Here is a 72,089-nt window from a genome sequence, read left to right on the forward strand (position 1 = left end):
AATTCACCCTTGGGTAGTTGCTATTCCCCAACTGTCAGTCGACCCAGTTTGGATTAGCCTGATCCTACCCCATCTAGCTCCAAGGAAAACATATGGTCCTAGCCCAGCCAATGAAGATATTTTATTTCCTTTGCCACAGCAATTGGTTTCAAGATGAGCATGTGTCTCAAGTCTATCCAATGAGATGCACATTGAGACTTTCCCTGGATACACAGCAGAAGAGAAGCTCCTTCTACTGGACTTGCTGAGCTGATGGAATGTTAGCCAGGAGCTGTTAGTGTTAGTGGAAGTCTTGTCATAAAATGAACCACCCTGAGAATGGCAACATAAAAATAATTCTGAGATATAAAACAAGGTGAATTCTCAACATCATTTGAGCACCTAGATCCAGCCATATCTGAAGGCAATATCTCCTGGCACATTTTAGCTTTTGTTGTCAATAAATTTGCCTTTTACGTAAGAATGATACAATGGACTTTGGAGACTTGCGGGGAAGAGTGGGAGGGGGAGGCAAGGGATAAAAGGCTACAAATATGGTGCAGTGTATACTGCTCGAGTTTGGGGTGCACCAAAATCTCACAAATCATCACTAAAGAACTTGCTCATGTAACCAAATACCACCTGTACCCCAATAACCTATGGAAAATTTAAAAAAAAAACAACATCTAAAAAAAATTAAATTTATTTGCCTTTTATTCTTAAGCTAATTTGAGTTCCGTATTTATCACTCACATCTCAAAGAATCCTGTATAATATAAGGGCCCTGATCCAGATGAGCTGTGGACTTTACCCATGGCTGACAGCACAAGCACTGCGGCCACCGAGAGAATGGTCTCAGAAGAAGCCTTAGCAGTCAATGACCAAGGAACCCTAACCTGGGAGAACAAGGTGAAGGGTAAATCTGAGAGCAGAGTATAAGATTCATTAGACAGAAATGCCAATTTATTGCAGTTGAAGAAACATTTCTCTATCAATGGGAGAGAAGATGAGTTGGAGGAAAGACAAGGAAAGTAAAGGCTTTCCCTCAAAGGCCCTCCTGTCAGGTCCTAAAAGCAGCTTCTCCCAGTGTGTCTGGGGAGTAACAGGTCTTTCACTCACTTCGCTATGGTAACAGTGGCCATGCAGTGCAATGAAGAGCATAGACTTCAGAATCAAACCCTCTTGGTTTTGAATCCCAACCCTGGTTGATAACTTCCACTTTTTGCTAACTCAGTGACCTTAATGGTTAAAGCTTAAACTTGATAAAGCCACTTAAATTAGTGACTTCATTTCTCTGAGCCTCAGCTGCTTCTTCAATAAATGTGAATAGCCATCATTATCTCTCACTTGACCATAGCAAGAGCCCCTTGATTGGTCTCAACTAATTATCCACCATGCAACCAAACTGACCATTTTAAAAGCAAATCAAGTTATGTCGTTCACTCCCCTTAAAACGTTTCTGTGACTTCAGTCATCATTCAGATGATGATCCAAATTCATATAATAGACTTCAAATCTCTGCGCCATCTAAAATCAAATCTCACTTGCTGTTCTAGTCTCCTAGATTCTCTTTTCCTTGCTCCTCTCAGTTTATTGACAAAGAGTTAATAATATTAAAAACTAACATTTATTGAGCACATACAACATGCCAGCATTGTTCTAAGTATTTTACTTGAAATAATCCTTATGATGCTCATATAAGGTAGGTGCTATTATTATCCCCACTTTATAGATGGAAAAATTGAGGTGCAGAAAATTGCTCAAAGTCATACAGCAAAGAAGCACTTCAGCCAGGTTGCAAATCTAGGTGTTGGCACCCAGAGCCTGCATGTTTAATCACTATATTATGCTGATTCTCTACAGGCATCCCGCAAGCATTTTCCCACTTTGTGGCTGTGGTAGACTGAATAATGGCCCCCAAAGATATTCACATCCTAATCTCTAGAAGCTGTGACTGCTACATTATATGGCAAAGGGACTTTGCAGATGAGATAAAGTTAAAGATCTTGAGATGAAGAGATTTTCCTGAATTACTCAGCTGAGTCCTAAATGTAATCACAAGTGTCTTTATGAGAGGGAGATTGGGCTACAGAAGGGCAACAGGTAACATGACCATGGAAACAGAAATTGGAGTGATGAGACCATAAGCCTAAGAGTGTCAGCAGGTAGCAGAAGATGGAAGAAGCAAGGAACAGATTCTCTTCCGGAGCCTCCAGGAGGATCCATCCCTGCAATGGTTTCACTTCAGCCCAGTGAAATTGATTTTCAACTTCCAATGTCCAGAGCTTGTAAGATAATAAATTTGTATTTTAAGTCACACGTTTGTGGTAATTGGATACAGCAGCAACAGTAAACTGACACAAAGGCATTAGCACAGGCTGTTTCTTCTGCCAGGAATGCTCTTCCCCATACCCTTTGCCTTCTTTAACTCCCGCTTACCCTTCGACTCCTGGCTTCCATGTCACCTCCTCAGAGTAGCAGGACTCTCCTATTCATCTTCCCATAGCACTCCAGACTTCTCCTTCTTCTTCTTCTTCTTTTTTTTTTTTATTCTTTTGGAGACAGGGTTTTGCTCTTGTCGCCCAGGCTAGAGTGCAATGGCGCAATCTCAGCTCACTGCAACCTCCACCACCTGGGTTCAGGTAATTCTCCTGCCTCAGCCTCCCAAGTAGCCGGGATTGCAGGCATGCGTCATGACACCCAGCTAATTTTTGTATTATTAGCAAGAGACAGGGTTTCACCATGTTGGCCAGGCTAGTCTTGAACTCCTGACCTCAGGTGATCCACCCACCTCAGCCTCCCAAAGTGCTGTGATTACAGGCATGAGCCAACCCCCCCGGCCCAGACTTCTCCTTCTTAATACTAACAACATTGCAATTCACTGTCAATGACTGTTGCTCATGCAACCAGATCCAAGGGACAGGGTACAGTATGTGTCTGTCTTGCTTTTCACTGTAACCCAAGCATCTAGCCCAGAGCCTGGAGTATTATTGTTCTCAAATATTTGTGGAAATGAATAAATAAATATAATTTCTCATAGGACTGTTGAATTCTTTCAAAAGATCACAAATGTAAAGAACTTGGTATAGGGCCTAGCATATAATAAGTTCCCAGAAAAGTAGAGCTCCATGTGAGTTCTGGGTCTATCTGTGTGTCTCCTGTGTCTTTGGAACAGAAGCTCAGACATGAAGGTCCTGATCTTGGGCATGTCCCAGGCAGAGTGCTCTGTGATGTCTCCTTTTCCCTAATCTCCAAATACTGCTCCTCTTTCTTACAATTCTGGTAGTCACACAGGTTTAATGGCCACTCTGGGCATATTTTAGAAAGGAAAGGATCAGGGCAGTCCTAGAACACCATGAGATATGAAGATATCTGCAAGACTGCCTCCTGCTTTAAGACTACGGCAAGCCCTTTCGGCCAATCTGCAGTGCAGTTGGAGTAGGTTATTCCAGCTGTTTCCTGGCTATGCAGTGTGTGTATGAGCCTCCAGCTGGGCCAGGGACCAACTTTCCAGGCCCAGATGAATTCTCATCATTGCCCAGGGATCCTTTAGCTTGAGTTTGGTTCTCAAGCCAAGGCTCTGACAGCTTTATTAGCACCTATAATTCAATGTAAGCGTCGATGTGTTGGGAAACACTTTGAGGCTATCTTTTAAAGTCAACTTAATTCCCTCTCAAATGTCTCTTTGTTTGCCAAAGTGCCAGCCAGAAGACTTCCAGGTAGGCAGGGAGATGAGCTCCAGACAGGGGATCAGCGGGACGTGTCTGCTGGGCGCCCAAGTCATTTTGCTGGTAGCTGATGTCATTTCCAGTTAGTGGGCTCCTGGAAGAGGTGCCTGCAGATGCTCAGATGACATCATTGGGGACCAGCCTGTCACCAGGGGAGATAACAAATGGAGCCCAGCTCTGAGTTCCTGCTGCCCCAGGAAGTCACAATTCATTTCTTGGCCTTGCTATAGGCCTGGAGAGTAGACACCCTGTGTTTCCACCCTGGCCAAGTCCCAGAGAACCAGTATGCACCCTCCTGCTGGCTGCTTTTCCACAACAAAACCAAGTGGGACATTCTGAGTTTACCCAAAACTGTTTGGCAACTGTAATCATAGAAACTGGACAAGCTCGATGTAGTATACACTATTGGTCATCTGCTGACACCCACTTACCGTTCCTCCTGGGCTAATAGAACCCAATTTTTTTTCACATATGCACTCTCCTCCAGAAGGGATTGGCCTATTCGCATCCTCAAGGGATAAACTGTCATTGTTCTAAGCCATTCATTCATTCATTCATTCATTCATTCATTCAACAAACACAATTGAGCACCTATTTTGTAGTGGACATTGTTTAGGCACTAAAGATAAAGTCATTAAAAAAAGTCTTTGTCTTCATGAAGCCTTAATAAACACACAGTTATATATTATATAATAACTTTGCAATGTCAGACCAAACAATAAATGTCATGAAGAGAAATAATGCCAGGTAAAGGTATAGAGAAAAATAGGCTTGCTGTTTTAGATAAGGGGATGAGGGGAGGTGATATTTGAGCTGAGACATGAATGAAGGGAGGGCACCAGCCTGTGACTCTGCAGGGGAAAAATGTTCCAGTCAAGGGCAACAGCAGGTGCAAAGGCCTCAGGGTAAGAATAAACCTGCACGTTGAGGAGCAGCCAGAAAGCCAATGTGGCTGGAATGTTACAAACAGAGGCTGGGTCATAGAAATGGCTTTGGATTTTGCTCTAAATGATGGGAAATCACTGGGGGCTCTTCCACAATTTGTAATTTCAGAAGATTCCCATGGTCACTGTGCAGAAAGCAGACTAAGGCAAGGCAAGAACAGAAGCAGGTGACCAGGCTACGTGGAGTACCAGGTGGTAGCTGGAGAAGTAGTGATAACTGATTGGAATTGGGAACGATTTTGAAGTTTGAAGCAAAAGGATCTGCTGATGAATTTGGTGGCTAGAGTGAGAAACAAAAGAGTGAAGGATAACATCAAAGTTTTGAGATAGCACTACCAAGTAAATACAAGTGCTGTTAACTGAGATAAAGAGCACTGCAGGAGGAGCACTTCTGGCTGGGACGGGATCTAGGGCTGGGACTGATGGGTACTCAGTTTGAGGTGCCTGATAGACATGCAGTTGGAGATGTTAGATAGGCAGCAGTGGGAGAAAGGAGTGTGAAGATTGGGAGAGAGGTAAGTCCCATGCCTCCACCAATGAATGGCTTAGGCTTCAGTATGGGGGGGCAATTCTAGCCAAAGGGATATGGCTGTAGGAGGCCTCTGGGTAAGATGTCCTCATTTCTAATGAGGATTTAAGATTGCTTGGATGTTTAGATGGATGGATGGATGAATGGATGGATGGATGGATGGACGGATGGATGGATCTCTAAGTATCCATTTATTTCCAGTGGTCATTCAAATCTTAAAGGTACAGTGAAGTCTAAGTTAGGAGACCTGGCTTTAATCCCTGATATTTTTTACTAATTAATCATAAACCTAGGCAAAAACACCCCCTCTCTGAGTCTCAGTGTCCCCACCTGCACAATGAGGAAATTGGACTATATTGTTTTTATGAGCCCAGCTAGCCCTTCTGTTCTATGAAATTGTAAGAACATGGACTTTGGAACCAGAAGCTCTGAGAGAAATGTTGACTTTCCCCTACTTGATGTGCAATCTCTAGCAGTTCAAGGTTCCTCTGTGTTGCAGTTTCCTCATCTCTGAAGTGATGATTTATGGTCCTTCCCAACATTAATTTCCATTAAGTCACAGCATAGTTTCCTAGTTACTTGTGTTGATGGAAATAATGAAAACCTCTAGGAAAGCAGTAGTTAGGAGGAAGCCAACCCCTCAATGCAAACACATGCACACACACACATACACACACACACACAGTCTAGAAAAGGAGACCAGGCCTTTCCTTTCAGAGCAGCTACTCCCTGGCTCCGTCTGAGTATAAACTCTGGTCAAGGTGGGAACTATGCTCTTCTTGAGGCGAGCATGGTTGTTTCGACGGCTCTTAGCTTCCCTTGGCACCTCATTCCCAGGAGTTAAGAGCTACCATAAGAATCTCAAAGCTCAGTCCTGCTGGGTCCTGCTGTATCTACAACAGGGCTTGGGATGAATAAAAGACATTAAGACCATAAAGCTCCTGGCCCAGACTTGGCACACAGTGAGTGTTCAAACTGTCTTGTACCTCAGGCCCCTGTGCCCAGTTAGCTAAAGGCACTAATTAACTAAAATGAACAATAATGAACAATAATGGTAGAATATAAGGCAGTTTTAGATTTCAGATTTTTAACATGTTCAAATGCAGAAATCCCTGGGCTATTTTATTCATGTAAAAAGTCTAACAATAATTGTTAATTTTTGAAAACAAATCAAGCATAAAATAAAAGACTAAAGGAAACCATTCTCTTACCATAGTTTAGACCATCTAGTCTAACAGAAATTTCTTTGCTCTGAAATGATATCAATTTCCCATTGCTAGTGTTGTCTGATCAGTATCATATATGAAGGTTGATTAATAGGAAATGGGTAAATAGGTATATTATGACTTAATCAGTGCTTTATGTTTGAAGACTTGATCTTTCAAAAATCTTTTATTTTTAATGAAAAGGGGTGTTCAGTGTCGTAAAGGTTGGGAGGCAGCAAGCTAAAATGTCGAATGTTTTGACAGGGGCCTGCTGGTGACTATATCCCTCCCTTTGATGTATGAGCCCTAAGAACCTCTGAGCTATGTCGATGTGTCCCCAAAGCACAGATCCAAGGGAGAAAGGGGAAAAGACACTCTGCTAACAGTGGCTAATGTCATTTCCAGTTAACTGGCTTTTGGCAGATATGGTACAGATGTTCAAATGACCTCATTAGGGACCAGGATGTCAACAACAAGAGAGATACAAACAGAGCCCTGCTTAAGATTCCTGCAGATTCCTTGGGTTTGGAATCCCTTAACTCATTTCCCAAGCATTCCAAAGGGTGGGAATTTCAGGCGATGGCATGTGGCATTATGAAGAATTTTAGGGAAGATGGAGCTTATATTAGTTAAGAGAGGCTAGCTTTGCTGCAATAACGAACCCGCAAAGCTCTGTCTCTCTCCCCTTCTATTTCACTCTGTGGGTTGGCCTCATCCTCTGCTATATCAGATGATCTTCCTGCAGGCAGCATGGAGAGACTGGGCACAGCCTCCAGAGGTGGCCGGGTTTACATTCACTTGTATCTCTCAGCCACATATGTAAAATCCTAAGGAAGGACCACGCTGAATCAAGGTTCATATATCTGCTTCCCCTACTAGACTATAAGGCTGCAAAAGGCAGAGAATGAGTCTCACTCTGCTACCTTCTGCAGTCTCTCTTAACCTGGAGTTGCCCTGTAAGGGACACTAAGTAAAAATTGTTCAGTTGAATAGATTAGCAAACCACTCAGCACAAACCAAGAAGAAAAGAACTAAACACAGAGAAGACTGACAACAGGGGTGATTTAGAAACAGACTAGTCAACTGTTGATCAAAATTTTGTTACATTCAACAACAGCAGCGATTCTGAGAGCCCTGGAGATATTTTATCCAATAAACTCTTTCCAGAGCTAATAATAAAAATTTCTTGCATGGTGGTTTACAACACAATTTTACATCCCCCCCACCCCGCCCCGCATTTTTTTTAGCATCACTTCAATACAATTCAACAAACAGTAATGAGATTCTTCCAGGTGCCAGGCGCTGTGCTCAGTGGTGGGCTATGGCAGTAGAAACAGGTCCTTGCCTCAGAGAACTCTCAGTGACTGTAGTACTAAAGAGAGAGATTAAATAATTGAAGAGATAATAATAGCTGATATATTTACCGAGAGCATTTGCTATGTGTCAGACACTAGACTGGGTGCCTAACACATATTAACTCAATTCATGCTTACAATAATCCTTTGAGACGGATACTATTATGAGCCTTGGAAGTTGGGTGACTTATCCAGGGTAAGCAATTGACAGAGCCAGGATTTAAACCCATGTAGTTTGGCTCCTGAGTCTATGCTCTTAGCCATCATAACTGTACCACCAGCCAACCACAGTGTTAGGAGAGTTAAAATGGAAAGTAAAGGGGTTGAGGAAGGCTCCAGCATTTAACCCAGTCAAATATTAGAGGCACATCTGCCAGTCTAAAATCCAGTGTCCTTCCCGCCAGCCTGGGTATAAAGGCTCAGTGCAGTGGCTGCGTTATTAGCTGCACTTACAAGTCTCCAGGGAGCTCCAGATATAACTCCCCATTGGTGTTCTCCCAATTGTCTGAGCATAAATAGCCAATAGGTCCTCTCCATACCCCACAAAGAACTTAGAAACGAATCATCCTTCTGGTAATTGCATTAACCGAATGTTTTTGTTTGTTTGTTTAATTTAAGAGTTAAAACAGAATGACCTTGTCTTTGAAATTGTGAAATAACAATTAGAAGTTATTTGCTTATATTTATATTTAGAATTAAAGGATATTCATATGAACAAGTACAAAACAGGGGTGATGGGGTTGGCAAGGGAATGAGGGCCTTCATAGAGATGGATTATTGTTCATTCAACTGTAATGATTAACAATTAAAAATCCACTCTTGCAGTTCCCCATGTCAGGGGAAGGATAGAAGTTTTTGTTGTTGTTTTTTTTGTTTTTTTTTTTTTTGGTGTTTTGTTTTGTTTTGTTTTGTTTTGTCTGAAACAATAAGTAACCTCTTTCTTTCCAGGGAATGCATTAGAATAAGGGGTTTCCCAAGACCTGGACAAAAGCCAGGATATTTGGGAGTCAAAGTCCCCTGCCCCTCCTTTTGGCCTCCGTCCTTGTGGGTCCTTGTAAGGTAAGCGCTCAGGCTGAGAGCTCAGCTGAGTGGGGAGAAGGGGCTGACCACCTGGAAGCCTTAACCCAAAGAGGCACAGTGTAGGTTGGGCTGGGTGGCAAAAGCAGGGCAACAAAGTAAGCCCAATAATAGCTCACCCTTAGCATTTATTGAGTACTTACGATGGCTGAACATGAGTCTACACACTTCACATTCAGTAGTTCATTTAATTAGGTTGATAGAATTAGTATCCCCATGTTGCAGGTAAGAAAAGTGAGGCACAGGGGTTTGATGTTGCTCAAGACCATACTTCTAGGAAGTGGAGGATCCAGAATTCAAACGCAGGTAGGGTGACTCCAGTGTCAGCACCCTTCACCAGGATGCCACAGCAAAAGGGTCATCCTGAGATCACCGCTCTGCTGATTTGGATTTTGAGACCTTCTCAGGATTCTTCGGAGAGCACCTCTTTTATGAGCTCTGCTGGCCCCGAACTTGATATTCTCCAGTGATTTTTGGCTTATAGCTGCCTCCTTACAAATTGGCAACTAATTTTAACCCCGGAGCTTCTGTTCCTGGGTAATGTGGTGGGGAGGGGACAGAGAGAGAGGAAGACAGACAGACAGACAGAGGTAGGCTGGCTATTATTTTAGAAGAAGTTAGACAGCAATATAACCAGCCTCTCACCCAAGTGATAAAAAAGTCATTGTTGGGGCATGTTTGCACCAAAAACAGAGAGAGAGATTTTCCTGAATCATTTCTAATTTTTTATTTAGGCTTCACACTTTTCCTGGGGCCTCTGGGCAGGCTTCCAGATCCCGGTATCCATAGTTGACTCTGAGCTCCCGAGGTAAGTGATCTGTCACTCCCAGGCCTGGGGAAGGGTTGGGCAGAGGCCTGGACAGACTATGCTTGGCTCAGCACCCTGACATTGTACATACTAATGCAATGTGAAGTAGCACGTCTAAATAGCCTGTCCAACTTTTTTGATGTTCTTGAATCCACAGATGGGATTCATTTCCACACTGTTCGCAAAACGTAAACGATACAAGGACATTAAAGAGCATTAAACTACTTGATGACATTTTGGTCACATTAATAAAAAGTGGCATTTTTAAAACTACCAGAAAGAAAGAGAAAGAGTTTGGGGGTGGAGAGGGGAGAGATGAAGAAGAAGAGAGACAAAGCAGGGAGGGGGAAGGAGGAACAAGAGAGGGATTTGAATTCATCTAAAGTATAAAAGAAATGCTGGCAGTCCCAGCTCTTCTCAACCCAGTTGGGACTTCATTTAGTATGACATAAGAAGCAAATCTTTCTGGACAGATCTGTGGAACACACCCACACTTATATAGTGAGTGGTGCAGACAGACTAAGATATTAATGTTTCCTTCCAGACTGATTCATTTGGCCAAAATAAACTCATATACCACTGAGACATGAGTGAGGACAAGAGGAACATCAGACTCACCTCCTCCAGGAAGCCTTCTATGAGTACCTCCTCAGGCTAGACTAGGTGTCTCTTCTCTGGACTTCCAGAGGCCCTACGCTTACTCTCATCATAGCCTACATCATCGCGGCATTTAATCACTGATTGACTTGCCTAAATCCTCCCTAGACTGTGGGTTTCTTGAGGGCATAAGCTAGGGCGAGAAGCATACATTCAAAGAGACGTACGTCTCTTCAAATTGTTGGGGTTCAAATCCCAGCTAGCCCTTGTATTGGTTTTAAGACCTGAAGCATAATTAGTTAAGCTCCCTGGGTCTCAACTGCGACATCTATAAAATGGGGTAAAAGGAAAACCCAGTTCATAGACTTGTAATGATTCCTAAATGAGGTAATGAATGAAAGGCACATAACCCCATGCCTGGTACACACACACAGGACATATGGTCTATATTAGCATTAACATTATGCCTAGCACCCCAAGCAGTTGGCACATAAAAGGCACTCAATAAATACAGTACTGTTAAATCAATGAATCTCAACAGACTCACTTAGAAAAAATCACTTCCCAAGGGGACTAAGGAATTGGACATGGAGCCATAGAATGTGAAAATGGGTGGCAGAGACATTTAATAACTTATCAAGTCCTGGGCACCTTGTTTTAAAATAAAAAACCAGTACTGGTCTCTCTCTGGAGTGCCTCGGGAGGTGTCCTGCTCTCCTAACAACCATGGCTGGTGAAGGAAGGGCGAGCAGTCCCAACCCCCGCCAGCAGCCCATGCCCCCCTCCCCTCACCCACTTTTTTGGCAGAGCTCTCTCCTTCCAGCCCTGGTGGTTACATTAATTGCTAATGACAATGGCAACCTTCACTCTGTGTGGTTTCCTGCCCAGATTCTGGATCCTTTACAAGGCTCCCTTTTCTTTTTTCCCAGATAGGAAATGCAACCCGAGACGTGTGAAGAAAAAAACAGTGTGCTTATTGTCATAGCCTCCACTTCTCGGCTGGGCCCGGCTGTGTGTGCTCTGGGGTGCCTGCCCCGCCACAGGGAAGAATAAACCCAGACTCAAATCATAGGAAATTCATCAAATGTGCTTCTCAGAGCTCTGTCTTTCAAGGTCTGTTTCCTTGCCATATGATCTCTATAAACCAAATCACTGTTAGCCAGGGCACAGGACCAGAGGCGCCGGAGGCTCATGGATAATGAATGCCAAATGCATGTGACAATAGACTGATCAGAAAGCAGAATAGAAATTTCTGAGTTGTGCTTTTATATATGTATACACACACAGACAGGCACACACCTATGTGTGTGCACACACTCAAGCACACACACATGCATGCATATCACACACACACACACACACGGGTCAAGCACACAATATATCTTAATGTATAAAGGCCAGTTGTGGTCCTTGGTGCCAGATTCAGATAACTCATCTCTCAGTTACTTTGTCAAGACAAAGAAGCCTGTGGATCAGAAGGATAAAATGGAAGAGGAAAACAAATCAGAACCCCGTTTAGCTGGGGACACTCAATGTGGAGGAGGCACAGATTTGACTTTGAAATTTAGGATGCCTTGCACTCAGCAACTAACACAGGACACAGCACACAAGGGGGCCTCAACTGAAAAATGAAAATCAAGGACTTATTCCTGGGCACCAAAGGTAAGTGGGAGAAATTGCCCTAAACGGAATGAATTATTGTGTGATCTTTTCAATAATGGTTTTGACCCCTCCTAGGTCTGACCAACCCCTTCACTCACTAACCAGTTTCCAGTGTGACCAAGACAGAGAACACAGGACAGAAACTAGCAGGCCACCAGCTGAAGGCAAAAAGGTAATTAATGTTATAGCCTTTTAGATTCTAGAAAATACTGCACTTAAAACTGCAAGTCAACTAAGCGGCTGTCGGCAACCGATAAATGCTTCCATATTCACAGGCATCAGCAGTCTTCCCGTTACAAAAAAAGTAATAATACATACATATTAATGGATCACATTTTGTCCTTTGGGGAGCATAATTTTTAAAAGGGCCAAGGCAGCAATAATAGTTCCTTTAAAAATTCTAAATGCTGTAATTGTTTTCTCTGAATTATGGTGCTAGGATTTAATTAGTGATGAATGTTCGGTATGGGGTTTAGACATTTTTGATGAATTCAGCCAAACAGAAAAGTAGTCTTGTCCTTATTGCTCCCACCCGGGCCCCCGCCCTCTTTTCTTCCTTAGAATCCTGAAATGTGCGTGTGCAAGAGCACATGTCTACGAAGGGATTTTATTTTCTGCAGTTTCACTGTAGCTAAGAAGGAGATTGCCTTAACCACAGTTCAACAAGGAACATGAAACATGGTCAGTGAGGTCATGCAATTCAGCACAAGTTTTGAGGTTTTCTGGTTATAAGGAGGAAAAATAATAAAATGTAAATGGTAGAAATTTCTTTTTGGCGATGTTCTTATCATTAGGAAGAAGTTGCCCATATCTTGGGCCTGGTCTCCTGGGCTTCAAGGGCTCACGGACCAAAGGGCTAAAGGTGTCAGGGGAGAGTGGTAGAGGGCAGAGAGGAAGGACTTTCTTCATTCATTTGACGAATAACCATTTAGCAAGACCTGCTGGGTCCAGGCTCTGAGCTGGGCATTGCACACAGGGCCCTGGCAATGGAGTCCCTGCCTGGGGATAAATACAATTGCTTTGTTCTTCTCCAAACCACTTCTTTGTAAAAGCAGCTGGAGAGAAGCCCAGACCAGCAGCCATCCACACAGGCAGAATCAAGGAGGCCTACATAGCAGGGCCCCTGGGGGCCATGCCTACCCCTCCCATCCACCTTCAGGACTTCTTTCATTTGAGACCTGGAGGCTGCTCCTGGTTCCCAGTATCTTCTATTAACATGCAAATACTCCTGGGAAAGGTCACACCTTGAGACCCCATCAGCTAACCTCTTGCTCACCAGTTACTTCTTAGCAAGGATTAGCAGAAATAGAACACCAAGAGAAGGCCTGGGGGTGAGGGCTGGGGGGAGGTGAGGGCTTATGGGGAGGGAGGTGAAAGACCTTCCTACTGCCAAGATTTTCCTGGACAGTCGAATTGATTTAATGCAATACAATAAATCAATGATATTATTTCAATAAATGTTGATCTTTTTACACTGCAAAACAAACTAAAATCTCATTTGCATACCACCAAAAGTATTACATTTAAATTAATTCGCAAATTAGGTATCATTCTGGGTTCCACCACATGTTCCAGATAGAGTATAGGAACACAGAGTCTTCCCCATTGCCCCGATTGTGCTACAAATAGCAACTGCTTCACAATCTTGCCTAAAGTGTAAAAATGTTGCCCCCATCCCCAAATGGCAGACCCAGGTGGTCAATGGAGGTTTTGTTCACTCTGTCTAGCACCCCTCTTGTTTCTCTCTATCATCTCCCTCCTCAATTCCATTCTTCTTGCCTCCCATCTCAAAACCACCCGCCTCTACCATAGGCTTCTCTAGAGTGCTATTGAGGCCCAGTGGTTTAGCTGCTACAGAGCTTTCATCACGCTTCCCAATGAAGTCCTTAAAATGCCATCCTGGAGAGGGTTCCCGGTTAAAAGCATAGGGTCCTGGATCTGTCAGAAAGACCGGAGTTCAAATTCTGGCTCTGCCATTTTTAGATACTGGAGACAAGTGACTTTCCTCATCAACTGTCTTTTGAGAGGATTAAGTGTAATTATAGTAAGTGCTCAATAAATATTTGTTACTGCTGTTGTTATAACACACTATCTTCTTTATAAAATGAGATTGCAAAATAATGTGCAGGTAATTTTCTTAAAAAGCACCATGGTGAGTATGTCACCAGTTATTCCCTTAAGGAAATGTTTACTTTTTTAAACATTTTTGTCATGGATCATAATTGTTATTTATTTTTTTTTATTCATTCAACGTTTAGCATAAGCCTACTATGTGCAACACACTGAGGTAGGTACTTAGGACACAGAGATGGGTAAGCCTGATCCCTGGCTTCTGGGAACTCACATCTAATGGGTAAAAACAGAGTGAGAAGTAACAGATATCCATAAAAAGCTATGAGAGGCTGGGCGCAGTGGCTCACGCCTGTAATCCCAACACTTTGGGAGGCCGAGGCGAGTGGATCACGAGGTCAGGAATTCAAGACCAGCCTGGCCAAGATGGTGACACCCTGTCTCTACTAAAAATACAAAAAAAAAAAAAAATTAGCTGGGCGTGGTGGCAGGCGCCTGTAATCCCACCTACTCAGGAGGCTGATGCAGGAGAATCGCTTGAACTCAGAGGGCAGAGGTTGCAGTGAGCCGAGATCATGCCACTGCACTCCAGCCTGGGCAACAGAGTGAGACATTGTCTCAAAAAAAAAAAAAGCTATGAGAAAACTCTGTCATTAAAGAACCCACTGTCTGGGGATAGTTGGTACAACATCCAGAGAGGTATTTGAGCTGAATATTAAAGAAGAAGAAGAATATTAATATTTATTGCAATTTATTGGGACTGTTCTGTGTGCCAATCACCGAGTAGTGGTTTATCATTTTACTGGAGTCTACATAATAACTACATAAGGTGAATACTTTGTCATTTTGCAGGTGAGGACACTGAGTCTTAGGGAGGTTAAGAGAAGTGCCTATAATATTTCTGTTGGTATATCAAAATAATTGAGATTTCAACCCAGATCAGCGTGGTTCTGAAGGCCATACTCTTCCTTGCAAACAAATGGGCCAATCAGCGACTCAGGTGAGAAAAAGAAAAAAAAAATTGTCCTGTGACTTACAGGCATGTCTTCACGGTTTTTTTAAATGTAATATTTGATACATACAAAATAAATTGTTGATGCATTTAAGTTTCTATATTTGGATATATAAATGTATATTTATTTTTAAAAAATTATATGTACATAATATGTATACATGTATGATTATTTTTTAGATGAATAGCTTGTCAGGCATTTTGATACATAGAAGAAGAGGGTTATATCTGTACCAAATATGATAATATTTTTATACATATTGGTAACCTTCTTTCTCACTTAACAACAGTCAAGAATGTATTTTTGATGTCAGCAAATCTATGTCTATATCATCCTTATTAATCCTGTTACATGTTCTTTGAATGGATAGATACCATCATTTATTTAACCTATTCTCTCTTCAAACATTTAGCTTCATTTCAATTTTTAAAATTGTCATGAATAACGTTGTGATGATCATCCTTTGCACAAATGCCTTTGCCTATTTATCTAATCATTCTCTTAAGATAAATTTTTGGAAGGGAAATTGCTGGGTCAAATGTTTAAGATCATTGATGTGTTTTGCCACATTGTGGCAAATGTGAAATGTATTTGAAATGTATTTGCACATTTCATCATGTGCAAATTTATACTTTCATTAACAGTTTATGAAGGTGGCCTGACATTTTGGCTTTTGTTTTATATTGCTATGTTTCTTTTTTTTTAATCTTACTGATAAAAAGGATTTAAAGTCCTTTAAGTCTGAAGGCTAAGAACCCTTTGTCTTTCACACATTCTATAGTGTATTTGCCATACAGAAATATTTCATTTTTATATAGTAAAATGTATATGTTTTTTATGGTTTCAGCTGCTGATGCAATATTTAGGAAAACTTTCCCTAATCGTGATCATAAATTTCCCTTTAGATATTTTTGTGGCCTCAGTTTTTACATTTTATTTTTTAATTAATTCAGAATTTAATGGTGTAAGGTAGGAAGAAAAAATCCAAATTAATATGTTTTCGGGTACCATCTTTTGCCCATCTCTCCACAAATGAGATATTACTTCTATTATATACCACATAATAGCATGGAGGAGTGTTCTGTTATTTTCTGCTGATCCATTCATCTATTTTTTTCACAGAATTATGCTATTTTAATTATTACTGCTCTATAGTATATTTAATGTCTAGCAGGGCTAGCCTCTTCTCATGGTTTTTTTTTTCAATAATTTTAATATAGTCTTTTCCATTTTTTTAGTTCCAGAAATGAGGTTATGAGGTAGAGGATAACTTTTGAAAGTATGACAGTAATATGCATGACAAGGGGTGTTGTGGTTTTTAAAAAAATAAAATCAATCTCATAATTTCATAGCCACACTCAGTTCATTTCCATGAATGATGTGATTCTGGCACTTAGAGTCTGGCATGCTCTATCTATCACTAAACTTACTATATTCTGTTTGCCAAGGACCTTGGCAGGAGCCTTTGTTCATTCTGTCTACATGGAAAGCCAATATAGCATCATAGTAGGAGTGTAAGATCTAGCTGTGTGACCTTGGGCAAGCTATTGTACCTCTCTGAGCCTTGGTGTCCACATTTGTAATAGGAGAGTAACAACACACTTCCTCATAATATGTGAGCTATTACAGATGGAAGGCATTTAGAAGGGTGCCTAGCACAGAGTCAATGAACATTAAATACTCAGTGTACATTAACTAGTGTCATTGTGTACCAGTGGTCTTGTCACTACAGGAGTTTGCTGACTCGGAAGGGGAAGATTGAAGGAAAGACGTTAAATCAGGAAATATGGGTTAAATAAAATGAAATTTCACAAGCCTTTGCATATGTTTTTATGACTGAGAAATTATTGTTAAGTTGTTATTTCTCATGGCATCCAGGGTGCTAGGTCTTTAAAGCAAGCTGTGGCCTGGCTACAGAGGGGCCATGTAGTGTCAGGGCACACCTTCCACATGAGGACCCTGAACAAGCCAGTTCATCTAAACTTACCGCAGATTTTACATAGCACTGTCACTTTGACCTTTGACAATCTAGTCAGCTGAGAGCTCAGATTTGCTGTCAGACTTCAGTTCTCCCTCCCGCCTCTGCTCAGAGCAGATCTCTGCTGCTGTCAGCTGAGAGTCCGAGTATGGGTACTGAGCTCGGCAGTCAGACTGCTCTGAATTAAAAGCCCAGCTCTGCCACAAACCACTTCTGTTTTGGTCCTTTCTGAAGTTTTCTTCAACTGAATAATGAGTATGTTATGCCTTCCCTGCCAGTTTACCATGAGGATTAGGTGAGAATAATATACAGGAAAGCATTTTATAGAATGCCAGGCATACAGTAGGTGCTCAGTAAATGTCATTGTATCAGTAAGGAATGTTTGATTCTAAGTAACAGAAAATCAAATCCAAACTAGCTTATACAGTGAAGAAAAATTATTGGTTCTATAATTGGAGATCCAAGAAAAGGCTGGAATTCAGGAGTAGTTCAATTCAGTTGCCTAACCATGTCACCTAGAATTTGTTTGTCTATTCATTTATTTGTTTCCTCTCTTTTCACCCTGCTCATCATATATTCAGTTTCTCTCTAAAGCTCTCCCTGTCTCATAGTTCCAAAATGTGAGCAGGTATCCAAGGAGAACAAAATAGGACCACACCCAGATATTTCCCCAGATGAGTTAGAAAAAGCTCTCCCAGAAACCCCCAGCAAATTTCTTTTCTTGTAATTCAACAGCCAGAATTGGGTCATGGCCAGTCCCTGAACCAATAATGATGACCAGAAGAGAGATTATGCACATTCCCTGGTCTGAACCACAAGCCCTAGATATAGAGTCACATTTTTACCAGTGCAAGAACTATGTCGAGACAGAAAGATGGAAACTGAACCAAAAATCAGAGTAATTACAGAAAGAAGGGGGAATGGATATAAGGAAAAGAACTATAATGTCCACTCCTTGTTTCCCCAATCCCCAGCAGAATACAGATGAGTGGATGGACAAGTCCTCACTGAAACTTGAGACCTCAAACTTTTGATTGGATACTGGATCAATGAAGGGGGGAATGCTCAAACCACCATGTAGTGACTAAAAATATGCTTCCTAAACAATAACAGGGAATATAGCAATAATAATAATGTACATAGTTTTAAAATATTTATGCCTTTTTATTTTTATTTTTATTTTTTATTTTATTTTATTATTATTATACTTTAAATTTCAGGGTACATGTGCACAATGTGCAGGTTTGTTACATATGTATACAGGTGCCATGTTGGTGTGCTGCACCCATTAACTGGTCATTTAGCATTAGGTATATCTCCTAATGCTATCCCTCCCCCCTCCCCCCACCCCACAACAGTCCCGGGTGTGTGATGTTCCCCTTCCTGTGTCCATGTGTTCTATGCCTTTTTAAAGATCAAAAATAGCTTTATTCAAAACCACTTAAGAAGTAACTATTTGGATCTATGCTGAAGGCCAAATATCAAGTCATAGGCACACTTTTTTTTTTTTCTCTTCAATTCCTTCTGGCCCTGGGACCTTTCTCTTTCAGTTGTTCCCTTTCTCTCTGCTTCTCCTCCTGCTTCCCTTTCTCTCTCTGTTTAGATTTTATTAGCCTCAAGTACCTGGGAAGAAATCTGGAGTGAGAGGGACAGAGGTGCCCCACAATGTGGGGCCCAAGACCTGAGTGGCCCCAAGTGAATCCTCAGCCCATTGCCCACTGCAGAGGAAAACTTAGTCTCCCCAAAAGGTTGAATGGCCGAGCCCTTCATGCCTCTGGGTTGCTAAGCAACAAACACTTCAAGTTTGGAAATCTTTATCCACACCGGATATATTATCCTGGCAAATTGGACTTTCAGATCTGGCAGCAATGGAAAGAGTAACTTTTTTAAAAATAGAGACAATTTAGATGATTTCAAAGACATCTGGTCTCTTTTTCCAGCAATGTCTGACTCTTCTCTTTCACTAAGCATATTGGATCCAAACACTTCACATGTACAAAAGCACAAGGTCCCCGAAGAAAGAAGTGTTTCAGTCGCAAAAAGCCGACTCACAGAAAGTGCTGCCAGTTGGAAAGGCCTAGAACTGACTAAGGCAACAGCAGCAGGGCATATGTTCTAGTTTCCTCCCTCTATTTGACCCTTCTTTTAACCTGGTTTCTTCCAAGTGCCCCTTCCCTCTCACTCTGATCCTCTCTGGTACTAATTCTCTTTCCCACCCTCTGTCTTGCATTCCCTCTTCTCCTTTCTCTTTTCCTCACTCCCACCTTTCTCCCAGCAAACTTCCATCCAGTTTTCTTTCTCTCTATCCTTCCTTCCCCAAGTTAGAGAAAACACAAGGACAAGAGTCAACACAATGACACGGGCCAGGATCCTGGGTCTTCTTCCTGCTTCTTCGGTGGGGGATGGAGTTGGTTGTTCATTCCTCCTTCACTCCTAAACAGTCCACAGGAGTGAACTTGTGGTTGAGGTAATCTCAGGGCACATTCTCCCTCCGCTGTGTCCTTTAAAAAAAAATTGAAGACAAACCCAAACACCAAATAGCTCCTCCACCTGCTTGCTAATGTCTAGAATTCCTCCAACAGAGGACATTACATTCCAGAATTAAAGACCAAGTTTCAAACATAAATAATAAACAACTCACATCTGGGCAGCTCTTAATAGTTTTGAAAACACGTCCAGCTGTTTCTCACAAATTCCCTCATTTGACCCCCACAATAATCTAGAGATGGAAGCATTATCATTGCTATCATCTCCATTTCAAAATGAGAAACCTGAGGCTTAGTTTAAGTACCTTTTCTGAAGTTACTTAAGGTGTAACCCAGATCCATCTGACTCTAACGTCCACATTTTTCTCCATGCCACTTACTTCTCCAAGAGGGAACCGTAGTGACTTGGCATGATGAGAAGCCTTCCCTAAGTTCTTCAGACCCCAGATTCCCCCTTGATCTCTACCTCTCTGAAATCCTTGACTTGTGATTATTGCTGTTGAAACCTGTCAGTGGGGTATGCTGCCACCAGATGGCAGATGACACTCTGGTTTCATGGAGAGCTCCAGACTTTTACCATAACTAAAAATGGGAGTCAAGTGTTTTTCCATATTTTTATCTCCTTATAATCAAAATTATAGTTCACTAAAAAATAGCCAAACAGCATTCCACATCTACAAAGATGAAGATGACGTGAAGCAAAAATATATACAGTTGTCCCTCGGCATTCTGGGGAATTGGTTCTAAGACCCCCTACGAATATCAAAATCTATAGATGCTCAAGTTTCTTACATAAAATGATGTGACATTTGAATATAACCCATGCGCATCCTCCTGTATATTTTAAATCATCTGTGGATTACTTATAATACCTAATACCATGTAAATGCTATGTAAATAATTGTTACACTGTAATGTTTAGGGAATAATGACAAGGGCAGTCTGTAGATGTTCAATACAGACACAACTATCCATTTTTAAAAATATTTTTTATCCGTGGTTGGTTGACTCCACAGATACAGAAACTATGGATATGGAGGGCTGACTGTATTTAAAGGAATAAATTTACATGATATACTTATTTGATAAATTTGATAAATATATTTATTCGAGAAACATACATGATGTATTTATATACATGATATACATACACCATATATTATATATATAATGGACCTTGACTATTAACAAGCCTAACTCATTCACAGTCTACATCAAGTTTCTGAGATATTGGCAAAGGCATTTTAGGGTTATTGCCTTCTTATCCTGGCCACTCACTTCCCTAAATACTAGCCCAACTGGAGAAGACAGAATGGTTCTCAAACTTTAGTGAACATCAGAATCACCCGGAGGGCTTTGTTAAAGCACACATTTCCACATCGCAACTCCTGAGTTTCTGATTCAGTAGGTCTCAAGTGGGGCCTGAGAATATGCATTTCTAACAAATTCCCAGGTGATGCTGATGCCACCAATCTAGGGACCACATTTGGAAAAGCACTGGGCTAAGGCAAGACACCCTGTTTGACTGTCGTAAGTTCCCCCTTTTCCCTTGCCTCTTACCAAGAGTGTGGAGAAGAGAGATTGAGCTCCATGGCCTCCTGGCCAGAATCTGGGGTCTTACTGTGAATGACTAACCAACAGCCTCAAATGCTGTGGCTGGCACAAATTAACTTTGGGTCACTTTCAGTACATATTTCTGCCATTCATTGCCACCTTCTGATCAGATGTTCTCTGATATCAATGCCTATCAGCAGATCATTAACTATACCGACAGGAAATGCTAACATCTATTAAAGCTGTCAGCACTGAGGTAAGCAATGCTTTAATTAGCTCATCTAATTGTCGTAATAATTAATTGAGAAAGACAATATTATTAACCCCCTTTTACAGATGAGAAAACAGAGGATCAAGATTACAAACCCAGTACATTGCAGAGCCTGGACTAAATACCAGCTTTTGTCTATCTTCAGAAGATAAGCTCTCAGCTTTTAGATACTGACTCTTAAGTTTCCAATGTGGATACTAAAAGTTAGATTCCTGCCTCCTCAAGTCAGTTTCTTCAGGCTCCTGTGGCTTCCGTTTTCCCAGCCTTCTCATTTTCCCTACTGGTCTCTGTCTATGCCCACCAACCAGTCAGGACATCTCATGTAGTCTCTGTCTAAATCCTCTGCCTTAGTCCACCATACTGGATGAAGAGGGGAAACATTTAGAAATGAAGGTCCCAAGGTTTCCCAGAGTCTTAGGCAGCAAAGATAAGTTTGACTGTATTCCCCAGATGATACTTTCTATGGCAGAGAAATGGAATCAGATACCTTATAATGAGCTCTAACAGATGTTATGTTGGTGAGTTGAAGCAGCATTCCTAAAAATCTGTCCCATTTAGAAACAAACTATGCAGACTTAGTATGAAAGAAGAAAGAAAGAGAAAAGAGAAAAAAGAGAAAGGAAGGGAAGAGAGAGAGGAAGGAAGGAAGAGAGGAAGGAAGGAAGGAGGGAAGGAAGGAAGGAGGGAGGGAAGGGAAGGAAGGAAGGAGGGAAGGAAGGAGAGAAGGAAGGAGGGAAGGAAGGGAAGGAAGGAAGGAGGGAAGGAAGGAGAGAAGGAAGGAGGGAAGGAAGGGAAGAAGGAAGGAAGGAAGGAGGGGAGGGAAGGAAGAGGGAAGAAGAGAAGTAGGGAGGAAGGAAGGAAGAGGGAAACAAAGAACTAACATAGGAGAAAACACAGCAAAAGAACAAAAGGAAATTCTTCACAATTATTTTATGTTTTATAATATCTTAATAAGCATATAAATTCAGGAACATAAGGGCTGAAAGACAAGACAATGAGATTAAAAAGAAAAAAGGAGATTGAGGATCTAAGGAAACAAATTGAGGACCCACACCACATCATTACAAAACTAATGCAAAAATTAGAGATAACAAGGAACAGGTATATTCCACTGAAAATAAATTATTTACATGGATGAGAGTCTGAGATAATCACAGTAAAGGTAGATTAAAACAAAAACATTAGAGAAAGTACAAAGAAGCTAATAGATTTTTTAAAACACCTAATAAAGAAGTATGCAAATCCAAAAGTAAAATTTTAACAATCATCTAAATAAAGAAAAAAAATTGAATATGCAAGTTGAAAGACATACCATGTTCCAGGAAAATTTAATGCAGACAGTTCAAGATAGATACATACAAGTTAGTTAAATAATGGCACTTTGAACATTCATACAGTCAGGAAAAGCACATCATTATAAGGGGTTCAAATCAGGCTTGCCCTAGCCTCTCCCACAGCAACATTTCATGCCAAAAGACAGTGTTCACAATGTCTAAGGGAAAGAAAGTGCACCCAGGATATTATGGCCATACAAGAATGGTATTAAATAAAAAAGCAATGAACTTTCTCAGACATGAAAAACCAGGAATACAGCACCCATGAGCCCTTCTTGAACAAAACTATGTGACAATAATATTCAGCCAGTTAAGAAATAAAGAAAAGAAATAAACTTAGGAATTGAAATATCATGAAAAAGCACTAGTGGTAGGTAACAAATCTATTTCCTGAATTAAACAATACCTCTCTATGAAGCCTGCTCCATCTGCCTTATTTACTATGGCAGAGTGTGCCCCACCTTTCTCCAGCATTCGTGGTCTACCTTACTTTGCTTTACTTTTGGCTTTGGTTCTAAAGAATGGCACCCTATATTTTACTTTTTTGTTTGTTTTTTGTTTTGTTTTGTTTTGTTACCTTCTGCCCCATAGAAGTTAATCGGGGGAGCTGGGATTAAACACTTGCATGAAATATGGAAACTATTCTAGTCATGGAGCAGAGCCTGGGAGCCATACATCTGAACAGTGTAAAAATAACAAGGTAACTAACAAGACTTAAGTTTTGTTGGGAAGGGAGCTGGAAGAAATCTGAGCACTAATGCCCTTATCTTTCACAGCCCAAACACAACTGATACTAAAATTGAACCATGTAGTTTCAGAAGAAATGATGACTGCCACCTTTTGATGTTTTAGATAATCATTTAATTAACCTGAGAAGATTTTTCAAAAAATACTATGCTACAGTAAAGAAAAATTTATTCAACAATTTCTATAGTTTTACTTTGGTATATTTTTTTCTGTTGTATTCCAGTAAATTTAAAGTTAATACTTCATATTTTAAGATAGCATTTACAGTTATGATCTCATTTTTATTAAAGTGTTTTTAGATACGTATGTGTATGAATACAAAAACAATAGTGATGATGTTTATTTATTCTTAAGGAGAGCTATTTCTGAGTAGTAGTATTTGGGTTAATTTTACTACATTCATGTTTCAACTTTTTTCTATTAATTATTTTTCATGAGCATAAACCTTTTTTCAAATATAGTAGAATGGTCAGTCTTTGTTTTAAAAAAAGGAAAAAAAATGACTGGGAACATATATGTCAAGATATTGATGTAGATATAGATGTGTTAGTGCACATGTTGGAAGTGATAGAACTTGAGCCTTAACCTTCGGTTAACTTGCATTTCTTTCTGCTACCAAAACTCCCTCTTGGACTTGCAATATGAAGTGAAGAAAACTAACGCTAACTGGAGAACCCACTAGGTGCTTTTCCATGAACTTTTGGTTGCCCCTAGTGTAGGAATAATTTCACTATTTTAGAGGACAAATTTGAGACTCACATAGGTTGTGATTTGCCTAGTTTTGTACAGTAGGAGAGATGATAATAATAATAATGTAGTGAGTACTCTATGGAGAATCTCTCTTGGTCCATTACAGCAGCATGTAATGCCTGTCATTTTTATTTATTTTTAAAATGTGGTCCAGAGAGATGACTTATATTGTCAAATGTCCCACAGCTAGAAAGTGGCAGTGCCAGGACTAGAACTCAGGTCTGTCTCAGACTCAAGCCCATGCTGCTCTCTCTACTATGCTCTCACCAGGCTGGGGAAGAGGAGTGGCCATGCTGACCACCCATAGGGTCTCAGAGTGATTGCAATTTGGCTGCTTGGACCCTGCCAGAGAGCCTCAGAATTTCAATGTATTCAGAGCTAGGAGATCTGTGGGTTGCCTCAGTCATGAATCTTCCTGTCCCCTCCTAGATGTCCCTGCTGAGCTGAACAGGCAACATGGCAGCTCTGATGATTTCCCAGGGTAGATCCAGGGCCAGTCCCCTGGGATCTCAGGCCCCATCTCAGCAAGCATTTACTAGGTGGCTCTGATACAAACACCCAGCCAAGAAATAGTCCCAAATAATGGCCAGGTGAGTGTAGACCATAGCTCCATCCAATGGGTGTCAGGAGATCTGGATTTCCATCCGTCTTCTGCCGTCTCTTTGTGGTGTGACCCTCAGGAAGTCACTTGATGTCTCTGAGCCTCATTTTCCTTCTCAGCAAAATGAAAGAGTTTTACTACTGGACAGCTTTCAAAGTTCCCAGCTCAATATTTCTATGATTTAGTCAGAGAATGAGGGTCTCTCTTCGTAGAATCTGGGTGGTTGGTGGCGGGGTTCTCTTTGAGAAGGTATATAGCAGCCGGGGAGGGAACCAAGTCAGCAAGGAGGAGAGGGCTGGGATTACCCCCCAGACAGAAAGGAGCAACTTCAAGGAGGTGGGCCCTCAAGGCCGTGGGAAGGGGTCTTCAACACAGACCTTTTCTTTCCTCCATCAGGTGGGTCTTGGCAGCTGGGATGCAGGCGTGCATGGACCACAGACCTTTAGGAGATTATCTGCTAATCATGGCCTGGACATGAGCACTCAAGAGGTGTTGCCTGAAGAATGAGATGCTTTTTTATGATGCAGTAAAAGAGAGGAAATCGCCTTGGCCTCTTGCCTTGTCCTGTGCTAAGTAAGCGGGCAACCTGAGCCCAGCCTCCCATTGGCAAAGGCTCTGAGAGCTCAGAATTTCCACCAGGGGCTGCCATTTCATAAGGAGGCTGTGGGGGGTGGGGGGGCGGAGTGGGGGCAAGAGAGACAGGCCCTGTCTCCAGACATTCAGGAGAGGCCGAGGATTGCTAAAACGACACTGAAAGTTTAGAAGAGCTAGGGTCACACACTCTACATTAGCAACATTATATTCTCACAACCGGAGAGTAAATCACTGGCCCCATTTAGGGAAAGAATTTCCCTCTAAATGCTACTATTGGAATAATCAATTATATCATCTCTGAAAAGTAGCCCATGCCCAGAACCAACTCTCCTCCCACTGACAACTCCCATTCACTTTCAGGATATCTAGTGATAATTTTCCCTCCAAAGATAAAACAGTGAGTTCTGCCAGTATTTCCCAACTGTCAGCCAGGAACTGTGTTGAGCACCTTAGCACTCGTAAGAGTTAACGCAGTGAGCCAACATGGATCCGGTAGCTTTACATGCATTAACTTATTTAGTCCTTACAACAATGCAGATTCAGTCAAATAAAAAACAAAGTTAATATTGTTATTCCCCCCATTCACAGATGGGGACACCAGGTACCAGAAATATTAAGATGCTCAAGGTCATACATACAACTGGTAAGTAGCAGAGTCAGGAATCAACTTCAGGCTGGTTTATGCTTTTAACCACCGCACATCTGCCTCTCATCATTTATCATTGTAAAGGTAGGTATCTTGGTTCTCCCTCCTTCCAACACCATGCTTCCTCTTAACACATGTAGGAAGACCCTTTTGCCTTTATTTCACTCTCTCCCAGGCTCCTTCCCATGGGAGGGATGGCTTATTGGTGGGTGCCATGGCAAGAATGTGAAATTCATTGGTCCATCCCCTTACAATAGATGGAGGTGATGGGTGGCTTCCCTCGGTGCTGTTGAGTCTCTGCAATTGTCAGGCTGAGGAGCTCTGTGATCCTCCATTCAAGTGGCTCCATGAGGATCTGTCCTGCAGACCCAAGCCCTCCTTCAATCAGGCCCCATCTAGACTAGAAAGGCAGGTTTTGACTCTCATTCTGGTGCTAGTTGTGTTCACCCTCCTTCTTTGCTGATAGGACCCCCAATATTGCATCTCAACTCCTAGGTCTATTTCTCAGAATCTGGATGGGAAAAGCAGAAACCAGTTAGCTCTGCAATGCACCAACAACTTCCATCTCAAGAGTTCAAGCCCCATTCCTGGGCGACTCCATGAAGTCTGTCCTTCCGTCAGGTTCCCATGCCCTAGTATTCCCCAAAGGCCAAGAGAAATGTTTTTACCAATGTGTCCCGCATGATCCCTGCTCAGCCAGCCCCTTGCTCAGGGCACTGTCCACTCCTGGGTTCAGTCCAGCTGTTTCTTAACTCCAGCCTCACACTATACAGATGCATTCTCTCCAGAGCCCTTTGCCCCCAAGTCTAGACTTTAGTTCTGACTTAATTCTTCAACACTTAGTAAGAACAGGCAGAACTAAATGTTTAGCAGAATCTTGGTGAGGAATTGAGAATAATCAGAAAACAAAACATGGATAAAGGAAAAAGAAAGAAACTTCAACTGAATACTAGGTATTATGGCTCCTAATAAGCCCCCATGAGGAAACCCTCTGGTCCCTCTTTCCTTAGACTCCCGTATCCTTGCCTGTTGCCATATTACAGGGGGCCCCCTACCATGAAGGGCCTCTGGCCATGTGCTTCTATTTTGAAATATACCTTTCAAAACTTTTTGGGAGCTCAAAGAAAAAGGGGAAAAACTCCCCACCTCCAGTGCCCTCATCTGTCCTCCCATCAGTGTCCAATTCACCCTCTGGCATGCCTCACCACCCAGGCACCTCAACTGTCCTCCTGAACCAGCAAGGAGAAACAAACAAAGAACACCAATGTTTTCCGCCATGCCAGCCAATTCCCACGCTGGCAGCAGTCCAGCAAATTGTCTTCTCAGTTGGCATTTCCCAGGCAAAGCAGTTTATCTTCTCATCATCTCAACCTCACTATTTGAGAAACAGGAGCTGGGCATCACTTTTGTATAACCCAAAAGTCCATCAAAAGGCTTATCCAAGACCAAAGCGCAGACTTCCTGCAAAAATGACTACTCGTGGGAGCAATGGGAAAGATTGCTGGTAGATTTTTTTAAAGGAGTTTGTTTCTGCTACACATGATGCCAAGACACCCAAAAAGGGGCTCTCTGCTTTCTGAAGTTATCATTTTCCTCATTTTGCAGAAGAGGAATCCAAGGTTTAGACAATTTAAACAATGTATCCATGATATCCTTGCCAATAACTGTTGAAGTAGCTAATAGACACAAAATCAGTCAGAATTCTCACCACCAAACTCTGCTTGGAAGAGACAAATCACAAGTTGCAGACTTGATGAGAGCCTGGATGAGTCCTGTCCCCTCAGGAGAGTACGGAGTGGAAGAGGTGGTGTCTGAGGGCTGTCTGATGGGGTGGCCTCCAGGACTGTGATTCTGTGCCTGTAGTGGAGTGTGTCCCTTTCACTCCTTGAAGACAAAGCCCTTCCATACCAAGATGTCCATAGTCTGCAGTTATTCACCTGACTCAGGTGAATTCTGTCCTGTTATTGGAGTCAAAGATGAAGGGCCGATGATCTCAAGTTCATCATTTTGAATTCAGAACCCATCTTTGCCAGAGAAGCCTCAAAGGCAGCTGCTGCCTAAGATTTCTAGTGCTTTTGTGCAAAATTCAATCTGTTCCCTAGGAAGAGGGACAAGGGAGAGCAAGATACAGAGCTTGATTTTTTTAAAGGAAAAATTAAGAATAAAGAGATGTTTTTGGGTGACATAGAAAACATGGGAAACATGGCATTTTTGCTTAGGTCCAACAAGGTGCATTTCACTCCTCACACTATTATGTCACCAGCATCTCCCACCTACACCTCTCTTGACCTCTATTCCCATCTTCCTCCCAGCCCATGAAGCACACCACTTTCCCAGCCATGTCAAACCTTTCTTCCTTCCTTCCTTTCCTCCCTTCCTTCCTTCCTTTCCTTTTCTTTCTTTTCTTTCTTTCTTTCTCTTTCTTTCTTTCTTTTTCTCTTTCTTTCTTTTCTTTCTTTCTTTCTTCTTTCCTCCTTTCTTTTTCTTTCTTTCTTTCTTTCTATCCTTCTTTCTTTCTTACTTTCTCTTCCTTCCTTCTTTCTATTTTTTCTTTTTCTTTCTTTCTTTTTTTTTTTTTTTGAGACGGAGTCTTGCACTGTAGCTCAGGCTAGAGTGCAGTGGCGCCATCTCGGCTCACTGTAACCTCCGCCGCCTGGGTTCAAGCTATCTCCTGCCTCAGCCCCTTGAGTAGCTGGGATTATAGGCGCCCGCCACCACGCCCGGCTAATTTTTTTGTATTTTTAGTAGAGACGTGTTTTCACTATGTTACCCAGGCTGGTCTCAAACTCCTGACCTTGTTCTCTGCCCACCTCAGCCTCCCAAAGTGCTGGGATTACAGGTGTGAGCCACCACACCTGGCCCAAACCTCTCTTTCAAGATGTTTTTTCCTGGTCACTTTTCTCATTGCCTGAAATACCCTTCCTTCTCTGCAAAGTGGTTAATTCTCATTTGTATTCCAAAGGTCAGGTAGGCTCAGTATCACCTCCTCCAGGAACCTTCCCTAATGCATCCTTTTTTCTGGGTCCCATTGCACTCCATGCCCACACATCCCTCTACCACAGCGCCCCTATGTCACACTGCCATTCTATCTATATTGGCCCATGCAATCTTAGAATGCACTATTAATAGTTTGAAATCTATCATCAAACGTGTCTGAGCCAAGTCCAACTCATGAGGACATATTTTTTAAATGTCATAGGCCCCAATATTAAAATAACTTCTCCAATTGCTTTCCAATTCTATTCTTCCCATCACTGTCATGACCTACATCTAAAGGAGAGATGGAAAAGACATTGTTATGTCCACTGATCCTGTAACTTAACTTCCCTTAGTACCCAGATAGGTTGTTATCCTTATGACCCCATGCCATGCACCAACCATCCTGAATTACCTAAAGCATGTTTATATAAATGTATGTATATATGTATGTATTTAATAACTGCAATGGCCTGGCACTGACCAATCAGAACTGGTGCTGGCCTATCAAGCGATGTCTTGGGACCCTGATGCACCAAAGGTATCAGGTGTGGCAGGTGATGAGGAGGGATCTGGCGCACATCACGGGGACTGTTTAATTTACTTAACTGGTATGGAAATATTACAATGTTTTAACCAGAATTCATCAGAAATGAGAGCCTTAGAGATGTTATGAACCAGAAAGGGGCCTAGATACTTACCTATTCTCATTATTGTTCACTGAGGCTCCAACTGGCCCCAAGCTAAGATACCCACAGACCTGTAGAATACACGGCAAATTTTCAAACTGTTTTCTGTTTTGCCTTGAGGAGGTAGTGTAAGAGGAGTGGGAGTAAGATCAAAAGTTCAGAGTTCCCTCCAATGCTGTCTGCCTATCAGACCTTCACCGGCCCCCTTTAGATTCAAGTCTCTGAAACTAATCTTGTTTCTGTTCCTAAACAATGTTCAAGTCTTGGGTTGAGAGTTATGGCTACAGTATTCTCTCTTTTCCTAGAAAGAGAAACTTTAGATTCTCAAGATAACTGATAAGATTCTCAAAATGACTGAAAGTACTTACTCCATTGATGGTAATTTTATGATTTTGTAATACCCATTCTTTTCAGTTATTTGTAAAATTAAACAGATAACACATGCACACATTCTTACAAATTAAGATAATACCAATAAAGAGAAAATACCCTTTAGCTATCCTTTCTCCACTCTAACTCTCCACAGAGTTAACCAATACCACCATTTTATCCTCTGTCCTTCTCTGCTTTCAATAAGTATCTACACGTATATATGCGCATACAGAAAAATAAACATTTTGCTTAGTTGCTTGCTTTTGTTTTGTTTTTTTACATAGCATTAAATGAATTATTCTGCAATTTTTTTTTTTCATTTAAAATACGTTTGACCGGCCGCGGTGGCTAACACCTGTAATCCCAGCACTTTGGGAGGCTGAGGCAGGTGGATCACGAGGTCAGGAGTTCGAGATCAGCCTGGTCAACATGGTGAAACCCCGTCTCTACTAAAAATACAAAAATTAGCCAGGCATGGTGGCGAGCACCTGTAATCCCAGCTACTTGGGAGGTGAGGCAGGAGAATCATTTGAAACCGGCAGGTGGAGGTTGCAGTGAGCCGAGATCACACCGCTGCACTCCAGCCTGGGCAACAAGAGTGAAACTCCATCTCAAAAAAATAAAATAAAATACATTTTAAATATCTTTTCACCTACATTGTTTATTTTATTAATAGCTCTGGCTTGAATTCCATAGGTTAAATATCTCATACTTTTGTTAACCATCCTATAGGCAGGGCTGTGGTTTTCAGGTTTTCACTATCACAGACACTATTTCAATGAGCATTCTTGAACATGCCTATTTGGGCACCTGTATTTTTTCTGTAGTAGATTACTAGAACTTCCTTTGCTGGACAAAAAGTTATGTGCATCTTTACTGAGTATAAGCTCAGTACCAATTTGCTCTGTTATGCCAAATAATGTTTGACAGTACTTGCTTCTTAAAATGCTTGCCAAAATTAGATGATTTAACTTTTCTCAATCTGGTGGATAAAGCATAATGTCTCTTTATCATTTTAATCTGAATCTTCCTCACTATTCGTGAAGCTAAACATCTTCTTCTAAGGTTGTACATCATTACTTTTTCAATGGATTGACCATTTGTATTCTGTGACAGGCAGACTGCTAAAATAGACCACAAATGACCTTTACCACTTGGTTTTTATGCCCTTGTGTAATTCCCTTCCCTTGAGAATAGGCTGGACCTAGTGACTCGCTTCTAATGAATAGAGTATGGCAAAGATAATAGTCCTGTCACTTTCAAGGTCAGGTTACAAGAGGCCAAGCCTTCTGTCTTTTTAGCACTCTTTCTCTCTTCTCTTCAGTCTGATGAAGCAAGCTGCCATATTTGGACTTTGCCTATTTTTCTATTTTTTGATGTGTAGGCATTCTATGTAACATAGCTGAATATTCTTTGTGTGTTATATATGTCACAAATATGTTCTACCAATCTTGATTATCATTAACTTTGTTTATGGTTTTTTTTGTTATATCAAACTTTAAATTCTTAAAGTCTTCAAGTGTCTCAGTCTTTTCTACTACAGGTTTTAAATTTTGTGCCTTGTTTAAAAAGATCTTTGCTACCCCACAGTCATAAGCACCATGATAATTTATTCACTTCTTTCTCACGACTTCCACTCTAAGTTCTATGAAGGCAGGGGCTCTGAGCCTTGCTCATCTCTGGATTCACAGCCCTGAGCATAGTGCCTTGCAGGGAGCTGGCTTTCAGAAACACTTGATTGCATCCATGCAGATGGACTTTACAAGTCCGCGTTCCTCCCTCTCAGTGAGGTGTCTAATCTTGATTCCTGGGCTGAAGTGTGTGCATATCTCTGTTTGGTCTTTGCTAAGAGAGAGAACAGATGCCCTTTTAAACCTTCCCACAGCTTCCTCCCATTGCCCCATCAAGCACATTAATGCATACACTTCTTTGTAACTGCAAAATTTTGGCTCTTAAATATTGCTGGTGTGCTGAAGATCTCGCATTCTAAAAGGAAAAAAAAAAGTGTGTGTAGGGGGGAAATAATCTCAAGATTTTACTTAAAGTGCTGGTAAGGCTTCAATGCCAAGAAATGTAAAAATTTACAGCACGAATTAAAGTTACCAGAAGACACACCTGAGGAGAGACTGCCATGCTGAAAACAAGCCAAGCCTCAACCCCCACTGAGGCATTTACATGAAGTCAGAGGCTAGCAGGAGCAATGCCAGTGGTAGAGAGAACTCAAAGGGGGAAGAGCCAGGCCAGGCCAGGGGACTTTTACCACATAGCACAAAAGAAATCGAGACCTAGAGAGGTGAAAACTGTACCAGGCAACTGGGATATAATTTAATACAGAAAGGGGTGATTTGAGATTATACACTTTACCCTGCCATCAATGCATGTATATAAAAACTGAGTCCTAGAGAATGAAGTGAGTTGTCCACAATTAGGAGCAGAGTGGGGATTAGAAACCAGTTGTCAGTTTCCCGGGTCAGGGATCTTTCCACACAGTTCCAGAGAGGAAGTCCTGGCTCCAGGCAGAGGAATGAATGTTTCACTCCACATTTCTAGAAGGCCCAGAGTGAAATATCCCTTTTCCTGGGGAAGTTCGTAGGTGAGCTGCTGCTATCAGCTAGCATTTACTCCCTAGGCTGTTTTGGGAGAAAGGGGTTTTCAAAAATCTTGTAGCTGGGAATTTAACTCAGGCTGTATGGACTCTGAGTCTACTCTCCCCACAGGCAGAGGTTGGCTGTATGGCCAAGTAGAGTCTAGGCCTAGGCCACTCAGCCTCGTACCTCAAAAGTCAGGCATTGCCTTAAGGGGAAGAACAACCATGCCTCAGGCATGGTTGTTCTGGAGTATGGAGTGGATTCTACAGCGGTGGGTGGGTGAAGGAGCTCAACATCTGATCAGCACCACCAGTCCCTGAGACAGTTTGTACAGATTAGAAAAAGGCACCCCTTCATCAAGATGATTTACTACCTGCCATCTGCCAGAAAAGTACAATACATATACAAATCAACAAAGACAGGATATGCATGGCGCGCCCTGGAGTTGCACAATGCACACCCGTAACAATCGCGTGAATCAGCCTCTGAGCCACCCTCACCTCACTCTCCTCCATACAGCTGTGCAGGTGTTGTTCTTGGAGCCAGCAGAGCCAAAGACATTCCAGCCTCAGGACATCCTTTATGGTGCCTCTGGCCTTCAACTTCTGCTCTGTCCCCATGGGTGCCACCTCTTACGGGGCAAATAGATTTTTCTCCTAGATTCTACAAGATTCAGAGATCACCAATCTGGAAACACTCCAAGAAAACAAGTCTTGCATTCACCAAGTCCCAGCCCCTTGAGTGCAAAGCAGAATTGCTCCTGAGCCTAGAATAGACCAGTGACTTCCTAGGCCATGGCCAGCCAGGCCATGCCACCATTAACCTCTGTGTAAATGGAGGTGGCTGCCTGCAAATGGGACAGCTTCCACGGTCATTGTCTGTACTTACTGAAGTATGCATACTGCAGTTCAAAAGAATCAACTAATTGAAAGGAATGCAGGTACTAGCTTGTATTTTAGCAGAGCCTTGAAAAAAAAAAACTGAGAGAAAAGCAGATCAGATACTCAGGCTATAATGTGTTCATGCAAACACGGTTAATTGTTTTTCACTTGTGTGGTTTTCGCCATGAAAAGATTTTTCATGTTATTTAGTTATCAGAATCACTTTGAGGGAAACAGGAATCTTTGTTCTCATTTTACTCAGAGAAAATAAAAAATGAAGCAGAAAGACTTGGCCAGGGCCTCACCCTGAGCTGTTACCCAGTTTGGATTGGAACCTGAACTCCTCATCCAGTGCTTTCTTGGCCATACCACTCCCCCTGTACTCCTGTTCTTCAGGGCTTCCTCAGCCAGCACAGGCTCCCAGCCCACTGTCAGTCTCCCTTACCCTGGTTTGCCTAGGAGAAGAGGAACCAGAGATCTTCAGAAACATAGCAGGAAGGAGAGTCTTGGATGGCTTGGAAGGGTGAAGCTAGTTACTGCCTTAGAAGGGGCCACTCTGCACCAGCCCTGCCAGGAGCTGAAGACAAGCAATATCCCATAGAGTCCATTTTCTTCCTCCATTGTCAGAGTTAGTGGGTGAGTGCTCTCTTATCACCTGTCACTTCTCTTCCATAGCAGAAAGACAGAGGCAAGTAGGAAATGTGATTTGAAGATATTAAATGGTTTTTTCCTTCTTCTCTTCTGCTTCACCAAGTCCTTCCCCAGAACTTAATATATCACTATGCATGACTCCTCGGTTTGGCATTAAGATAGTCCTCTCTCAGATATTCATGGAGAAGAAGAGAAGATAAAAGAAGCAAACATTTTAAATTGTGAATTATAGTCCAGGAAAGTTCACATTTAAAATTCCACAAACACTCCCAGAAAAATGGTTAAGTTTTTTTCAAAAAGACTAACAATATCAGGTGTTGGTGAGGATGTGGAGCAACTGGAATGAATGCCTAAACATTGCTGACACAAGTGTAAATTGGGAAAACCACTTTGGAAAACTGGTAGTATTGACTAAAGGTAATTAAATGCTTTCCCTTTGACCAAGCAATTACACACCTGGGTTTATACCTAATAGAAATGAGTTATCATATCCTCCAAAAGAGAGGTACAAGAATGTTCATAGTGCCTTTACTCATAATAGCCCCCAAATAGGAAACAACTCAAATTTTCACCAACAATACAATAGATAAATTACAGTCTATGTGTACAATAGGATACTACATAACAATGAAAGAAGATATAGACAATATGAATGTATCTCACAGCCATAATACTGAACAAAAGAAGCCAGATGCAATACAGTGCATACCATATGATTTTATTTATAGAAATCCAAAAACAAGCAAGGTCCATAGATGGTGATATAGAGCAGAATTGTGGTTATCTTTGGGAAGGGGCACAAGAAATTCTATAGGGTGCTGAAAATACAGTTGTCTCTCAGTACATGCAGAGATTGGTTCCAGGGCCACACCTGAAGATACCCACATCCACACATACTCAAGTCCCATAGCTAGCCTTTTGGAACCTGCAGATACAAAAAGTTGGCCCTCTTTATAAGTGGGTTTTGCATCCCACCAATATTGTATTTCTGATCTGCATTTGGTTGAAAAAAATATGCCTATAAGTGGACTCACACTATTAAAATCCATGTCATTCAAGTGTCAACTGTAGCCTGGATCTCAGTTGAGATGGTTGGTGCCTACATGGGTGCACACGAATGCAAACATTCATCAAGCTATATGCTTAAGATATACGAACTGTTCAACCTCAACGAAAGAAAACAAAGGGAAAAACTCACAAATACCATAAAACCGTGGTTCTCAAAATGTGGTTCCCAGTGCAGCACCAGGGAACATGTTAGAAATGCAAATTCCCTGACCCCATCACAGACCCACTGAATCAGATGGGGATGGGGTCTAGCAATCTGTGCTTTAACAAGCCAAGGTAATTCTGACACATGCTAATGTTTAAGCATCCTTGCCATAAGATGTGGGTATTATTAGCCCCACTTTGCATATTTAAAAAAGCTAAGGCTCATAGAGAGAAAGTAACATATCCAAGTTCAGCCAACTACTAAGAAACTAAGTGTCATGAGCTGCACAAGATAAGATATAACCAGGCCCATGCATGTTTGTGTCTTTTCATAAGGTCTGATTTATTGATGCTTATTCAACCATAAAAGCCACAAGCTACATGGAGTTCCCAAGAAGGAAATTCTTAGTACTATCCATTTGCTTGGTAGTCAGAGACATGGCACACAGGCTCAAGCCACAGCATAGGTCAGTCAAAATTGCAAAACCATACATAGTAGTATACTCAATATATAAATGTTACAGATTACATCAAACAGAGTAACATTTAACATCAAGAGAAGAGGGGTGTATTAGTCAGGGTTCTCCAGAGGGACAGAACTAACAGGATATATGTATATATGAAAGGGAGTTTATTAAGGAGAATTGGCTCACGCAATCACAAGTTAAAGTCCCACAATAGGCTATCTGCAAGTTGAGGAGCAAGGAAGTCAGTGGTGGATCAGTCTGGGTCCCCAAACCTCAAAACTGGGGAAGCCAACAGTGCAGGCTTCAGTCTGTGGCCAAAGGCCTGAGAGCCCCTGGCAAACCACTGGTGTAAGTCCAAGAGTCCAAAAACTGAAGAACTTGGAGTCTGATGTTCAAGGGCAGGAAGCATCCAGCATGGGAGAAAGATGAAGGCTGGAAGACTCAGCAAGTCTGCTCTTCCATCTTCTGCTACCTGCTTTATTCTAGCATCACTGGCAGCTGATTAGATGGTGCCCACCCAGATTGAGGGTAGGTCTGCCTCTCCCAGTCCACTGACTCAAATGTTAATCTCCTTTGGTAACACAGTCACAGACACACCCAGGAACAATACTTTGCATCCTTCAATCCAATCAAGTTGACACTCAATATTAACCATCACAAGGGAATTTAAAATGGGGTTAATAAACCAGTCCAAGGAGAGTGACGTGTACAGACAGAGAGTGTCCCAGGCTGATCTGGATGGGAGTCAACGTCTTGCAAGGAAGAGTCCTTGATTTGGGCAGAGACTTCAGCAGCAGTTGCTGGGTGCTGAGGTGCTGAGTGACAGCAAGACAGTGTCTATTAAGGCAGCCACCTTGAGCTGGTGAAGTTCTATTCATTTTATAGCTCTTGAGTTCGCTGGTATAAATTGATAGTAAAGAATGTGACTGGTCATGTCCTTATCTAGTTGGGTGTAATCTCTATTGATTAGGCAAACATCCAGTCCCTATTGGCATCATGGCTTTTGAAATGTAAGATGGAGTCTTTTTCTAAGATGGAGTTACTTATGTCAAGGGTGCTGTATACACTAAGCTAGCATTTGAACCCATATCTGCCTCAGTCCTGTGCTCCTTTTGCAAAACCACACCGTCTCCCTCTATAGAAATATGGCTTTGCCAAGAGGGATGTGATATGAGGCCATGTTGTATCACTTCATTAATAAAAACAGGATTCTACTTCTGGGTTCCTATAGGCAGACAGGGCAGAAGGGTATGAATTTCAATTTCACAGGTTTTGCAATGGAGAAGGCCAGCTGAGACCTATTTCCTTGTTTTTCTAAACTGGTCTGATGCAGGAAGAGTTCCTGGAGGTGAAGCTGGAAAAAAAGACAGAGCCTAGGATCTGGCATGCCTTTTAAACCATCTTTAGGAGTTTGGACTTGGACCCAGGAGCAACAGGAAATCCATCATCTCTTCCCACTCTGACTGTAAGCTCCATGAGGGTGGGCACTATGTTTCATTCACCAGTACATACCCCACTCTAGCGTGGTGCCTGCCAAGTGGTAGACGCTAAATAAAGATTTGTTGAACTGATCAATTATTTTATGCTGGGGATGAAGTGACCCATTTTCTGTTTCTAAAAGCTAGCCCTGGCTGAGGCATGGTGGATAAATTTAAAGAGATCAAAGTTGGAAGCCACGAGACAGACTGGTTAGAAGACTAGTATAAGAATTCAGGCCACAGTGGAAGGGTCATGGCTAAGGTTGATGTCTGCAAGGATGGAGGGAAAGTAATTTATCTGCCAGCCAACCAAGTGAGGCATCTTGGTAGGAAACTCAATGTCTCTGAATGCCTTTCCCACTATAAAATGGGGAGAATTGTAGTATATACTTTATAGGGCTATGAGAATTAAATGAGATTGCAGACACAGTTCCTGGCACATAACCAGTATTCAAAAATGTTAGTTTAATATTGCTGCTGTTGTTTCAAACTCTGGGCCCAGGAAAGAGCCCTGCATTGCCAGTCTAGTGATCTTGTCATGGCTCTGCTTGACTTTGAGCCTTATGAATAAAATAAAAGTTGTGATGAGCTGACCTGGTGGGCCCTCACAGTGCTCATATTCTTTATTGTTTATTATTGTTGTTTTTTGGAGATGGAGTCTGGCTCTGTTACCCAGGCTGGTGTGCACTGGTGCAATCTCCATCTCAGCTCACTGCAACCTCCGCCTCCTGGGTTCAAGCCATTCTCCTGCCTCACCCTCCCAAATAGCTGGGATTACAGGTGTGTGCCAGCATGCCCTGCTAATTTTTGTATTTTTATTAGAGATGGGGTTTCTCCATGTTGGCCGGGCTGTTCTCAAACTCCTGACCTCAGGTGATCCACCCGCCTCGGCCTTCCAAAATGCTGGGATTACAGGCATGAGCTACTACGCCTGGCCACAGTGCTCATATTCTGCACTGTAAAGCTTTTACTAGCCCTGACAGACAAACACTGCATTACAGGAGAGAGGGAGACCCTCTGCCTTGGAAAAGTAGCACCTGCCAAATTTTTGGTTTGCTCCCTCAGACTTAGAGCTGTCCAGGGCCACAGAAGCAAATTGGAGGACAAAGAGTGTTAACTGTAATATCTATTCAAGGGCCCTTTATTAGCTTCTGCTATTAGTAAGGGGAGGGGGGCATCTACACATTTCTGAAATATCTGTTTTCTTCTTGCAAGACAGGGAACAGAATTCAAGCTTTCAAACTGTTTATAAAGTAATCAGCATTAATTTGTTCTGTTCAGGTTTTAATTATACACTGTAGGCCATTCTGACAGGACACCACCACCGCTGAGCCTGTCAGAGGAGATAATTTCCCACCAGGATGACCACATATCTCATGAATTATACATGAAACTTTGTTTCCTTGTGACTGTTGCTAAAAGATGCTGTCAGCCTCCTGAAATCTCAAAAGATGTGCAATTGTTTTTCGATAAGTCTAATTAGCAGGAAGTAGGTTGGGGGGAGGTGTTAAGAATGACTTCCCAGGGATGAGAGCTGCTGAGAGATGCCGAAAGGGCCCTTCCTCAGCTAGTGACCCTGGCAGGCTCAAGGCAGAGTTGGCCTCCATGGTGAAAGTCAGGTCGGGATCCTTGCTCCCACAGGCAACAAGATTTACACTTGTTCTCTCTGGGACTGAGCCCCAGCAAGCCAGACTGAGATTCCAGACATAATTCTGTTATTCAAATGGGAGAAGAGTTTGATAGCTATACTAATGACTTTTATCTGTGAAAACATAACTAATAGCTTGGTTTACATTTGCGTACATTTATGAGCATAATTTTAGCACATAATTTTATTGCACAATAAAACATAATGCAGCAATAGTCGGCTTCACTAAAAAAAAAAGGGGGGGGATACCTTAGAGTGATCTGCATGTAAACCTTCACACTGTATTTATATGACAGTATCATTTTAAAATGTTGACCCATTTGAATTAATGAAAGAGTTTCCCAGTTAACAATTAGCTGCATAAGGCCATTTCCTGTAGACATAATATTTGGGGGCAATGCTTATGATTTGCTGCATAATTCATCGTAGAATTGATTGCTAAAGATCGTTTTTCAATGCTTTTATTCTTACAGTTAAATTGGATTGAATGAAGGTGAGCCTTCTCTTGTGCATGCACGTATATTTCTGGAGCCTCTGCAGTGTGGCTCCCATTTAAGGAAGGCAGAGACACCAGCTAGGCCAAAAGGCTCCCTTTTGGTTTGAGGAGGGTAAGACCTTGGAGATGGCATGAGAACACTGCTTTGCACAAGAGAACAAATGAAGCAGAGCTCAGAGATGGAGCTTGGGGGCAGAAAGGGGTAAGGCTCCCAGAGAGAAGGCTACGGTTGCAATTGCCAATGTGAAACAAGAGAATAGCAATGAATAGGACATTGTAAAGGAAGGAAGAAATCTGCATGACCAAGGATGAAGGCAGAGTCAGGTCAGAAGCAAGGAAGTTCGGTGAGGCCCAAAGCTAAACACAGCCATCATTCCTAGGAAGCCCACTGGGGAGCACTGGCTGGACTGGATATATTAGCCAAGACTCTTTCTTGCAAAGGCAGAAACCAAAGTACTTCAAACAAGGATGGAATTTTTAAGCTCACATAACTGAAAAGTCAAGGGGTGGGTCAGCATCAAACACAGTTGAATCCTGATTGGTCCAAAGATATCATAAGGGACAGCTCTCTCTCTCTCTCTCTTTCTCTCTCTCTCTAGCTCTCCATTGTTTTCTACTGTGCTGACAGCATTCTGTGTAAGAGCCTCTCCCAGGGGTCGGACAGTTAGCCCTCTAGCAGCCTCAGGCTTACATGATAATTACAGCTCCTAATCATAAATTAATCCCTATAAGAATCCAGTCCTACACACTGTGTCCAAGGGTATGAGATACTCTGCCTGGGGTCCTGTGCTGTCTCTTGTGGTGAGAATGTTTAGACCAATCTTGAAAGGGCCCAAAAGCAGGTCCTACATAGAGTACCTGGAAGAAGCAAGGCTATTCCCTTGGGACCAGGAGACCTTAGGGTTGATGACAGCTCTCTGCAAATACTGAAAGCCTGCTTCTCCCCATAATTTTGGAAGGAGAGAAAGAGCAGTGGGTGAAGTTACAGGTAGGCAAGCAGGGTTGACATAATAGATGGCTCTTATGGACTGAATGTTCCCCTCCAATCATATGCTGATATCCTCATCCTCAATGTGATGGTTTCAGGAGGTTGGGCTTTCAGGAGGGTGGCGCCCTCATGATGAAATTAATGCCCTTACAAGAGAGGAAAACATGAGATCTTTCTTTTTCTCTTACCATATGAGGCCACAGGAAGACAGCCATCTAAGAAGCTGAAAAAGAGCCCTTGCCAAGAACCCAACCATGCTGGCATACTTATCTCAACTTCCAGCCTCGAGAACTGTGACAACTGCATGTTTCTTGTTTAGGCCACCCAGCTTATGGTAATTTGTTATAGCTGCCCAGACTGACTAATACCATGGCCAATATAAGGTCTTCTTAGACAGACAGAATCTAACTGAACAGACTGTCCTGGGGTTGGTGAGCTTCTCATCTACGAATAAACATAAGCAAATGCTAGAAAATCCCTCTGCCAATATGTTGTAGAGACAAAATCAGAATAGAGAGAGAGAGAATGGATTAGATGACCATCTACTATAAACACAGGGATGGGGAAGGCACTTGCTGCATACGGCCTCAAAGCACAAGCATCTTTAGGCTGAAAAGGGAAGGCTGAGATGCATGTGTCCAAACTCTCTGAATGTTAAAAAAAAAATAAGTAAAATAAACAAGGCTGGAATGTGAAGATGTCAAAGAGAAAATAATGGATTTGGAAGATCAGGTGAACAGAAAAAACTCAATAGGGAGAGGAACAACTTTCTGAAAAGAACAGGAAAATAGAAAGTTAGGAGAAAAGAGACAGGAAGGCAACCCCAGTGTGAACAATTAAATTGTCTTCCCCGGGGCAATACTGGAGAGAGGGTTGGGAAAGACCAGGGCCTGATAGAAAGCAGACTAGACTAGTATATTCATTCTCTAGGACTGCCATGACAAATTATCACAAACTGCATGACTTACAGCAACAGATATTCATTCTTCTACAGTTCTAGAGGCCAGAAAGCCAAAACTAAGGAGTCAATAGAGTCACACTTATTCCAGAGGCTCTAGGAGAGAATCTTCCAGTCTCTTCCAACCCAGGCAGTTATCAGCGATCCTTGTGGCTGCAGTGCTCCAACCTCTGTCTCCATCTTCACATGGCTTCCCTTCTTTTCTGGCTGTATGTTCTTCTCTTCTGCCTCTTATGAGGACACTTGTCATTGGGTTTAGGGTCCACATAAGGTAGTACAGGATGATCTTATCCTGAGATTTTAAACTTAATTATTAAAATCTTAACCCTTTTTCCAAATAAAATCACAATCACAGATTCTGAGCAGGCCTACCACTTGTAGGGGCCACCATTCAACCCATTACAACAGGCAACCAGCCAGAGTTGAGGACACCACAGGAGGATATCAAGGTAGGCCGTGGTGGCTGAGAGGAGAGAGGCTGACCTCAGGCAGAGCTAAGGCAAACTCACTGGCTTCTTCCAAAATTTAGCATCCACAATGAATGCCCAGGATAGGGTAAAAAGTGGAAGTGTCTTGTGTACTTTTGCATGTTCCTGAGGATGAGAAATAAAATGTCATGGATTACAAATGAATTTTGAAGACTGAAGTCACTCCAGAATTCTCAGAATTCATCTCTTGATGAGCTTTGTAATGTTAGATACATATTTACCTCCTAATCAAATATTAAATCTAATATAACTTCTGGTAAAAAGTGTTCATTTGTGTTTCAGATTTCCCAGGAGTGTTGGTAAATAACATATGCTAAGACAGTAATTATGTGGCCAATCCATTAGAAATCTCACAGAAAGCACCCACCCATATAATCAATTATCAATGTTAATGTGAACAGCCACATTCACCAGAGAGTTGGGTGAAGGAAATCACTCTAAAACTTCATGGTTCAGCAAGCCCACAGTGTCTGAAGAATGGTTCCATCTACCCTGATTGTGAAGTCCCCTATTGTACAATATCCTATTTTGGCACTAAACTGAACCTGATGGTTGTGCTGCCATCCTTGTCATCACCACTCCAATTGAGGACACCCTCATCACCACTGTTAACCAACTCCCTTAATACAATGAGTGTGGTGGGGCCGCTGAAGGCAGGCAAAGACAGCTGTGATGTGCTGAAGGCAGGCAAAGACAGCTGTGATGTGCTGAAGGCAGGCAAAGACAGCTGTGATGTGGTGAAAGGACTCCTAGACTTGGAGCCATTTCACTATATCATTCCACTGGCCCTTTGTGGCAGGTACGATTGTTCCATTTTGTTGTTGTTGTTTGTTTTGTTTTGTTTTATTTTTGAGATGGAGTCTCGCTCTGTTGCCCAGGCTGGAATGCAGTAGCACAATCTCGGCTCACTGCAACCTCCACCTCCTGAGTTACAGCAATTCTCCCTGCCTCAGCATCCTGAGTAGCTGGGATTACAGGCACCCGCCACTACGCCCAGCTAATTTTTGTATTTTTTTTAGTAGAGACGGGGTTTCACCGTTTCACCATGTTGGTCAGGCTGGTCTTGAACTCCTGACCTCAGGTGATCCACCCACCTCAGCTTCCCAAAGTGCTGGAATTACAGGCATCAGCCACCATGCCTGGCCGATTGTTCCCATTTTGCAGAGAAGACAATGGAGGCTCTGAGAGGCGAAGTCATATACCCAAGTTCTCAAAAATCTGAGTCTTTCTTGACTTCAATATTCTTTCTTTGTGTAGCTTTGCTAGAGCACACAGGATGATAATGAGTTCACGCTGGGCCTGTGTCCTGGTAACCAACTCAGTCTGCAGGTTCAGGTCATACTCTCGGTTGGTCTGTCCTAAGCACATCTATGAAGTGGTTGCTAAGGGAGATTCCTATTACAAATGTCACATACAAGCAAGCCAAAAGAGGCAATGCAGTTAATTATTCTGATAAGTTGGCTGATTTCAGAAGATGAGAAAGTTAGAGTATTTTTAAATATCTAAGGAGGTAAGATAACCTGTAGGATGTAGAGAAAGAACACTGCCTAGAAGTCCAGGAACTCTTCTTTTTCCAGACCTGGCTCTGCAGGATTTAGGACCAGCTATGGTTTGAACATTCCTATCTTAATGGTATTCTAAAAGCTCCTTTTACCTCATGGCCCCCACAATTGCAGAGAGGCCCAGAAATTTCCCACTGAGTTTATTGTTTAGGGAACTGCCATTTGGTCCCAAGTTAACTTGTCTTTACTTTTTTTTTCTTTTTTTTCTACCTTTTACAATTTCTTGTCTTTGGTCCTTTGTCCATCCAGCTCCTCTTTGTAATTAACCCTTTTTTGTGTCTCTGGGGGAGGCAGACCAGCCCTTTACAGGCCTCTAATGACACCTACTTTGCCTCCCACTGAGCCGCAGGAGATAATGGCCTGGAAAGCTCTCTCAGCAGCACATGGGCCTCTCCCTCCCAGCCTCTGTGTGCCCCAGCACTGGGCAAAGTTTTATATTCATAGACACTCAGTTTAGAAAACGACACAAAGGCAGACAGCTTAGCCTGTTGTGTCTAAAAGACATAACACCATGTAAGTGTCTTCCTGTCCCTGAAGCCGAATGTTCATGAAGTAAGCTCAAGGCTCTTCTCTTCGACTCCCTGGGAGGTTCAGGTCAACCTTGACTAACCAAAGTGTTGAGGAAGGGGGAAGAGAGAGGAGGACAGTTATAAGTAATTGGAAAGTTCTACCTTACTGAAAGTTAACCAAAAGAGCTTTTTTTCCCTAGCCTGTATTTCAGCCTTTTTCTTGAAACAGTGAAATCTCAGTTTTGTGTTAGGGTAGACTGGTGAACATAGTTGTTGTTCTCTTCTCAACTTCTTCAAGAAGGGATAGTTGAATCTTCCTCTGTGTTCCCAGGACTCTGGGTTCAATTCCATTAGCCCTTAGCTCAGGCTATTAGGGGTTCTCTTTTGTATCCGTTGTCATTCCTCCACACCTAGAGAGCAGGAACTACGTCATATTCATGTACCTAAAGCAGCTTGTTTTGGCCCAGCCATTTTGGCCATAAGGATATTTGACCCAAATTTTATCTCCTCCATTTGCTACTTGCATAGCCAATGACACAGTAAGAACACAGTAGACAAAGAGATGAGAGGCAGACAGACAGACTAGACTGGCCATGCAATAGACCAGTCCAGAGTAAGAAAGCAATTCTGGAACCCCAAGCGGAATTGTTCACTACTTCCTCTAGGATCAGCTATAAATAATTATTAACTATTTTATCTGAGTCTTAATGAATACTACCTGTAGAATAATTAACATAAAATATTATAGAATGAACAATAAATAACATTTAGATATGCACAATTTGACCCAGAAAAATTGAACTTTATGGAAGTAATGGCTAGAAGAAAACAAAAACTCACCTAAGCCATATCTATTATCAATATAATTTGATATGAATCAACAGATCTCTACTGCAAAATTTTCAGGGCAAAAACTTAAAAAAAACCCATTATTTTAGTGATATAAAATTAAGACTAAAATAATGGAGATGGTTTAATAGTTTAACTACAAAATATATTGAGGATTTGAATTCTTAGGGGCTTTTGGGACTGGAAAATATTTTCACAATAGAAAGTTATCAGCATTAGCATTTAAATATTTATAGTTTAAAATTCCTGGATGCAGATGGCAGGTCTGAACATCCTCCACCCTCATTATCTTCAGTGCATTGCACTGGAACTCAGTTCATGGAAAAGGGTTTTTTCTGTCTTTTAAACATTTTGCATTTCTGTATTATTTGAAATTTTCACAGCAAGCAGGTATTAGTTTTACAATTAGTTCAATAAAAGATGTTCAAAATGTTAAATGGATAAAATCATGAATAAGTGGCATGAACTGTGATGAGTCTGAGCCTGGTTTAAAAGTGTGCCTTTATCCTACTTGTGAGCTAACAAGTGAGGAGTTAGGCTGCCATAATTTCATGGATCCTGGTAGAAGATAAGAGAATTCAGTAGCAGCAGTCAGTGTATTCTCATTTGCATCATTTTCCTGAGCCCCACTTCCCACAGGACACGGCAAAGTGGGCCAGATGATGCATGTACACATATTGGAGTGAGTCACCAGAGAGGGACCCCTAGTTTAGGGAACCCAGATATTTTATAATGGACAGTAAGCTTGCCTGAATTTTGTTTGAGGGAGGCACTGTCTTCCAAACTGTTAGCTATACAAACACCCTTGAAAAGATAGTCCAGAACAAAGGCAGCCAGTGCCTCTGCTGGCAAGACATGCAAAGATGCAAGATATCCCTGGAGAATTGCCTTCCAATGACGAGCTGATAGGTAAACTTAAATCTCTCTGTGATAGGTAAACTTAAATCTCTCTGTGTTAACTCTCACAGGTCTTCAGACCAGCCCTCCCATGCTCTGATTATTAAATTTCAGAGCTAAAGATGGAGAAAGAGCAAAAGACTGGCACAAATATTTTTTGGGGAAAGCCCCTATTTAAATTTCTATGGCTGCATCTATTTTATGCCTATATTGCCTTTGAATGGGAAACTTAACCATGGGCATTGCATTCTACTTTGAAGAGATTTAACTGTGCCAAGAATAGACAGATTATTCATGAACAAAAACCTATCAAGGGCTAATTATGTGCCAGGTGCTATTTTAGGTAAAGCCACCACATTGAAATCTATCATTATACTGTACATGAATGCTCCCTCCTAAAGTTGGGCAACATCTTAGCCCAGGGTTCTAGATGCTAGAAATGCAAAGCTTAACAAAAATGACCAAATTTCCTGCCTCTCTGGAGCTTATATCCCAATGTACAGAGACATACAATCAATGTTTAAAATATAAGTAAAATAGTATGACAGACGATGATAAATGCTATGGGAAAAAAATTAAGCTGGGAAGAGGATGGGGGTGGTGATGTCGGGTACTTTTATAGGGATGATCAGAGAAGGCCTCACTGAGAAGGCCACATTTGGGCAAAGTCCTAAAGGATGAGGGATCAGGCCATGCAGGTGTCTGGTATAAGATTGTCTCAGGTAGAGGGAATAGCCCTGAGTCTGTAGCTTGGCTAGTGTATTCAAGGAATAACAAAAAGGCCATTGTGGTTGAAGTGGGGAAAGTAGTAGGAGAAGAGGTCAGGCAAGTACTGGCCTAGTCATACAGTAAGGCCATTGTGAAGACATGCAGAAGCAACAAGGCTCTGAAACTGGCCATTGGGGCAGAGAAAGGTACTGAGTTGACTCAGTCTATTCAGTACTGAATGCACATGTTGAGGCTCTTCAGGGAGTGCATGATCACGTACAGAGTGCATATGGAAACCATAAAGAAGATCCTCCAAGCCCTTTCTTGAACTGGGCATCACTGCTGGTTAGAGATGGAAGGGAAGTTGGAAAGTCATAGATTGGAACTCAGAAAACCAGAGAAGAACCTAGTTGCTCAAGATCACATTGGGATTAGTGAGAAAAACAGGTCTAGAATCGAGGATTCTTGGGGCACAGTTCAGTGATCTTTCCTCAGTCTCTCTCCACTCCATAATTTGAACCATAATATTACATGGTCAATCTCTTCACAGGATTGTTTTGAGAAGTAACTCTAATCTACCCTGAGATGAATTACATCAGTGAGTACCACTGAGACAGAGTCAGACACATCTTGGATGCCCACTGGCCTGGGGCAGGGAACACATGCATGGAGAGAAGGGGAATGTAAGGAGGAGGGAGGGAGGAAAACAAATGGAAGAGGATGACAGCATGACACTTGTTGGGGATCTTGGGCACCCAGTCTAGCTAATGGAACTTTGGTCTAAGCTGCATGGAGAGAGGACCTGCAGGCAGAAGACAGGGGAATGTTCAGAGGAATTTGATAGAACATGGTCTGTAACCAGCACAGTCTGTGACTCAGGCAATACAGAGGTGGGTGGAAGAAGGAAGAAAAGACATCTTTCTACCTGGAGCACAGTCATGTTCCAATGAACATGAACATGAAGGGTGGCAGATTGACAGCCATTTGGGGATCTAGCCCTAGTCACTGATGCCAGAGCTCTAATGACTGACATGGTCAGAAGAGCAGGATGAGAAGACCCTAACACAGGATGCATGGTAACAAGTCAATCAGCTGGCTTGGGACCTGCTGGATAAGCATCCTGAGGACCTCCAAACAGGACCAGGGAGCTCTGCAGGATGAAACATGAGCTATGATCATCACAGGACCCCCATCTAGGCCCATAGGCTGGAGAGACCCTAGACAAAATTGAAATATACCTGCAAAGTGCCTGACACAGAGTAGATGCTCAAACTAATTGTCTCTTTGAACCCAGTACTTATTGAACTTGCAAAGCAGGGCCCAGACAAAAGTCCATTCAGTTGGAGTGACTGTGAGTAAATTCCACAGAAAGATTCTTTGAGGGTCCTTGGTGAGGAGGAGGAGGATTACAAATCTTGGGGATTATAGTCTTCCCTCAATGGTTGAGAATGACCCCCAAGATTGGCAGATGTGTGTCTGGTGTGTGTGCCTGTGAATGCGTATGTGCCAGGCTTACATGATTAGTAGGAGGGGGGATTAGAAAAGAGAAAGACAGTAAATAAAGAGGGGCAGTTGAGGTAGCCTAGAAGACCAGACTGGATCCAAGGCATGGGGACCACCCACCCATTGGGAGGACATGTCCAGGCTCTTGAGGCACGTTGTCTAGTGTGAGCTGGAAAGGAAGTAAAAGGAAGCTGGAGGCTCTCCATTCAATCTCAGGCCAGGCAACTAATCATTTCTGATATGGGCCAGAGTTCTGCCAATAATTGCTAGGCTTATCCTCACTTTCAAAAAAAAAAAAAAATTTCTAACATCTGTTCCAGATTTCTTTTTGACTTCAGGCCGGCCTTGATCCCATTATCCTTGAGCATTTGACACTAGCGATGGGAGCTGGTAGGGCTTAATGGTGAAGCTCCTCACAGGGATCCCCCTGGACCCATCCCAGCTCCCTCACTCTTAAGAAAGGGCTACCAGGCCCCTCTGCCTCACTTGACAGGCCAGGAGAGGGACTTCTCCTGCAGATGGGACTGTCATTGATGCTCCAGCGCCAGCCTTGGAACCCCCACTGGGTGCCTCTGTTCACATCAGCACCACCCCCCTCTATTTCTAGTCTTTAGAAATTACCTTAATGTCCTGTTGCCATCTCCTCTCTTCCAGTCTTTTAAGTTCCTCTAAGAGTCTCAGAGTCTTGCTTTGCAAACTGATGTCTTGGTCCCCAACTCCAACTCCTTGGCCTCTCAGTGGGAAGCAATTGCACCTGCCCAGTCCCTTTTATCTAAGTCAGCCTTCAGCTCCCATGCCTCACTCTTCTGTGCAAGGGGTTCAGATGGATTTCTATAATAACTAGTCATATCTCTTTTCTCCATCTGAGTTAGAGTCAATTAAGAAATAGGATACTGGAGTCAGGCAAATAGTGTGAATTTGGATAATTCAGCAGCTATTCATTCCCCTCTCTGTCTATTGGACTGGACAGAGCAGATTTCCCTGGGCCACTGAGGCTGTGCTTGGCCCCATGACTTTCTTTGGCCAGTGGAATGTCTGCAAATGTGACACAAGAAGAGGCCATCACTGTGCTCGAGCAGTTTAGCTTGGCGTTTGTTCTAGGTGGCCCACTGGTCCTGGAGGAAGAAAAGATAAATGAGGCAGACGTGAAACTCAGTTCACAAGCTTTGAGCTGGTCCCAGCTGAGCCCAGCCTAAATCAGCCAAAGGCCACATAACCCATAGACACATGAACAAGAGGAAATGATTGTTGTTTTAAACCACTAAGTTACAGGGTGTATAGAACTATTATAGCAACAAGTAAGAGATATGGATGGTGGTCCAAAAACTAGATTCATGACTGATAAGGCTGTCTGGGCAATCCTGACATCCTCCCCCACAGCTACACCTGTCTCTCTGTCACACTCATCACTCATGACTGTGCCCTGAATGGTGGCATACAGCCAAACACACCCAAAGCTCCATCCAACCAGCAGTCATGCCCAGAGAAGTGCAAGATGCTGTGCATTGGATCCTTAGATAATCGGGGGCTTACACCCTTTACATTTCCACCTTTGTTGCTAAAAACCTCTGTGAAATAGGACCATCCACTTCCTTGATTTAGCATTGCCAAGGCCACAGCGTCAAGGCCAAGACTGAATGTTGGTGTAGGGATAGGTGTTGCAGATGGGGCTGTGCTGACCCTGGACCTCTCCTGAATGACTTTTTCTAGTTATTGCTGTTTGCTTCAATGGACTCCCGGATCTCAATTTGATTTGTGATCATTTGGCTTTCAACTGAGAGGTAACATGGAGGGGGGAAAAGCAAATCACTAAGGAATCCACTATTTTGTTTCTAGCACATGGAGGTTTTTCTGCAAAAGTAATGGAAAAGATCTCCTTGTAAGTCAGTAAGCCATGATGACCCTGTGGTTTCCTGGGGGTGCCCTCTCTGAACCTGGGCAGGTCATTCACCTCTCTCAGCTTTTTTCTTACTCTCCTCTTCCCAAATATGGAGATAATGACAATCCCCCCGCCTCCCTCACAGAGCTGTGCTGAGCTGCAAATGACATAAAGTCAGATTGTGAAAGCACCTGAAAAATCCTAACACCTGGCACATGCAAAACAGTACAACAATTCTCACTCTGGCAACCTTGTTCTCACTTTAAGACAGTCAACAAATTTAAACGTAACTTCATTGGATCATACTTCTTTAACAAGAATGTCTGTCCCAGTCTTCATTCTTCTTAAAAGAACTGGTCTTTCTATTCTTGGTATGTTCAAAAGAACACAGGCTTTGAAGTTAGAAAGATGTGAGTTCAAATCCTAATTCAAGTATTTATAGCTGCGCAACCATGGGCAAGTCAGGTAATCTCATTGAGCCTGAATTTCCTTGTCTGTAAAATGGGTATAGTAATAAACATCTCTTCAGATTGCTGTGAAGGTCAAAACAGACGTTGGTGTCACAGCACCTTATGAATGAAAACGTGATGTACAGGGGTTGGATCTCATCATTATAATTTTTCAAGCAATGGTTGAGACCTAATACATATAAAGGGGCTATGTTTGATGCTCTGTATGACCCGGATCAGGCAGTATGGGGACACCTTGTGCTGTTTTCCCTGGAACCTCTGCTCTTTTCCTTTGAAAGTGACTTCTACAATCAGGAAGTGCTCTTTCTCTCCTCAGCAGCCGCAACTGAAAGGAGAAAACGGCAAGAGAGAGAGAGGCGGGAGGAAGGAACTGAAGACTCCTGAGGTGGCTGCAGCACTGCCCTGGCTTCCAGAAAGCTCTCGAGCATGCTGGGTCTCCTCAGGGACCAAGAAGACGAGGTGCGGAAGCTGCTGCTGGGTAACAGCCTTAGTCATAAAAGTAACACTGTGAAAAATCCATTTTGTGGGTAACAATGAGAAGTTAATACAAAGACTCATTGCCCTTCGTTAGTAAAAACTTTGGCAGTGACCTTCCAGGCTCCCGGGAAGCCTTTGGAGAATGCTGCTTCAACCCAGAAGCACTTCATCATTTATATGAATGAAAATGAGTGCAAACAGATTGTCGAGATGTCTGTTCACATCACCTCTTTTTTCTTGCAAGGAATCCCCTCTGTAATTACATTTTGCCTGTCAGTTCATAAATTTTTCTTATTACAAACTAGCCATTATTGATTGCTTTTTAAAAGTACTAAAACTGGGCCCAAAGCAGTAGATCTCTCCGTAAATTCAAAACACACTGTCTTCAGTCCCAATCACTGGTGAAGAGTGAAGGGGAAAATCTCAGAGTTCACTGCGGGCTCTGCGCAGAGGCAGGCCTACCATACGTTTTGGTTTAGAGACTTGGCTTTGAGGGCTGCATGTTCTAAGCCACAATGAAAATAATAAATAAAGGATAAACTTCTTTGGCAACCACTGACACATTGAAAGCCAACCTCCTGTCATTGTTCTTCATTGGGTCCCACTGCTCAAAGTGTTCTATTTGGGTTTTTGGCACTTACAACCAAACATCGTAATGAGCAGAGGGGGAACGATGGTGGAGGGAGTGAGAGAAGATAATAAAGACTTGGAGTCAGAGTTTCTGAGTCACCAGTAGAACGTTTTCCTAAATGTTCCTTTTAAAAGGAGATGGGGTGGCTCTATATTTAGACTTATCTGGTAAAAATGTGAGAGGAGCAAAATCTCAGGGGATTTTCATGTTCTGGGAAAAGAATGGGAGTTTCTCATTGTTCACAATTTGAGGGAAGTTTCTAGAACCTTTACTGGTTACAAGCAAAAGAACATATCAGCAGAAGACACTTAGATTCCAGGCCTCTGCTTTGCGGTGAAGGTCTGACCAGGGGGATCACAGGCCAGCACCCCCAACCCTCTCGTCCAGACTTCTGAATACAGTGTCTTTAAAAATCATGGCAGGCTGCCATCCCCCAAAACCCACCCCTTTAACCTGCAACTATGGAGAATGAGTCGGGGGGAAAGCAAATGAAAATCTGAACGTGTGTGATCAGTTCCTGATTGGAGCTGGATGGAATCAAGTAATCAAAGCAAGCCACAGCGCGGCCTGCGTCGGGCTGCCAATCTTGGACTGCTCGCTCACTAAAAGCAGGCAGCGGCTACCGATCTGGCCAGGAAACAATGCCCCATTCAGCTCTCAGAATCTGTTCTTAATATCAAGACGAGAAACCGGGGTCTCTATTGGTGAGGAAGCGACGTCTGGGCCAAGGAGAGCAATTACACCTTAACCAACCAAGTGAACAAAATGGGAGACATAAAAACATTTTTAAAGTGGAAATAATTTAAGGGCCTTCTAAATATCTTAACAGCACACTTGGCCATGCTTGGGATTAGGAAGCGATATTTTACATTAGGCAGCAGGCCTTTTGTTTTGTGTGCGTGTGTTTTTCTTTTTAGCCAGGGATCTGCAGAGAGGACTGCGTTCTGTCAAAGTGTGGCACTCTTCTTGAACCCCTGCAGGGGATGCCCATCCCAAGCATTCAACAAGTAGTCAGAGAAGTCCAAGATGAAACAGACCAGTCAGGGTGCCTGTCTTGGGAGCTTTGAAGCATACCCTTTCCACCCCTCAACCACCAGGAGTCTTGGTTTATGGGAGAGGGCTGCCCTCAGAGTAAAACCCCAGAGATGACAAAGCTCATGAGCCCAAAGCCTTTGGCCATGGCCCCCAGAGCAGGGTGGAGCTGGAACTAGGACACCCTCTGTTTTCTGTCAGTTTCCAGATAAGATGAGAAAAGGTCGTGGCTGCTGGGAGGAGCCAGTAATCCCAGCAGAATCCCTCAGTCGGCCCTAATGTTGGCCTCTAGGCTATAAATCTGCTTCCTGTAAGAAGCAGCCCCTGCTCTGTGTCGTCAGGCGGAGGCTCCCCACTTGACTTCTGAGCAGCGCCTCTGTGCTGGGTACTGGGATCAGAGAGAAACAAGCCTGGCCTGAAGGGAGGCTGAGAATCAGAAAAAGAGATGGTGATGATGACAAAAGTAATGATAACTAACATTTATACAATGCTCACCCTAGGAGCTTTACAAATAATAACTCCTTAAATCATTAACCCAGTGAGATAGGCATTATCCTCATCCTCATCTTAGAGATGATGAAACCACAGCACAGAGAGGTTAAGTAACTTGCCCAAGGCCACACAGGCAGAGTCAGAATCTGAACCCAGAACATCTTGCTCCTGGGTCCATGTTCTTAACCGGGTTGCATCTAAAAATTTGAGGGTAGGAAGCAAGTTAGAAAAGACTTCCTGAAGAAGGTAACCTGTGAGCTGAGTCTTATAAGAAAAGTAGGAACTGAGGTTCCACCAGGGCTGTTCTTCTATTATTCCTGCAAATTGGGAATGAGCCTGTGAACTGCTGAGCAGCCAGGCTAACGCCTCCTGAGACACAAGGCCCGGTCTGTTAACACTTGGGCCCCTCACAGGAGAAGAAAAATGCTTGATTCCCTCCCCTCCTGGTAATGCCAGGCCCTGGTACTGTCTACAAAGTGTGGCTCGGAGTCTACAAGATGAGAACGGTGTCACTCAAAGTGTAGTCCCTGAATGGCAGCATCAGCCTCGTCTGGGAGCTTGTTAGAAATGCAAATTCCTGGGCCTCGATCCAACCTTCCTGAAACAGAATCTACTTTTTAACAAGCCCCCCAGATGATTCCCATGCACTCACAAGTTTGGGAGGCCCTGATGTAGAACATAAGGCTAGACGTGCCCCTGGAGGTGGTCTGAGTGGCGTGCCCAAGGCCACAGGGAGAGTCCATGGAGAGCCAGTGTCAGTGTCTCCCGTCTGACTCCCAATCTGTGCCATCTGTGCTGCCACAGCCAAGTTGGGGCTGTGACTTTCCTCATCATCACAGAACCCGTCTGACGATAGGTGGCAGCCACTGTCTTACTCCCCAAAGATCTTCCCACAGCTGACTCCTCTATAGAGCCTCCTTCAAAAGGAAGCCAGCCTTGACTTCCACACCAACCTTTATTTAGAGAGGGGTAGGACAGCAATAGTTTTTGCCACCTCACTCACTAACCTCAATTCCCGTTCTCAAGGGGCTTTTTCTGTCCTGTTTCTCCAACCAAGATGTTGTGGCAGAGCTCAGTTCCTGGATGCTCGACCACTTTCCCTTTCCCCACTAGGAAGCTGCTTCAGGAGCAAAACAAGTCCTGGTGGAGACTTTGAAGTCAGAAAGAACAGGGTGCAAAAATCAGTTTCATTACCCTACCTGTGTGATCGTGGGCAGGTTGCTTAACCTCTCTGAGCTGCATTTTCTTCATCAGTAAAGTGGAGATGAGATGATCTATTTCATAACTTGATGAGATAACATGCATCTAACGCCTAATGCATTGTTTTCTTCCCTGACCAGTTCCCACCACTGACTACCAGGCCTGAGACGCAGTGCATAGAGTCAGGTCTTAGGAGCCTCTAGGCCAGGAGTGATAGTCTTCTCTTTACACTCATCCCCACCCCCATCACATTCCTGTCACTCCATTGGATGAAACCACAGCCCAGTCACCCTTCTGGGCTCACACACATGTTAAAGGGTGCAGGTAAAGCCCAGGAGCACAGCTCCGGTGGAGTCCCTACGGCACTGGCAGAGCCACCTGCATCAGGCTGGTGGTCCAGAGGAAAGCAAAGGAGACACAGGGGAGGCTGAGCCCCAGAGCCCTGTAATTCTGGGGCTGGAGCTGGTAACCCCCCGGTGATCTTCTGGATTGAAAACCATCCACATCACCCCCAAACACCCTCTGAGCCACCACTTCTGGCATCCTGGCTCAACACAGTGAAAAGATCCTGGGAAAGCTGTCAGGGACCACATCTAAGAACAGCCCATACCTTTCCACCCACAGGCCAAACATTACACATAGACATCACATGCAAGCGTCCCTCTGGCCAGAGTCAGAAGGACAAACAGAGGAAACAGCACAGCTCGAGAAAGCTGTTGCCAACACGCCCTGGGGTCCAGCCTCCCTGCCATTACCTTGCAACATTGCCTGAAACTCCATCACTCCTGCCTTCATCTCTCAAAATGCGCGTGTTCTAAGAGTATGAAGTTCCTCATCGTTCTTTAGGGCTAAGGTTATGAGACAATTTTTCATTAGGCATGATGAGACAGCACTGGGACCTGGTGCTGGAAGGCGTTAAAGAGACATTTAGAAACCCAGCAGATTAGAGATCCATGGCCAGCCAGCCTACTGCCTTCCCAAGCAGGAATCCCTTCTGGAATCTCACTCCTTAAACACTTCGCAGGATGCTTCTCTCTCAAAGTAAGCACAATCATATTTAGAATCGCTGCTATTTGTTAAGCACATACTATGTGCTAAGTATTTTATGTAATAGATTACCCAATTAACCCTCGCAAAACCATATGAAATAGAAAACATTATTTTCTCCTTTTGCAGATGAGGAAGCTGAGACTCAAAGGGAAGGAGGAAAGTATTTGCTCCAGACCAAATAGCTAGCAGTATGGAGTCAGAATTCCTGCTCAGATTCCCCTAACTCCAGGGTCGTGTTCATAGCCACTTGGCTAATGGCTGTCATCAGAAAGATTTTTTTCCCTTTTCTTAGTTCTGCTCTTTAACTGTTAATTAATTAGTTGTTTAAAACATAATCTTACTTCCCTCCTACCTCCTCCCCAGAGCAACCACTTTGTCTATAGTGCTCCTCAACTGTGGAGACCCATCCCACAAGGAATCAGCTCCTGATTTCATTGGAACTGACCAATAGGGACGTTGGCAGGACTATCACCTTCCTCATTCAGCATGCTCTATCTATTATTAATATGACCCAAGACATCAGCACTCCATGCAATCTCCCTTCCCTACTGATACACACTGAGTTAATACCAGTATAAGAGTCTAAACGTTCTTTTCTCCTTCACAGGTTTCCAGAGGGGTTGTGAGTGGGTTGCCGCCTTCTCAATGGGGTCTCAGAATCAGGGTACAGCAGAGCAGTCTCTGGAATGTTCTCTGCCAGTTCATCCTGTCCCTGCTGCTCTTCCTTTGCCCTGAGCCTGTAAACTCCACATCCCTCATTAACAGCAGAGTCAATAATTGCACTTCTTCAGCAAGCAGGAGTCAGACCCATCCCCAGGCACCCTAGATACCCTAGTCCTGTGTACTTTTCTGGAATTTATATTAAAAAAAAAATAATGATTGCCTACTCCAAATAGCAGATTCATTCTCCTAACCTGTGGCTTTAGATTTTGCTCCTGAGCTCAATTCAGAGGCCTGGAGCCAAAGGGCCTTCATGTAGATTCAGAAGGTTCTCTGCAGCCCATAAGGCAGCCCCTCCTCATTCTTTCCCTGGTAAATGATACGAAAGTTCTTCCTAATTAGAGTCTCTCCTTTAAGTTCTGTAGACTGCTAATGAGTAAGAAAGAGGAGGCACTTGGGAGCCCTGAAGAAATTATTTGAAAGCAAAACCAAGTGGCCTCAGTAAAATTCACCATTTCAGTCAAAGGGATTTTTTTTTCTTACATACGACCACCTGACACAGCCCAGCTGGTGCATATTGAGAAATTAGAGACACTAGCTTTCTTCAGAGAAAACAGGCCTCTACTTTATATTCCTGGGGCTTCTTTTGCTTGGCAAACTGTCTACTTATCAATTTGACCCTTCCCTGACCCTGATCTCTCCCAGCAAAGGCAGGAACTGATATCTCCTTTTGCTCAGTGCTCTCCCAGAGGTCCAGAGAGGTTAAGGGAATTGTTTAAGATGCACAGTAAGTTGACAGCAGGGCAGTAACTGGATCCTAGGGCTACAGGTTCTAGGACATTTCATTCCATCACTAATAAGTGTGAGCACGCATGTGTGGCAAGAATGATGCTTTACAGGCACTAACTCATTCATGTATTCCTTTGCCAAATAGTTATTTGATTTCTGGACCTAATGAGCCAAACAAAACCCAAACAAAGTTCCCAGTCTCCTGAAGCTCATGTTCTAGCCAGAAAACCAACAGAAGATAAATACACAAGACAATGTCAGCCACTGCTTAGTGGTATGAAGAAAAATGCATCAGAGCAAGGGAATAGAGAGGGGCTGAGAATGCTGTTTAAAGAGGGAAATTGAGGTGGCCTCTAGGAGGAGGTGGCATTTGAGCCAAGATTCATTAAGTGCTGAGGGAATCTATGTAGTTATCTCGGGGAAAAAGCATTCCAGGTGAGGAATCAGCAGGTGCAAAGGCCCTGAGACAGGAGCTTCTTTAGGAATGGCAAAGAAGCTGGCTGCCAGCAAAACACATGCAGGAAATCTAACTGGAGATGAGAGGGAAGATGCAGCCAGGGCAGATCACTTAGGGTGTGGCAGCCCATGGCAACGGCTTCAGCTTTTATTCTAAGCATCCCAAGTTGTGTACAGAGAGATAACAAGTTCAGACTTCAGTTTAAAGTCCTTGTGTGGCTGCTCTTTGGGGAACAGATTGGCAGGGTCAAGCAGAAGCTGGGAGTTCAGTAAGGAGCAAATGAGCTCAGCAAATCCTGCAGCACCCCTATAAGATAGGTCCTATGATTATAAGGCAATGGAGGCTCAGAGAGATTAAAGAACTTGATCTAAGTCTCCTGCTGGTATGTGGACAGGCTGAGAGTGAACCCACATTTGACCAAAGCCTGAGCTGCCCTAGGGCTGAAAGCTCAAAGACCCAAAGACACCATGTAAAAGGGCCCTGGTTGCTGTCTTTAAGGCACAAAGCTCTCTTATTTCAGGCTTGCTCCTAACCAGATACCCTGAGCCTTGGTTTACTTTAGAGCCACCATTTACATGGGCCTTACTGTGTCCCAGGCACAGGCTGGGACTTTGACATACAGGATCTCATTTAATCCTCACTGCAGCCCAGGGAGCGGGGTATTATTATCCCTGTGTTACCAGATGAAAAAGATCTCATTTTCTCAGTGGAGATAGTGAAAACATTCCAAAGCTGCTTTGGGGTTTAATTCACAGAAACCTCCGCATTTAATCTACTAAACCAGAAAGTAATCCTCTCTTTGGCCGGCCCTGGCAGCCTGGGTCTGCCCACAGTCGTCAGAGGGAATTGGTAGCTCACACTTGCACACGTGTGCACCCACACACACATTCCAGGATCCAAACCCCAGCCCATCCTGAACCATCCAAAAGGTGCCAGCCACCCTCACTGTGAATGTGTCTTTAATGCTCCCCTCCCCTTCCGCTCCAAAGCCCTTCTCCCTCCTCTGTGCACACTCAGCCAATGGCCTTCCTCAGGCCACCTGGCAGCCCCCAAAGCCCACTCTCTATGCTAACTCTGGCAGCAGTAATGAGGTCATACCCATTCCACCCCTCACAGAACACTGCACCCTCTGGCCCAGTCCTCTCTCCTCCCTTCTCTCAGCCTCATCCAGACCTACCCGACCTATGTCTGTGTTTTCCAGAACCCTGCATAACTAACGTGACAAGCTGTGCTGGACTCGGTTGCAAATGGCTGCCAGGAAGTTATTGATACTAAAATCTCAGGTAATCCTTTTGGCTTTCAAAGGCACGTTCTCTGACAATCATTTGTTCCTAGGCAGTGAAGATAATGGAGAATGATGCTGCTTGTGGCAGGCAAAGAGAGAGAAAGGGTTACAATAGGAGGTTAGGGGCACTTCCTACAACTCCATTATTCCAAGACTCTTGATGTTGGAGAGAACCTCAGCCTGACAATGATTTATTTTTTTTAAGCACTCACTATGTGCTAAGCACTCTGCCTAAGTGTCTCACCATCTAGCAGCGAATCAAGTGCATGGACAGTTACCATGACAGGGTGATCTGTGCAGCTCTAAAATTATGTACATGATCCAGGAGGGTTGAGGAGGAAGGGATTAAATCTCTCCTGGGAGGGTCTGTAACAACTTTTGGAGTAGGTTTAATGAAGTATAAATATAAATGTGTTCACGTGGCTGATAAAGAGGGAAGGGCTCCAGCCAGAAGAAACTGAGAACAAAAGCAAAGAGGTGTGAAGCTGCACAGTGCATGGGTATTGGGAGAACTTGTCACTGCTAGTATGGATGGGGGTGGGGAGAAAGAAGAGGATTTTTTTCTGGTGTAGTGTTTACACCTTGATTTTCTTCTATGGATTTATCAGCAAACTCCATTTTCCAGAATCCCAGCGTTGCCCCCTCAGGTAAGAACGTATAAAAGAAATTTTGTTGGCTTCAGCAAGGTGATGGTTTTCTGAGGGAATCACTATCATGCTTATATACCCTCTATGGCTCCCTAGTACCTAGGGAATTGAGTTCATATGAATGAACAAAGACTAGGAGAGCATGCTAAGTTCCAGCAGCCTTTCCAAGCTCTGACCCTTCCCCAAACTCTCCTGCCTTCTCCGGGAAGCTATCTTGATTCTTCCCTGATTGGAGGGCTCCCTCCCTCCTCCATGATCTCATCCTAGTTCCTCTCTTATGACACTGCCCTGGTCGTCCCCGTGTCAGAGACCTCTGTAGGAGCCCCAAGCTGGCCTGGTAGGGAAAAGCAAAGGTTGAGGCCACCCACGACCTGGAGACTTTGGGGAAAATGAGCAAGGCTGAGTCCATGCAGTGCAGCAGTTAAACCCACAGGCTCCAGAGACAAGGCTGTCAATTCTGGCTGAACACACACATGGCTCAGTCTTTTGGTATAATTTTCAAATATTGATGCCCAGTCTCATGCCCCAGAGATTCTTATTTAATTGATGTAGAGTGATATCTCAGCACGGGTATTTTTTAAAAGCTCTGTAGATGATGTCTATGTGCAGCCAGAGTCAAACCGCTTGTCGAAGAGCCTGGATGTGGAGTTCAAGTCCTGGCTCCACCATCATTCGCTGAGTGACCTCAGGCAGGCAGAGTCCCCAACTCTCCATTTTTGAAACTGGCATAGGGGATAACACAGCACCTATCTCTGAGGAGTGCTGGAAGGCTTAGCTTGGATAACACATGTCAAACTCTCAGCCCCAACTTGACACGTGGCAAACACTTCCTATTAGCTCTCATTAACCATATTTTAGGCAGGGTGTGCTGGACCTAGTTCTGGGTCCCCCGCAGAGCCCGCCACAGGAGAGGAACCTGGGAAGAAAGTGTTCCTTTGGAATCAGTTTAATTGAGCTCCAAGGGCAGCCAAGCACCACCCAGGCAGAGCCCAGCTTCCAGCCAGCTCTGAGGCCTCCCTGAGAAGGTGCTTTTAGTCCTCCGTAGCAGGTTGGCAACCTGGGTCCTCTCCAGCACCCTTTCAAGACCAGCTCAGGTACACGCAAGTGACAGCTCAAGGAAACCCCAGGACACCTCCATCTTCTCCTTCTTTACCTCCCCACAGATGACTGCCCTGTCATAGACCCTCCTGCCACCCCCAGCCTGTTCCTGGGGAGTTTTCAGGCTGCGAGCCCAAGCATCCCAACCCTCAAACGCAGAGTGCTGGGGGCACGCATCAAGGGTAGCTGACCTCTCTCCTGCCTTTTGGGATCTCTGACCCCCGGTCTGACCAGCTGAAGAACTGGTTTAGCTGTGTTAACCCAGCCTTTCTCAGGATTCTGTCAATCCAAAAACCTGCAGGCCAGCACCCTGGAAACCAAACCTCACATTTTCCAGGAAGGCCGTGAAGATGCCTGTGGGCCTTCTGCTGTTACATTTATCAAAAACTGTAAAATTAAGAACATGTAAACATTACAGGACAATGGCCAGGAATTTATTTCGTTGTTGTTGCTAAGGCTTTACAGCACAATTCGAAGAAATTTCTGTAGGGGAAAAAGAAACCTTCCATCCCTCTCTTCTGACCAGCCTTTTTTCACTCCCTGTCGCCAAGAGCAGGACTCTTGATCTGCTGGATGAGGCCACGTTACTAGCCAGCAGGATCACTACCCGCAGTCCTGATACCTACAAAGCCCTCCTCTTCTGCTTCCTGTGGCTTCTCAGTGCAGTTGGTAAAGGACCAATGGTTCCCTCTCTTTAGGGCGGCGCCTGCTGACTTTCTCACTTGGCATTTCTTACATGAGCTACAGCAGTGCTACTAAAAATGTGGTTTATGAACCACTGTCAGTCTGTGAGCTGGTTTTTACTGGGCTGCAATGAGATAAGGAGTTTGTGCCAGAATGTAAATCAACTGTGTCACTAAGCACATTGTTTGGTTCAGCTGACATATTTTTCATAGCAGGACTTTCTTGATGAAGGAAGTGGAGTGTTGATTTACATTCTCCATGTGATGCTTATCTCATTGCAGACGAGTAGCAATGTGTGGAAGGCCTGTGTTGTGTAGCACTGTGCTCTAGGACAGCCCTCACTTCAGATATAGTGATTGGCTGGTGGTAAGGTTTGGATTTCTGCTTAGATGGGGAGAAAGAGTCCTGTGTTCCAGCCCTGCCTTGCCAGGCCTCTGCACTGGAGACACCCAGCCTGTCCCAGCTCATAATAAAATGGTGTTTGCTATTATTCCTTGTGTGTGCCCACCCCTAACAGCATACTTAGAAGGAGAGGTGATTGGCCAGGCAGAATTCAGGCTCCAATACAATCCTATCTCTCCAATGTCCCTAAATGATTGCATTTGTATTTTAAAAGGTACGATATATAGTGTGGCAAAGGTTACCATAAAAGAACCAACAGGTCTCAGATGAATTATCCACATCAGGCAGAATCCAGGCTTGCAGCCGGACCCGAGAGACCAAACAGTGAGAAATATTAAGAAAAAAAAAAAAAACCCCAACCAAAACACACATATCCCACAGAGGTGTAGAGAGAAAGCCACCAGTTTAGGCAGCTTACCTGATGTTCCAGGGACCACAGCTAAGCACTTGGGTCAGTTATGACAGCGCTTGCTATAACAATCAACAATAATGCTTCATAGCGTAGTGGTAGCAGCTGCAAACCCTCACTCGTGTGTTGTGTTTCATCTGTTCACTGCTGTGGCAGATAGTTTAGGTTCTGTAGTGTCTCAGAATGCTCATCCGAGCACTTACTCTATATGTGACCCTAGACTGTAGCCGAGACTCAGTTTCCACATCCGTGAAATGAGAGTAAAATAGACATCATGGAGAGGCATATGTGGGTTCTGTGTAGGGAAGAACTTTCAGCAGAGGATCCCAGGAAGGGCTTCCCAAAGCTGGGCTGACTCTCTGAGCATTGGAACAGCAGTTGAATATCTCCCTGAGGAGAAGGTGGACGAGCAGAGCTGGAGACTCCTAAAGTCCTTCCCAATAGAGTCAGCCATTCCTTGTCCATAGCTCCCTCTGGACACCAAGAGATCTCAACAGCCATAGTTGTAGGGAAATCCACCAGCCTTTAACCAGACACCCTGGCCCCTCTATCTGTGTGGCCTGGTATGATGTGAGGGGTCCTTGTATGTATGTGGCTACTCATTTTCACTTATTTTTGCTCAGCCATTAGCATGCTATATTTATTGATGTCCAAGTTGCCGAGGGGGCTTGCTGAGCAGATTTCTGCCTGCACACTTTAGATGGGGCAGTGAAACACCTCCAGAGGAAAGAGGCTCAGACCCAGGTCCCGATGAGATGACCAGTGCCTCCAGCCACCTCCCCTGCCCCTTCACTATCATGTCCCCCATGCAAGTCCAGAGTGAATAAGATGGGGCCAAAGCCCTCTTCCCATCCTCCAGTGCCAGCTCTAGTCATTTCCTAGGGATGCCATAACTGAGTGCCACCAACTTGGAGCTTAAGACAAGAGAAATTTATTCTCTTATAGTTCTGGAGGCCAGAAGTCCAAAATCAAGGTGTCAGCAGGGCCATGCTCCCTCCAAAGGCTCTAAGGGAAAATTCTTCCTTGTTCTTTCCAGCTTCTGGTGGATTTGGGCGTTCCTTGGCTTGTGGCTGCATCACTGTAAGCTCCGCCTCTGTCTTCCCATGGCCTTTCTCCTCTTCAGTCTCACAGAGACAGTTATCGCATTTGGGTCCACCCACATAAACCAGAATGATCTCATGTCAAGATCCTTAACTTAATGACATCTGCAAAGACCTTTTTTTGAAATAAGGTCTCATTCACAGGTTCCAGGGATTAAGATGTGGACATCTTTTTTGTTGGATGAGGGGTACCATTCACTACACCAACAAAATGCCATCAACACTACCATGGTCCTAATGTTTGTGACCCCAAAAACATATATACTAAAAACCTAACCCCCAGCAGATGGTATTAGGAGATAGGGCCTTTTGGGAGGTGACTAGATCATGAGCTCTGCCCCTGTGAATGCGCTCAGTGTTCTTATTCTTATTAGAGCCCTTATTCAATGACCTCAGGAGCTCATCTGTCCCTTCCACCACATGAGGACACAGAAGGAAGGTGCCGTGAGAACTGGAAAGTGGGTCCGCACAAGACACTGAATCTGTCAGCACCTTGACTTCCCAGCCTCCAGAACTGACATAAATAAATATCTGTTGTTTATAAGCCACCCAGTCTATAATACTTTGTTATAGCAGCCCAGACTGACTCAGGCAAACAATAAGAACAGCTCCTAACATACAGCGGAGACTCAATAAACATTGTTGAATGAAATCATGAATCTGCTTGGTTCAATTCAAGGACATTGCCTACTGCCTGTCCTGAGCTAGACCCTGTGTCAGCTGCTGAGGACACCGGCATGAGACACAGCCCTGAACTTGAAGATCTCAATCTAGAGGGGAAGATAGTGTCAGACAGAGCTGTGCGAATCTCAGCTTCACCTCCTGCTACTTGGGCAGCCGAGGAACTCAGCGTCTCTTCCTTACCTATAAAATAAAGAAAATAACACCTGTGTTCAGGGAGGGAGTGAGGAGTGGGGAGGTTTCCTTACTTATAGATGGGGTCACAGGCCCATAAGGACTGGGCTCTTTCTGCCTCAGAAAAGTGAGTACATACTAGGTGCCCACCCAAGTTCATATGTGCCATTCTGTTTCCCTTCTGTCCACAGCACTCCCTCCAAAACCCCCATACTGGGGAAGCACCAAGGCCGGCACGGAGGCTGCTGGCTTCTGCACCCCCTGAGCCTGCTCAGTCCCACAGCCAGGGCCTGAGCCTCAGATGCCGCCTGTTCCCGAGTGGGCAACAGCCTGGGTGGTAATCAGAGATTCCAGCGGAGCCTTTGATGCCGCAGCCGGCGCGGCGAGCTGGGCACTGTTTGAAGTGCCTTCCTGTGTAATAAGGATTTCTAATTCGCTCGAACCAAAGCAACATTTGCAGTAAAGATCATTTTTGGAATGAAAAATAAATTGTGACTGGAGGGTCTGGGTTTGTTTCAAAAAGGGAGATCACCCACAAGCATCGTGCTCTCTGAGAAGCCACCCGCCCACGTGTTTTGAGATGGAGAGCACGCCACTCAGAATTTCAAAGTGCTGTTAATTAAGAGCAGTTTATTAAAATGTCAATCTTTTAAACCAAAACAACTCTCTTCCCCTTGCTTGCGAGTGGGCTTCCCAGCCACTCTTCCCAACCCAAATAACCCAGCTTCTCCAGAGCTCCTGAAAAAGTATCTGTCTACATATTCTACTAAAACCCCGGTGACAACTGCTTCCAGGAACAGCCCGGCACCTGTCATTCTGCTGAAAGCCACCCTCAAGGAGCCTGCCTTCCAAGAGACAGGATAGCCTAGGCACTGAGCCCATGGCCTCAGGAGCCAGACTGCCTAGGCTCCAATGCTAGCCCTGCCTCACTAGCATGTAACTTTGAGCAAATAGTTGACCCTTTTGTGCCTCAGTTTCTTCTTCTTTAAAATGGAGTGAGGATAATAGTACAGTCAGTCCTCTGTATCCATGGGTTCCACATCTGTGGATTCAACCCACCATGAATCTAAAATATTCAGAAAAAAACATTGCATCGGTACTAAATATGTAGACTGTTTTTTCTTTGTCATTATTCCCTAAACAATACAGCATAACAACTTTTTCCATAGCATTTACATTGTATTAGATCTTATAAGTAATCCAGAGATGACTTAAGGTATATGGGAGGCTGTGCACAGGTTATATGCAAACACTATGCCATTTTGTATCAGGGACTTGATCATCCATGGATTTTTGTATCTGAGGGAGGTCCTGGGACCAATCCCCCCGGATACTGAGGGATGACTGTAGCTACCTTATAGGTTATACAAATGAGATAGTGTATGTAAAGCACTTTAGGCTGATACCTAGAACATAGTAAGTGCTAAAGGGGCATTAGTCCAGTTATTTCCCAATGAGCATTAGCCCGCTTACTTCCCCATGAGCAGGTGCTAAATTTCACTTCTGTGTTTACAGATCTGTCTCCTCTGAGGCAGGAAATGTGCCCTCTTTTCCCTGTTTTGCAACTCCAGCAGTCAAGATCTAGCACACAGTAGTTGCACAGTAAATGCCTGTCAAATAAATAAACAAGTCAATAAATGAATAAATGCATGCTAATTCCCATGCATGTTTGGCAAACAGGACAAGGTTAGCTGCCCTGCAGGAAGTCACGATCTAATAACTGCCAAAACAGTTCAGGGCTATGTGGTGGCTCCCAGTGGTCCCACCTCCTGGGATACACTCCCTTGTGTAATCCTCTCGTCTTGTGTGTGGGCTGGACCTAGGAACATGATCCTGATGAATGGAATGCAGTAAAAGTGATGGAATGTCACTTCCATGATTAAGTTATAAAAACTGTGACTTCTCTGCCTCTGACCCTCTTCCTTCTCGGCTTGCTGGCTTTGATGAAGCAAGCTGGTAAAGAACTGAGGGCAGCCTCTGGCCCACAGCCAGCAAGGAACTGAATCCCACCAGCAGCCATGGCAGTGAGCGTGGAGTGTTCCTTCCTCAGTTGAGCCTTGAGATGACCACAGCCCCAGCCAATACTTTGCAGCCTGTGAGGGACCCTGAAGCTCAGAACCCAGGTAAATTGCACCTGGATCCCTGACCTATAGAAACTGTGAAATCATACATGTATTGTTTCAAACCACTAAGTTTTGGGGTAATCTGTTTCACAGCAATAAATAACTAATGCAGGTTCTAAGGGAACAGAAGAATCTTGGGGAGGGAAAGGAGAGGCTGCCTCCTGCCTTGTCTGAAATCATCTACCCTATAGTTTGCTTTCTCCATCAGTCACACCAGAGCCATAGGGGACCCCCAGAAAGAAAAGCATTCAACTCAAATGGGCCTGGCTTTGAGACCCGGCTCTGCTGCTCTCTAATGTGTGACTTTGGGAAAGTTCCCCAATCTTTCCAAGGCTCTGCCTCCTCCTATAAAGGGGGATCACCATACCTGCTTCATGGGTGTGTTGAACAGATTGAGATCATGTATGTGAAAATGCCTGGCAGAGCTTTCCAGACCTTTTGGAGTAGAAGCAGCTGGAGAGACCTGCGTCCTCACTCTGATGGTCACCTGAAGCCCTCAGTTGTCCCTCCAATGATTCAACACATAATCTTGGAGCATCTACTATGTGCCAGGCACTGTGCTAAGCATGGGAGAGACAGCAGTAAACAAAACAGCACAGTTCCTGAGCATTCCGCATAGAGCTGATTCTCTAATAGACAGACATCAAATCAGTAAGGGCGAGAGTGAGATGCAACAACAGAAGCCCAGAGGCTCTGGGAGGGTAGAATGTGGGATGGAAGGTGGGGAGGTAGAGAATGTATGCTGGCATGAGCAGGGGCCTCCCTGAAGAAGTGGACTTTGAGCTCCCAACTCAAGAGTTAAAGGAGTTAGCTGAGTGAAGAAGATGGTAGAAGGCCCAGGGATAATGAATAGCAGAGCAAGCATTTATTCAAGAATTATTGACTTAGCATATACTATGTGCCAGACCCTGTTCCAGATACTGAGGATACAACATTAATCAGAACAGCAAAGTTCCTCCCTCATGAAGCTTATATTTTAGTGGAGGAATTATCTGTTCCAAATATAAAAAGAAGGATAATTTAGGAAACTCCAAAAGGGGTGACATTTGAACTGAGACTTCAAATGTGAGAGGGCACAAAGCACTTAAAGTTCTGGGAGAACAGTATTCCCTGCAGGGGATACAGCAAGTGGAATGGTCCCAAAGCAAAAACGGCATAGCTACTAGAACCAACAAGAGGGCTAGTGGGCTGCAGTGGAGAAAACAAGGGGGAAATGGTCAGAAATAAGGGCAGTGAGGTGGACAGGGTGATCCTACGGTGTCATCCAGAACATGGAGAGGAGTTTGGGCTTTTTATTCTAGGGCTAACAGGAGTTGCTAAAGGTTCATGAGCAATGGGTTTGAGTTCTGAAAACAGACCTCTTGGAATATGAGTGGGGCAAGGGTGAGATGAGGGCAAGTGGCCAGGGTGGAAGCCATTGTAGGATTACCGGTGTGACAGGGACAAGTGGCAGTAGAGGGGATGAAGAGGAGAGCTGGAGGAGGGTCCCTGCCCTAGATTTCACCCTGGATCTTCCTGACAGGACTGTTCCCTCCTCCATCACAGACCTTCCATCAAAAGCCTTTACATAAAGGATAGTAGCACATGCTCTGGAGACAATTGCCAGGGTACAAATGCCGGCTCTACCACTTAATAGCTGTGTGGCCTTGAGCAAGTCTCTTAACCTTTCTGTGTTTCAGGTCCCTCAACAATCAAATGGGCCTAGAAGATGGATTTCACAGTGCTGTCATGCAGATCAAATGAGTTCAAGTGCTAAAGCCCTGACACACATGCGTGCTTGCGGTGTTAGTGATTACAGAATTATAGAGCCTGCAGGCTGTGTGCCACGGGTCTCTGTGACCTCCTTGTCATCATCAAACTTCAAATCCCCAGAGTTTAGAAAAACAAGTGACAAATGATGTGTCCCCATCCAGTCTGGGCTGACTTAACAGGTCCCCCAAGGAACCCATGGATTTCTCACATGCCTCAGCCTGCACTAGGCCCGATGCACCAGCACGCAGGTGTGCTCTACAGCTACTCCCAGAGCAAGCTGCAAGCAGATGGGCCAGGTGTGTCAGGCAGTACCAGCAGTTCCAGGTCCATCTTCCCAGCAAGCCTGTCCTGGGTATGGGGTCTAGGGAGGGCTGAGACTGCCTCCGCTTAGTCACTGATGCATCTTAACACCCACTCCATGCTCAATAGTTGTGCTCTAAACAAACGAATGAATAAATACGTTCATGGGCCCCGCAGTGATGTTCTAGTCAACAATTGACCGCATATACAATGGGGTCCCATTAGATTATAATACTGTATTTTTACCGTACCTTTTCTGTGTCTGGATATGTTTAAATGCGCAAATGCCATTTTGTCACAACTGCCTACAGTATTCAGTACAGTAACATGCGGTACAGGTTTTTAGCCTAGAAGCATTTGGCTATACCAGGACAGCCTAGGTGTGTAGTAGGCTATACCATCTAGGTTTGTTAAGTTCCCTCTGTGATGTTCACATGACAACAACATCACCTAACGACGCGTTTCTCAGAACTTATCCCTGTCATTAAGTGATGCATGACTGTACACAAATGAATGAAGTAGTGAAGGAATGAATGTGTCTTCAACAATATGTGGGTTTCTTAAGGGCATTTATTCGTTCATTCAACAGATATTATTGTATGTGGATCTTCTCCGTGTGCTCCTCTGGATCCCGGCTCTCCTCACTCTGTGCAGGAGGCTGACTTTCATGGACTGTGGTATTCAGGCATCCTTGCCTTTCGGCTGCAGGAGACCAGAGGCTGAGAGCAGAGAGAGACTCCAGCCTTGAGGGGCCTCAACTTGGCCATGGCCCTGCTCCTTCCAACAGCATTCTGGTAACTACTCTCGCCCACATTGCTAGTCGGGGGATGCTTCATACCCCTTGGTGGTTTCCCTTAACTATGCACAACCCCACTGCAAATTAACTCCCATATGGCCTGTCTTCTGAGTGATCTCCTTGGAGGAAGCTCTTACTGCCAAGATTGCACAATTCACATTCAAGAGAGCTGGTGCCCAAGGTTCCTTGTGCCCCCCAGCTATGGAGCCAGGCTACGGAGAAGCCCTCCACCCCAAGGAACCTTAGTCTGTGCAGCCTGAGGCCTGCCCCCTTCCCCAGGCCCCTGCCCCAGGATCTCACTGGCTGACCACAGACCAGACCAGGCCTCTGTGGAGTGAAGGGCAGGAGCGGGTGGGAGGGCCAGCAGAGGGCAGCCCTGCCCGTGCCCTCGGGAGCCTGTCCCTGGGGAGTCTCTCTCCCTTTGGTGATTGTTTCCCAGGCTCCCTGGAGCCAGAGGAGGATGGAATGTTCTTATCGCTCTCCAGAGGGAAGGCTTTCTTCTTCCTTCACAAAAATGTTAAGCTTTATAATCCGATAGGGAACCTGGACAGGCTGCAGCTGGAGGCCTGGGTCCCACTTCTGGGAACTGTGGGGAGAAGAAGAAAAATAGGAGTGGGGAGGGAGGAAACAAGTCCCCTCGAGCAGGGCCAGGGAAGGGAGAAGAGGATGAGGACAGGGGATGGGCAGACCTTCCACATAATGAAAGGGAAACCTTGGAGATGGTCCCCAGACCCCAAGACTGCAAGAGCTCTCTTCCTCACGACTCACTCCACTCCGCCCTGTGAAGGAGGAGGAGCCCAACCTCACGGTTGAAGGTTGCTGGCCTGTTCGCACACCTCTGTGGACAGCAAGCTCACTCTCAGGGCGTCTTGTTCTGTCCCTTGCAGGAAGCCGTGAGTCTGAAAATGTCCCTCACAGAGCTGAAAGCATAAGTTGCTCCCACCTTTTCACGACAGAGGCCTGCATCAGACAGGACAGGACAGGTCACCTCAGTGGGGCCTCCCTCCTCAGAAAGCCTGAGTTTCTTGAGGTTAGAACACTGCCATTTCCTGCAAACAGATCTACTTCCTGAAGTGTGTTGAGCGGGACACTCCCTGAGACTCAGAAATCCTGCTAGAGCCAGAGTTTAAGGACAAGGTGACATGCGCCAGTGGGCCATTTATTCAGCAAATATTTATTCAGTGTCTCATGGGGAAGAAACCAGTGAGGCACTAACTGATAAGCAGTTGCTGATCCCCTACCTCCCAGCTTGATCCAGGGCCTGTGAAACCCCCCAGCTTGGCCTCTGGAACTGTCAATGCCATGGGGACCATATGCTCTGGGAGGCCAACAGGCCTGGCCACTTCTTGGGGCTCCCCCAGGAAGAAAGCCCCACTCTTACCCTGTGCCAGGTCAGTAGGGTAGAGAGAGAAGGGGTGATAGAGTATATTAGTCTTTTCTCATGCTGCTACTAAAGATATAGCCGAGACTGGGTGATTTATAAAGAAAAAGAGATTTAATGGACTCACAGTTCCACATGATTAGGGAGGCCTCACAATCATGGCAGCTGGCAAAGGAAGAACAAAGGGATGTCTTACATGGTGGTAGGCAAGACAGCTTGGGCAGGGGAACTCCTATTTATGAAGCCATCAGATCTTGTGAGACTTATTCACTACCACGAGAACGGTATGGAGGAAATTGACCCCATGATTCAATTATCTCCGCCTGGCTCCGCCCTTGACATGTGGGGATTATTACAATTCAAGGTGAGATTTGGGTGGGGAAACAGTCAAACCACACCATGGAGGGACCCAGGGCCAGGCCCCTCAGAGCTGAGCCAGTGTGCCTCTCCTTCACCTCCTTCCATAAGGCCGACCACAGCTTAAAATGCTTGATCCTGTTAGCTGCTGGACCCCGAGAACAATTGTGCTAAACAGACAAGAGCTGCGGCTCAGGTCCACCTTCCAGTTCTGTACCTGACTGCTCAGTCTTGGCTAACATTCCTCCTGCGACAGGGAGCTCACTTCCTCCTGGGCGGCAGCCCATCCAAAGGTTGGACGTTCTATTAGATAGTCCATTTCGTTTTAACCAAAATCAGATATAAAATAATGCAGACGCAGACTGTCATGTAAACTGGCTTTTAAAAACCAACACCGTATTGTGTACATCTTTCCCTCTATGGATGTGTTTCATGTGTGTGTGTGTGTTTGTGTGTGTTTGTGTGTGTGTGTGTGTGTGTGTGTACATTTATATATACGGAGAGTGAAAAAAATTTAACAATGATTATCTAAGAAGTAAAGTTCCATGTCAGAGGACTCTACACTTTCTAATTTACAGTTTTATACATTGCTTGAATTTTATAGATTATCCATTACTTTTATAATAAAAAAGGACATTTATATTCCAAAATTAAAAATAATATGTTGTTTAAAAGAAGGTGCTGGGTGCAGTGGAGTAGTGGGATAACCTGAGGAAAAAGACACTGTTTAATAGAAGTGGGAGATGGGTGGGTGTGGGACAGAACGTGCCTGACATGCCCCAAGGCCATGCTTCCCAGAAGAGAGGTGACTCATTCCCAGCCAGAGCACCAACTCTCCTAACCTAGGTCAGGTTGATGGAAGGCTCCATCCTGCCTACAGGGCACTGCCCAGGGGGCAGGTTCAAAGTCAAGCTAAAGGGCTTCTGGACATTCTGCATGTGACACCAGTCTGTGTTATCTTTGGGAAAGATGAACGTTCACCTGGGCCAGATGTGTTGCTGTCACTCCAAACTAGGGAGGAGCCAGCTGCAGGCAGCTCAGCAGACCCTGAGGGGCAACCCCTCTGCCTCTGCTCACAGAACAGGCTTTGTGGCCACCCTGAACTGTGGGATCAAGCAGAGGAGAGCTTTCCTTGAATCTGCTCAAAGTTTAAAGGTGCTCAAATTCCCAAATTAAAAAAAAATAATAATGTAGGACCATAGTGGGGAGGCTGGAGATCAAACTTAAGGGTGGGAAAGAGAATGATTTCCAGGGTCAAGGAGGTAAGAACATCTGACTGCAGGTCTCAACAGAGAAAGAGGTGGGGAAACGAGAGGACGCCGAGGCAGGAGGGGAAAGGGGGCATCGCGGTATGCTGGGCTTATCTAGTCCTGCCTTTGGGAGCATATGTATATGCTGCTCTTTTGAGAAGGCTCTGCACACCTCTGCAGTGGTCATTTGTCACCTTTGAACATTCCCCCCTGTGTTTATGGAATTCCCCACTCAGAGTCCTAGTCGGAGGCAGAGACCACCTCTTTCTATGCAGCCAGACCTCTACTTTCCCAGCCTTCTTGCAGTCAAAACTCAAGCCCCTGACCATGCTTTGATCATCAGGATCATCCACATCAAACAGAATCGAAAGCAAAGGATGCAGCCAAGCAGACGCCACCTGGAACCCATTCCAGTGAGGGCAGCAGTAGCCACCACACTCAAGTTCCACAAGAGCCAGGGCTAATCTTCTGGGGCCAGCTGGGATCTGGAGCAGGGAGAGCACTTAGGTTGTCACTGACTGCAGTGTCAGAGCCTGCAGTGAAGGTTTAGGTGCTCTCCCTGGACTGGTCAGTTCTGCAAAGTGATTTTGGATGTTGTTCTTCACTGTGGGCCTCCAGGCCAGTCCTCTGGCCCTCTAGAGATTCTGCAAGTTTCTCAAAATCCT

At 44.0% G+C, this 72,089-nt stretch overlaps 2 long non-coding RNA genes across 2 annotated transcripts, besides 1 other annotated feature; both read left to right on the forward strand.

Moving 5' to 3' along the window:
* The first annotated feature begins 11,317 nt into the window (after positions 1-11,317).
* On the forward strand, positions 11,318-23,284 carry LOC107984370 (uncharacterized). Its single transcript, XR_001748058.2, has 4 exons — positions 11,318-11,884; positions 11,960-12,056; positions 14,807-14,954; positions 23,182-23,284. It is a non-coding gene; the product is annotated as an uncharacterized LOC107984370 (long non-coding RNA).
* A 1,800-nt stretch (positions 23,285-25,084) lies between these two features.
* LOC124902800 (uncharacterized) lies at positions 25,085-28,120 on the forward strand. Its single transcript, XR_007062963.1, has 2 exons — positions 25,085-25,261; positions 25,871-28,120. It is a non-coding gene; the product is annotated as an uncharacterized LOC124902800 (long non-coding RNA).
* Positions 33,684-33,847: a silencer, noted in NCBI's record as "fragment chr11:15887657-15887820 (GRCh37/hg19 assembly coordinates)". NCBI's record gives its function as "represses an EF-1alpha promoter that drives an FKBP-Casp9 reporter gene in an ReSE screen in K562 erythroleukemia cells {active_cell/tissue: K562}" and the evidence as "EXISTENCE:reporter gene assay evidence [ECO:0000049][PMID:32094911]".

This window comes from Homo sapiens, chromosome 11 (assembly GCF_000001405.40).
Source record: "Homo sapiens chromosome 11, GRCh38.p14 Primary Assembly".
NCBI lineage: Eukaryota > Metazoa > Chordata > Mammalia > Primates > Hominidae > Homo > Homo sapiens.